This window comes from Pyxicephalus adspersus, chromosome 1 (assembly GCF_032062135.1).
Source record: "Pyxicephalus adspersus chromosome 1, UCB_Pads_2.0, whole genome shotgun sequence".
NCBI lineage: Eukaryota > Metazoa > Chordata > Amphibia > Anura > Pyxicephalidae > Pyxicephalus > Pyxicephalus adspersus.
Genome location: NC_092858.1, coordinates 8,359,156 through 8,431,244, shown reverse-complemented (window position 1 = coordinate 8,431,244; position 72,089 = coordinate 8,359,156). Strand labels below are relative to the sequence as shown.

The 72,089-nt window shown below is 40.5% G+C and overlaps 1 protein-coding gene across 2 annotated transcripts; it reads left to right on the top strand.

Annotated features, from left to right (window-relative positions):
* The first annotated feature begins 12,398 nt into the window (after positions 1-12,398).
* TSKU (tsukushi, small leucine rich proteoglycan) lies at positions 12,399-41,051 on the top strand. Of its 2 annotated transcripts, none has more exons than XM_072401729.1 (2): positions 12,399-12,606; positions 39,717-41,051. In XM_072401729.1, exon 2 carries the CDS (start codon positions 39,725-39,727, stop codon positions 40,778-40,780), a length of 1,056 nt encoding a protein of 351 aa, XP_072257830.1. In that variant the 5' UTR covers positions 12,399-12,606; positions 39,717-39,724; the 3' UTR covers positions 40,781-41,051. The 2 variants fall into 2 exon arrangements, with proteins under 2 accessions (XP_072257830.1, XP_072257839.1); XM_072401738.1 differs by lacking the exon at positions 12,399-12,606 and adding an exon at positions 15,320-15,342.
* The last annotated feature ends 31,038 nt before the right edge of the window (positions 41,052-72,089 follow it).

Below are 72,089 nucleotides of genomic sequence, written 5' to 3'. Positions count from 1 at the left end.
GTGGGAGTAAACCCACACAAACTCCATGCAGATAATGTCCTAACCGAGATTCGAACCTGCAACCTAATGCTGCGAAGGGCAGAGGGCTAACCACTGAGCCAGCATGCACATGTTTGCATAACATACCAAAGTATTGATAATGAGGTTAATATTGATGTTTTCTATATCATAATAAATCATATAATTAATTATTTTAGAGATTTGTATCTTCTAATGTGATATGATGCAGTGATGATATATTTTTATTTTATTTTATGGCCCAGAGGCAGAGCAGAGAGTAAAAGGAAATCTCCAAAACTGAGATAAGTCCCCTCTTGGACAGTTGTCACCAAAGCAGCTGTACCCAATGGACAGAAATAACAAATGTTCTAATCATTTCCCATGTTATCCTTCACAAAGAATAAAACCTTTTGGCTTTAGGTGTTATTTGAAACTTCTCTCTGAGCTGCCTCCATGGAATACATTTGCAAAAGGGGACCCAGCTTGAGCATTTTGTATTGCTGGATTTCCGGTCTTCTGTACCTAAACACGGCGCTGGTAAGAGACCTGAATAAAAGACATAGGTGACACAAGGTATTTTTTTTTTTTTTTAAATCCAAGGGTGGAAAGTAAATATGGAAAGAGTTTATTATGGAGATGGACTTGTAAGCAGAACTAGAGATAAAAGTTAAAACACTCACCTGTCCCCGTTCTGTCTTGGGCACCACCATCATCCTCCGCATGTCCTGACCTTCGGCTATCTCGTTTGACCAGTCCGGGATGACAAAACTCCAAGTTCATTCAGTCCTAGCTGTCCCTGGGGGTTACAGGTCAGTGGACCGCAAACAGGTAAGTATGTTTTATTGCAGACATATCCTGTCCTTTACTGCAATATAAAACCTGCCAGGTCCCTGACTTCCAAAGCAGAACTATGGTTCCACTTTAAGTCTACAAGGTATAAATTGTTCAGATAATTAAATAGTTCCAATCCCAACCAAAGGCTAAAATGTAAAACTTCAGGAAATTGGCAATAAAACAGACAATTTCTCTAGAAAGAAAGGGATTTGTGGGTTTAAGATAAAAATTAAAGCATAATTTTATGAAGATTAAAAACAACATAAACAACACCAATCCTCATAAACATATATAGAGAGATGATTTTCACATTGTCAAATAATTGATTTTTACAGGTTGTTGCTTCCACTTGACATGTTTCACAGGTAAAGCTGCTTTTTCAAGAGTGTGAGCCAAATGTACATCACTAAAAATAAATACATACATGGTATAAGGATCTTCAGACAGTTTTTTTATTAGATATAGTGCCAAAAACTATTTTTGTACTTACAGTTTCAGATGAAAAATACATATTAGATAAACCACAAAACATCATAAAAAAATCTCAACCATATAGCAGGGAGTTCAGGTATTTGCAGTCTCAGATTTACAATGAATTATAGGTAGTACAGGACAACCCCAACTAAAGAGGGAAAGAGTGAAACAAATATTTATATATATAGATATATATACTTAAAATCTGAGACTGCAGGTCTGCGAAACGCGTCGAGTGGAAGCAACAACCTTTAAAAGTCTATTTTCGTACCTGCCTGATTGGCACCCAGCTGTCAAAATTTGCTGAGCTATGCATGCACATCTCAGAGTTTGTTTCCCACAAACCCAGCTTCCCTTGTGGGTGCCAAGACTAAAAAAATTATTCATTTAGTCCCAGCACCCAAGAGGGGACCTTATCCTGGCCAATGAAGATGACCGTACCGGATGCAGAATAAAAGAAGAGATTAGAAGACACCAGCAAAGGAACGGGGACAGTTGAGTATCCCCCGGGTTTGGTTCTACTTTAGGACAATCTCAATCACAAAGGGCACAGAAATTAGGCAGTAAAAGGGTTACTTGTGAAGAGTGCCAGGAAACAAGGACTGCTGTACAAGACATATGTCAGTGTTATGAATTAGCCATGTAATTAGTAATATAGATCATGAGACAACATTTTGGCAACCGATCATGTGAATTAATCTTCAAAGGCTGGAACATGCCTACAATTCTTCCACTTGACTGCACGTGAACTGGCACATTGCATATACTTGGTTAGGGAAGGACTTGAACCTTCTCTACTTTCTTTGCCTTCATTTCCCGCCTGCCCTGATCCAGCACCAAGACCACTGGAGGTCAATGTTTCAAAGGTCAAATATTTTCCACCGAAAATAATACATTTAAAAAAAAATTACAATTTAACTTGACTATGGGAACAAATTTTATTGAAGTCTATGGCCACTGACTTTACTATTATTAAACAAGATGTATTCCAGTTCCAGACAGTTCTGGACTGTTCCAGCTCTAGAAAAGTCTTGGAGCTGTGTGTGTGACGAAGTTATGAGTGAGAAAGTCAATAGAAGGTCATTAGAGGAGCAAAGAGTTCCTTGGAGTTGATATTGACCACTTTGGGCAACCTTGCTTTACCATTTCTGGTTCAGAATATCCCATGGGCTAAAGGAAGGCTCAGACCTGCAGCGGGATCAAGCAATGGCGTGCAGCTCCTTGCCAGGTGCCAGCCACGGCATGTGATGAGGTGATGAATGAGGAAGTTATTAGTAAGTCGTTGGAGGAGCGAAGAGAGAAGCTAGGGGGGTATTTTTCCATCAGGTCAAAAAGGTAATTGGAAAAATACCCCCATAGCCATTCCACTTCCAATGACCTTCTAATGACTTCTTCACTCATAACCTCGACTTTTTGAGTTATTGGAACATAGTTATGCCAACAAAAATGCTGGTGATCTGGGGGATCTAAAGTCTAAAAGAAAACATATCATTTTTCCATAAATCAATGTTAAAGTATATGACTATATATGTATATATATAAAATGTAGTTTTTAATACGTTTAATGGCACTAAAGAATCACGGTAAATGACTCATTGGTAAGCTCTGTCAAAGAATCTGTCAAAAAGTCAAATGGATACAAAGTGAATACCAATAAAATTATTCCTGTGGTATTTGACTTTTTCACTTTGACGTCAAAAGTCAATTTGCGACCTGAGAAATATCAATCAGGTCATTTCAAGGTCAATCTCTGGTCAACTTGCAAGTCAAGTCAAGCCCATGGAAACGTGCCGGGACCAAGTACCGTATGGTAAGAGTTCTGGTTTCCCCAAACATTCTTATTGCCCCCTGGCCATGGTTGAACATGCATGTTATTATCATTATTTATATCCAGTATTTATATAGCGCCAACATATTACTGATACTAACTGTCCTTCAAAGGAGCTCACAATCTAATGTCCTTACCATAGTCATGTGTCTTTAATAAAGTCTAAGGTCAAGTTGGGGGAAGCCAGGTAATCTAAATGCTTGTTTTTTGGGATGTGAAATGAAACCAGAGTACCCAGAGGAAACCCCCGCAAGCACGGAGAGAACCTACAAACTCCATGTAGATAGTGCCACGGCCGAGGTTCGAACCTTGAGCGGATTTTGGTGGACATGCTGCAAAGGTTGCATGGGAGACATCTACATAATCCTCCCACCACTTATATACCATTGGTCCTTAGAAAGGTTACAAAAACATATAGAGAGATTGTAGTTCATCCAAACAGAAAGTGTGAAAGGTATTTTAATCTTAAGGTAACCACACAATGGCTGATGGGTGCAGGGCCAATGTACTGATTGATATCCCCTGGTGGAGTAAATTGAACTAGGCTTTATATGTTTGTTTGTTTTTTGCCTTCCTCTGGATCCACTATGTCTATGGGGTTTTGTCTGAGATAGGTTTATTTTCTTAGTGGTTGAACCTGATGGAACCTGATGTCTTTTATCAACCTATGTACCTATATCTTCTTCATATTGATTGTTTACCTGGTCAATACCATGCACCCATTAACCAGTAGAGCCACCATTCTGCCAAAAGTGTCCCCTACAGCTACAAATTGCCAGCCAATGAGACTACTCCCTGACGTTTATACTAATATATGTTTGGTGAAAACATTGAGGAGTGTAACCATTGGTTGGTGATTGTTGGGTAGTGTTCCCCCGGTCCGGCTTTAGCGTAGGGAAAACTGGGCAATTGCAAAGAACCCACACCTTCTCCAAGTTCCCAAATTAGAGAATAGCAGGGTAGAGAGAACTGGAAGGCTGTTTTTTGGGGCCACCACTTCATATTTGCCTATGGCCCCATTTTGGCACTCCTGGAAATAATCAAATAAAGCAAACTGATTGAACAAATAGTGGACATTACCATTCATGTCCACTCTAGACTCGAAAGTTATTTCAAGGGTTCCCCCGTGTTACTAATGTTCTAGAAGGCAGACTATAATGAAAGAACCTGGTTGATTCAACAAGCCTGGAACTAATCAGGTCCAGGATTGAAAACATTTGGCAACTAATAACAAACGATTTATAGGAAATCCATTCCAAGTTTGTTGGATCGCCCAGGTTCTCCTAGGCCAGTCTATTTTCCCCAGTCGTGGAGAGCTTTGATAAATCAGGCCGATTGGGCATTTGTAGCATTGAATGAAGGTCAGCAGATTTCCATTTAGTTTATTGCAGGGAAGAAAAGCTTTCAGCTGTGATACAGAAGCAGCTTTCCAGCTAAAGAAACAGTGACAGGGGAGAAATGAACTCCCCTGTCATTACCCACAGATCTGCCTGCTCTTCCTCCCAGATCCTTCCTATGTCCCAGGACTTTCCAAAGAAATCTGATGGGAGATTTGACATAATAAAGGCTTAGCTGTGTTATGAATGCTTTATGATTTTTAAATAAAATATAATGATACATTGATTGGGCTTAAGAAGGGTAAGATAGAGTGAATAAGTACATTCATCCTAAAGTTATGCTTTAACAACAATTGCTATTCAAAGACCTCAAAGGTTACATTTTTAGAGTACCCTTGCTCTTTAGATATCGCTATTTCTATACTTTTGGCTTTATTAGCAGCTCTCAACATTTATGTAGCAAAAGCTGATTTCTTATCTCCATGAAAAGAGTTTCTTTAACCTTCACATCCAAAGGTGAATGAATCTCTGTCTATATTAATTGGATGATAATGTTTCTGGACTTCTTACGAAACACTCACCTTTTCAAATCTGCAGGGTAACTTATTCTTTTCTTTAAATAGATAACTGCATTCTACCACTTTAAGTCCATTAATCCTAATTAAATTCAATTTAGTGTTCTCCTATAAATGGACACGCGTTCTCTGTGTCATTCCCCAGACTCAAGGTTGCAGAAACCCTTTTACAGTGACTTCTTAATGATCACTTTGATCATAAGAAATAGAAGAAAATGGATAAAATATACATCTGGCTGCGTTTTAGAGCTCTTGGGTTACTCGTATGTTCAGTCGGATTTCGTCTTGTAGGTGCCCGTGCAACATCAAAGCAATTTGTGTGTGATGATTGTAAGCTCTTCGGGGCCGGGTCCTTGCCACTGTGTCACTGTCTGTCATTTGCAACCCGTATCTATTGTACAGCACTGCGTAATATGTTAGCGCTATATAAATCCTGTTTATTAATAATAATAATAATAATAATAATTAATAATGATTTAATTTCTGTGGACCTGAACATTATTACTTTACAGTTATTTTGCAGAGTGAATTAGCTTAACCAAGTAAATATTTGTAAATAAAGAATAGAAATAGAATATTAGTGATCTAGTAAAAGGGTCAACTGGAAAGATGGCTGATTGCATTTTCGGCTTCACCTCTGTTGACTATTCTGTGATAGTAGGACTGTCCTGCAAGTAGCACGTCCCCATTTGTCAGCCATTAGGTGTTTAGGATCCAGGTATTCAATGGGCCCCAGGCTGGAACATACTATACTGGTGACATCCAAAGGCTATGCTCAGACATGCAGTGCACTGCAGCTCACGTTTCCTCTTGGCATTGAACAAGTGCCTTGGCAGAGACACTACATGTAGCTTCTACCTGGCAGAGTATGGGGCGGCAGTGAACTGTTCAATACTGCTCTTTACTCATCGCTGTCAAAAATGTAAGAACCATTACTGATGTGCAAGTGACCAAGTGGCTGGGAGCTGTGTGGGATTGCTGGATCTTGTTGCAGGTCTGAGTCTTCTCTAACCCCATGGGAAATTCTGAACCAATGAAGGGTAAACCAAGGTTGCCCAAAGTGGTCAATATCAACCCTAAGGGTAGATGGGATCATCCAAGGTGTCCATAAATTCGCTGTAGGTCATAGGGGACTGAACTCTTCGCTCCTCCAATGACCTGCTAATGACTTCCTCACTCATAACCTCATCACACGCACGGCTCCAAGACTTTTCTAGAGCTGCCCCGACTCTCAGGAATGGTCTTTCATGTCTCATTCGTCTTGCACCTACTTTCTGCTCATTTAAAGTGCATTCAAAACCCAATGCTTCAAGCTCATCTACCCATCTTCTTCTGTCCCTTAAACCCTCACTATTCACCCACCATTCCATATCTCCCTCCTATTGTGTGTTACTTCCCCCACCTCCTAGATTGTAAGCTCCTTGGGGCAGGGTCCTCTCCTCCTCCTGTGTCCCTGTCTGTATCTGTTTGTCATATGCAACCCCTTATTTAATGTACAGCGCTGTGTAATATGTTGGCGCTTTATAAACACTGTCTAATAATAATAATAAAAGGGGGAGGTGGCGGTCAATAAATGTCTGGGGGTCAAAAGATAATCAATGAGTGATGAAGGTCAGTTGGAGTCAGTAAATCTTTAGTGGACTCTGTAAGGATTCACGACAGTCTCTAATAAACAATTTCATTAAAACAAATTGTTTTTGACCTTATTTTAAATATCCTTAAAGTTGTATTTATTACCTATTTTTATCTAGTTATCTTCAATATTTTTTATTAAGTATAATTTATTAAATTAGTTTCATTTATTAAGTGTTTGGGATTCAAATCCTAGGCTGGAGGGTTTGGGGTTTAAGTGTTTCGTGGAGAAATATATGTGACTTTTTGCATTGCAAACAATAGTTTTACTTTTTTTTCCTATATCATTATTATTATTATTATTATTATTATTATTAATAATATTAAAATTATTACACATTATTTATATAGTGCCATCATATTACACAGTGCATGGTCATGTCACTATGCTTATAACAAAATAGGTCCCCTTATTGTCTTTTTACCTTAAAGCAGAACCCCAGATTCTCTCCATCTACTCTCTCCCATCCTTCCTGAAACTTCCATCATTTTCAATAAGTGTTTATTAAAGTTATAAAACAATATTGTGTTGTTATTTCATACATTGGGCCTGATTTATTAAAGTTCTCCAAGGCTGGAGAGGATACACTTTCCATGGTGAAGCTGGGTGATCCAGCAAACCTGGAATGGATTACCTAAAAGTTATTTGGTATTTGTGAGCAAATGTTTTGAATACTGGACCAGATCCATTCCAGGTTTGCTGGGTCACCCAGCTTCACTGTGGCAAGCCCAATCATTTGAAGACCTTCCACTCCACCAACTTATTATGAACACTGCAATACAAAGAACTGACATCCATTTCTTCCTTTACAAATCTTTCATAGTCCTCCTTCTCCTCGGTATGGCCACTGCAAATAATGCTCAGCAAGTGTTGTCCCAGGATATCTGTATATAGATATTGGAGCATCTGTGCCAAACTCAGCAACGACATTTCATTTTCATGGCTGCGCGCTATGAACCGGATTTATTAAAGCTCTCCATGGCTGGAGAAGGTACACTTTCATCGGTGAAGCTGGGTGATCTAACAAACCTGGAATGGAACTGGTCCAGGTTTGAAAACATTTGCTATCGATAGTAAATTACTTTTAAGAAATCCATACCAGGTTTGCTGGATCACCCAGCTTCACTGATAAAAGTGTATCTTCTCCAGCCTTGGAGAGCTTTAATAAATCAGGCCCTATGTGTGCAGGGTGGGGAGTTCTTTTTTATGTGATCCTGTGATTCTCTGATGTTCCCTGTAATGGAAGCCTTGTACAGACATCAGAGGATTGTCATTGGAAAAAAGATCTTACCAGTAACAGGAGAGTGCTGTATATACAGCATCATTCTGTTCTATGAAGAGGGGAGATGGGAGGATGAGCGAGCAACACCCCATTGTGCTCTTCTCCAATATTATTAATGTTATTATTATTATTATTATTATTAATAATAATAATAAACATGATTTATATAGCGCCAACATATTACGCAGCGCTGTACTCCATAGAAATACATAGCGGTCACTTGGATCAGTTAGCCGATCATCCATCGGCCGTAGTGGACAACATTGGGTGACCACAGTGCACATGTCAGATTTTTCCCCAGGATGAGCATGCGGCATATGTACAGAGCAGGCTCACCTTGGCAAAGCAAGCCTCACACCTTCACCCCATTCCAGGGCTGCAGATTCTGGCAAGGCCTTTAGCATCTGATGCTTTTGGAAATGTAGAATATTGGCTCAGGAAATGACTGATTACATTTTCTCTAAGACAGGCAGAGTCACTTTATTGTCTTGAGGATCCAAAGGGTCACCGAGGTTCAAAAGCTCAGCCTGGAGGTCCTAAACATGTAAAGTCCTTTGGCTGATAACTGATTGTTATGATACACAGCAGTAGTAGAACTTTTTGAAAGTTTGTTCATTTTTTTTAAAAGTGCTCTGATCCTGACAACTATCTTTGTCTGACAAACAACTTCATACCTAGTTGTGTGCATCTAACATTAAAATAATATAAAAGTTATTTATTTTGCATTTACAAAGACCATTGTATACCATAATGATGGAATACTGATTTATTGCAATATTTAGTTGGAAACTTTTTTTTGTTAAAAGCAAAAAGTTATCTGGATTTTGCATGATGCGTTAATTTATATAAATTTAATTCTTTAACTATTGGAAGTTTTTGGTAATATGTGACAATCTCTCATCTCAATTTTCTCCCCAAATATATTGTTACAAACTCTTTGGAAAACAAATATAAGTGATTGAAATACAATAGTGCATTCTTACAGAATGGCTGACTGTTGAAACAAAGACTTCATATTGTACATGATGATATCAGAGTGCTAGGAATTAGTGAAAAGTGGTGTCACATACCTGGTGGAGGTGACAATGGTAGCCTCTCCTGCCAATCTGGCTCAAGTGAAGGGCATGAGTCGGGCTTTGCTTCCTCGTGTCTGAACCTCCAGCAAGGAGAACAACAAGCAGAGAGCAAAGCACAAGGTGAGATGAACAGCTCATTCTTCGGGGGAGAATCTGCAATAAAGTTTTTTTAAATATTTGTACTGTACAAGTATCACACACAAGGGATTGTTTTGGAGTATGGAGTTTTTTCTTTCTGTCTGTATCACATTAGAGTGATTTCTCATCACTATGCTTTGATTTAGCAGGATATGGTAGGGAATCTTCCCAAAAGTCAGTGGAATTACATACAACAATTTTAGTGATGGGGTTATTTTCATCATTCTTTTATTAATCCAATATTAATAATAAAAAAGGGTCCCCCAAAGCCACTTGTAAGGAAACAACATCCATGCTCACACTTTTATGTATTGCATATTTGTGATGGTATCCATGTCCATCACTGCACAATGGTAGGCAGGCGTAGGCACATATTCATTATTTTCTTGTTCCTGTTGTCTTGTTGACTGACCTTCAGCTTTGTAAGCACCTGACCAGAATTGTACCTGCATTGTAACATGACGTGCTCTTGGATTAACCTTTCCTACCCTTGTATAGACTCTGTATTACCGTTGATGTCCTTGGCATGTTCCTGGACCTGTTTGGTTTGCTGCTTTTTAATACATCTGCCTGCATGTTGCCATCTCTTGCCAAAGACCTCACCTCCCTCTGATTTGGGTTCCATGTCTATCAGCACCCATGGCTTTCATTTGGGCCAGATTGGTAACAATGGCTCCCCTCTTCACCTGACACCATTTCTCTTTGGTGCTCCTCCGATTTCTGGCTCTCTGATATCATCATGTACTAAGCAGGACCAGCAATCCACCATTGTTAGTGAGGATACCTAATGCCCACCATAAAATAGAGCATTGGAGGGAAGAGCTGTCTGTCCTACTATCTCCTCCATTTTAAATGGTCCTGGTCGCAATTGTCATCGGTCCAAAAGGTAATCCGAAATGTTTCGGCTGTCAAAGAATGAGAAAGAGATGATTCTCCAAATGGTGAACCCACTAAGAGAATATCCTGCACTGGAGAAATCTTCATCACCTTCACCTCTGCTATCCCGCCCCAGGTCCCCCATGGTCACCACCAGTGCCAGCCAGTGATGGCATCTCAGTGCTAGGTACACAAAGATTGCTGTGCTGGCCCTCCTCCTCTGGCTCATCGGTTGTGGCATGCCCAGGGAGCAAGAAGTGCAGCAGAACAACCAAGAGACGAGAAGGGGTTATTATACACTACGGGGGTCAGGTCTACAACGCTGGGAGGGTGATTACTGCTGGGGTCAGGGGTGACCTTAGTGGCACAAAAAACACTTTCATTATAGGAATATCTGTAGGCTAAAGAACGAGCGCCATGCACAGTGTGCCATGGTACCACTTTGGCTTCTGGGCACAATGAAAGGCAGGTGCTGCAAATAGACATTTATTGGCTTATTGTATACCCCCTATTCACATCTCCCAGTGCCAGCATCTTTTGCAGCTATCGGCATTCAGTCACATGACATCTCAGTGCCACAGAGGGAATGCGCACAGGAAGATTTCCCAGTAGGTCGGCAGCTAAATGGCCAAGCATGTGCCACTGACTGCAGGTCTGTATGGGGGAACATCTCCACTACTCGCCCAGCATATGAGATTACCCCCGGCCTAGGGGCAAATACCCCATTTCCCAGCCTTTCCTTGACTGGGGTAATTTTGTAAAATGTGGCAAATAAAATATTCTTTATGTATACCTGCTGCTCAGATTTGTTTTTATTTTTTTGTTGTTTATGCAAAAATGTGGAATAAAAATCCATTGAAATAAATTTGGCAAATAAAAGATCCCTTGTGGGAATATTCCAGGTCCATGTGTTTCAATGGCAGTAATTGGTTCCCACCAGGGAATATTTGAGGGAATGTGAAATTCCCCAATTTTTATAAATGCGTTGGGCTCTGTGCTCTATTCATTTATTAACATTTTGTCATTAGGAATCATTAGTGATCCATGAAGAGGAGAAGGGGTAGGACTAGTAGGATTCACCCCTTTTTCCCCAGCGGCATCCCCAACAGTACTAGCTGTTGATAGGAATTTGCCATGGCGGATCACTAAACATAACCAGGGGCAACTGTATTAATGTTAGGTAGGGGGCTCCCAATAGTAAACAGATGTTGCTAGCGACTGGTGATTAAGCTAAATGATGCCTGGAGACCTTGCGATCGTCTTGCATTTGTGAGAGACTAATTATTATTATTATTATTAAACAGGATTTATCTAGCACCAACATATTACGCAGCGCTGTACATTAAATTGGGCTTTTGGTACCATAAGGGAACATGTGGCTCCTATAGGTATCTTAGGTGTGAATCAGGGGTAAAGTCGTAAAATAAAGAAGCCGGGCACGGTAACAGTGAAGGCTATCCATGGCGAGCGTGCAGGAAAAGCCTATACGGGGGTCCCAAAAAAAATAAGGGCATGGCGTACCCGTGTGTGCCTGCCCCACTACACCCATGGTGAGGGGGCTCTATAAATATAGATACTATAGATAATTATAATTGGCTTTGTTGGGGCACCATAATTGCCCTAGTGGCACAGACAGCAATAAAGGGGTACTACCTCTCCCTATTCTAAAATCTTAAAATAAATCAATAAAGAAAAAATTATCAATAAATATTAATAATAATATCAATAAATATTAATATTATTATTAATAATAATAATAATAATAATAATATCAATAAAGGGGTTCTAACCCCTCCCTACTCCAAAATCCTAAAATAAATTAAAAAAGAAAATATCAATAAATATCAATAATAATATTAATAATAATAATAATAATAATAATAATAATATCAATAAAGGGGTTCTAACCCCTCCCTACTCCAAAATCCTAAAATAAATTAAAAAAGAAAATATCAATAAATATCAATAATAATATTAATAATAATAATAATAATATCAATAAAGGGGTTCTAACCCCTCCCTATTCAAAAAACTAAGAAAGATCCAAAAAAAATTGCCTATGGTTATCCATTAAACACCACAAATTTAAAACACACAAAAATAAATACAAAGTATCTTTAATTTGTAACTTTTTTAACTTTTTTTCCTCAGCAGAACGTATTAACCCTTTCCCACCAAAAGAGAAAAGCCCAGGCAGCCTTCAGCCAATAGAGAATCAGCTGGCAGCCGGCGCGGTGAGTGTTAAGAATGTGGGCGGTGCTCGGCCAGACTCTCCACCAATAGGAGCGCCGCGTTCCCTCCCATCCCACACACAGCCATTGGTCTCCCGCATGACGGTGCCTTAGCGGGCGGCCGCGCTCGGCTCTTTTCAGACGCTCCCTGGCTGCAGAGCTTTGCGGAGCTCGGTGTGCTGACCTTCCATAGACAGAGCGATCATCGCACGATATCTCAGCACTGAGGATATAAATGAGAGCCAAGTTTGCACGCTGTTATCGGGCAGAGAATGAAAGAAGATCACAGATAACACTTCATCTCTGGGGATCCCATCTGCAGGTATGGGGGGGTTGGGTTATTCTAGGGGGGGTCTAACAAACTTTTGGGGCTGTCTGTAAAACTTCCATGCACTGGCCCTTTAACACTTTCCTGACCAGCATGGGCAAAGCATGGCCCCAGGGGGTCTGAAAGGATTTATGGAGGGCAGGGGGAGGAGGGGTGATAACTCTTTGCATCATCTAAAAGTTTTCTTCAATATTCAGGATCTAAAATATTTCTAAATCTGATTGCATGAGGTTGCTGCAGTGATCGATAATTGGAGTACAAAGTTTGCTAGAATGCATCGGAGCGATTGTTCTTCCAGGAGGCGATCGTTTAAAATGATTGGCGCAGATTTGGTTTGGTTGATCGATGTTCAGGATGAGAAGATTCTGATTGGTCCTGAGAAAAAAAATGATTGTGGATGGCGATGGGAATTTATGAACGCTTTCACCTCTCAGTTACATAAAAATGTGGAGAAACGATCGATTGGATTGGTGGAAGGCATTTCGATCCAAATTGGAATGTTGGCATTGGATTGGTTAACTTGTGGACAGTTATTCCGGTACCCCTATTGATGTACAGCGCTGTGTAATATGTTGGTGCTATATAAATCCTGTTTATTATTAATAATAATAATTTAACCCCAAGAGCTTGCAATTCGTTATGTGCTGCAGGATCCTCATAGTACAGAACGGTTACTGATTGCCCGCCAATGGTGGTAGACGATCTGGGTCCTGAGCGGAACTGATCTGAGACCCCCTCTGCACAATTAACTTGGGGCCCCTATGGTTTGAGGAAGGTCCGGGGCCCTCATTCAGCCAGCCCACCCATACTTAACAAATGCAAATGGTGCTCCCTATCTGCCATGCCCCATTGGCACCCCAGCTCCCCTCTTCATTAGTATCAATCTACTGCCCATGCTCCATGCCCGGCTCCTCATATCCTCCATAAGACCTGGCTCTACTGTTGGCCCACCGGATGACCCATCAACCCAATGGCCAATCCCAAGACCAGGAGCGCATTTGTATTTCTTACACATGGGGGGCTGATAGATATCTGGACTTTGTTGTAAAAGCAGAGTTGCCCTTAAAGTCTTGTACCATGGTGCTAATTGCAAGCTCTTTGGCTTAGTTATAGAAACTAGGGCCAAGAGCCAATCAAAGTGCCAACTCCATAGATTGGGTCAACTGGAAGAGTGTATATATATATATATATATATAATCACTTGAAGAGAATACACACACACACATTTATTATTAATAAACAGGATTTGTATAGTGCCGACATATTACGCAGTGCTGTACAATAGGGGCACACATAGGGGCTATGTATGTGTGTTTGTGTGTATGTGTATATATATATATATTTACATACATACACACGCACACATGTGTGTATTCCCTTCAAGCGATCCTAACACATCACAAATCTTAAGTTCCATTGTGGCGCAGAACACGTTCCCCCCCGTGTGGTCACCAGGTGACCCCAACACCCCATTGGCCGCACCGTGCCCGGTCTTCACAAATCTGCCGTCTCATCCTCTGTATCTGGCATCAATCTGCCGACTCATCCTCTCCGACTTCTCGCTTCAATTTCATATTCTGTTCCCAACTTTATAGAGTTTACTCAAAACTTTTTTGAGTAATTGTGAGTTGGGGATTGGTCACTGCTGCCCTCCCTATGTTGGGGGAAGTTCCCATGAAGAGGTTAATGCACATCTGACTGTGAGTAAACTGACTTTGTCACTGGCTGCGGTTAGTTTTCTTTCCCAGCTCCATCTCTCGAGCTGAGTTGAAATTGCCACGGCTGCAAGTAATTTGATCAGCAGCTGTAGCGCCGGCGGCCGCCTCCTCCGGTGCCCAGGCACTACCCTCCTGCCTTTCACCAGAGCTGGCTAACCATCCCGGACTGCGTTGCAAGATTTCATTGCATTGTCTCGCTTCTCCCTCTCTTCAAGAGCCCTTGCCCCCTGAGCTTACAATCTAATCTCCCTTCTGCAGACTTACACGTAGCGTGCCAATTTGGGCAACTTTCCAATAATGTGCAGAGGAAGGGGGAAGCTGCTCAGTCTGGGGGTGAGCAGAATTGTTTCCAGGACCCCAGCACTGCAAGGCAGGAACTTTAACCACTGAGTCACCGGTGTGTCTTCATTTACTGCCGGAAGGGTCTATAGGGATGGTTGGTGGGCAGAAACCACTGCTGCCTAGGGTCCAAAAACCATTGATCTGCCATGAAGGCCCTTATTATTAATCAGGATTTATATAGCGCCAACATATTACACAGCGCCATACATAAGGGTTGCAAATGACAGCCAGATACAGACAGTGACACAGGAGGAGGAGATCCTGCCCCAAAGAGCTTACAATCTAGGAGGTGGGGAAGTAACACACAATAGGAGATCAGTGCTTGCTGCAACTTGCCACTAAATTACAAAGTATGTGTGAAGAGAAGGGATTAAGGAAATGCTTCCTCCTGCCTGCAGCAGATTGGTGATAACACATTTTCTAGGCACGCTCACTTCTTACAAATCCTTGCAGAAATCCAATGTGCAATTTTGTCTGTAATCTTTTATAATAAAGACCAATCACTGCTGCTCCCTCTCCTGGGACAAGGTGACTGGTCTTGTATCCGCCCCCTCCTATAGTTTTTAACAAGCTACCTGTAGTGTTTGGGTTTTCTTGCTGCCTTCCACAGCTTTACTATCTTGTGCATCCGGTTGCTGTTACTTTTTCCCAAAAAAATCTGGGTTTTCAGGTATTTTATGCACACAAAATGGATTTCTATTCCTTCTGGCTATTGGGGAATCTATTTAAATGAAGATTGTTTTGTTTCCAGAGAAGGATTCTGCCAGCAGTAGGGATATAGTAAGAATTGTAGTTGCAATGCAATATTTAATAAGTGTGGCAATTTATTATAAATATAAAAACATTCTCCTGTATCTGGATTTAGGTTTTTCATGCTCACTTATTGTTATTTTATATAGCGCTAACATATTGCGCAGCGCTGTACATTAAATAATATGAACAGATCCAAACAGTGACACAGGAGGAGGAGAGGACCCTGCCCCGAAGAGCTTACAATCTAAGAAGTTTTACTTTTCGCATTTACAATACCATTTTATTGAGTTGTTTGTTCTTCATTTGTATCAACTTTTATATCATTCGTTGTCTTTCTGAAATTTTGGTGAATGTCTAAGCAGAAACCCCTAAGAGATCAAGCAGCAGGCTCCCTGTGTGTCTGATATAATATGTTAAACGTGAGCCGCAGCTGTGACCTTGGAGCGTTTTTTTCAACGTCACGATATTCTCCCAAAATCCGCTTTCCAGCTGTTCTGGCGAAAGTAGCCAAAAGAAAAGAAACATTCCATTCCATGTTGCAGCGAATGGTTTTAAACTCCAGACTGTGCTTGTAAAACTTACCAGACAAGTGGAATTATTTTATTTGCTCAAATAACGGATGCTGGATTTTTATGGGTTATGATATCAAGCCTGACCAGGGGTGGGAGCAACGGCTGATCGTGTTAGGTAGGGATAAGGGAACTACCAACTACTGAAAATGCTGCAGATTGTTCTACTGACTTGGTTCTGTGATGGGGAAAAAATGATATCTATAAGAAGACGGTGATATGTTCAAGAATGATGGAAAGAACGGCAAAGATAGGTGTGATGGAACAGTGCACAGAATTTTTTTTATACCTGCTTTTCCTAAGTGCAGCAGGATGGGAGAATAGCATCCCCATTTTCAACCCAGACATTTATTTTAAGCCAGGTGGCAGCCCCTGTATTGTGACCCAACCCTTCAGTAACCACCCAAAAACACAGCCGGGTGGTTACTGAAAAGTGCCGGGTGGTGCACCCATCTAAAAGGTGCTGGGGAGAACACTGGTATCCAATATACCTAAAATAATTCAACCAGACAGTAGGATAATGCAGTTATATCAGGGGTGTTAAAGGAGGAAAAAAATACCGCGTTCTACTCTGCTTCATGATACCCCATGCTACTCTTGTATTCTACCCAGTCCATGTTGGTACTGACGCAAGACAGGCTTTCCTTCCACCCCAGGATACCCTATGTTGGAATTACTCACCACGGAAAACAAGGGACTTGCAGCTCTGGTGGTGGCAGTCCTAACCCTTTCCAGGAGCCCGTTGAATGATGAGTCTAAATGTGTGCATTGGGCTGAATGGCTTAGCGTCCACATCAATATTTGGGCACGTTGGCCCAAGCCGTGCAAAGGGCATTTCAGCCACATGTTGCTGCTGTAGGTGCTTCCCCATGCCAAGAGCAGTTCAGATTCAGATATCTCCTAGACTTCCCTTCTAACTTTCTACTCTGTGTACAGAAAAGATCCTTTCTCCACTTTTAACCAGTACAAAGACCAACGTTGCATTGGACCGCACCTTGCACTATACGCTTCAAATTTCCATCTAAAAACCCTGATTCCGAAATGCATTGGCAGTGATTGCCACCATTCTTTGAATGCACAACCAAATTTCTACCGAATGTTTTTTACTTTGAATTGGCATTTTACTTTTGCTGTGCCGTATATGAAAATACACGTAGTCATGAGATTACACACCACAAGACCAGGGCTGACCACAGAAACATATCTCTAGAGTCAGCTAATGTTGTAAATGCTTCATAAATGGCTTTTCTGTTGTCTGGGGTTAAACTGGTCACTCAGATCTGTTTTCCTGGTCACCATGTTAGCTGGAACTGATTTTGGGAAGTTTGTATGAATACAGAATGTTGTTACATTGTTTCACAATCTCACCAAATCTTCTGTTCTATTTTATTTGAGGTTTTATGGAGAAATGTCTATCATATCAGAAATAACCCTGTACTCTGGGTCTTTGAGGTCAGACAGTTTAATGCTTTACTATAGTTGATATTTCACTTTTATTTAGTTGCTGGCAAGATCATGTGAGTTCCTAAAGTTCTTCATTCTAGCAGGACTTGTGTGATGGGACTGTTATATGTTCTGTATCTCTCTAGTAATCTGTAGATGGAAACTGTGAAAACTCTGTATGAAAAAAAAAAATTGTAACCTTCAGAAGTCTGATGTCCATATCACCTTTTCTCTGTAGGTATCACAGAATTACATTTAGTTTGTAAGTGACCTTTCACCATGTGCAGAGAACAACTTCGATGGTGGCTTTTTCTGGTCTTTTGGGAATGGGTGGAGAGACCATGCCATGGTATAATTTCTGCAAGAGCTCCATGTATATGGCCCCAGGTTTGTTGATACCTGACCATCATATGAACTTGTTGGACGTCTCCATCCAAAGCCATGGGCTTCAAAATTATTGGATCCCACAGTGGCTATAATGGACTCTACTCCTCTGGGAAAGCAGTGGAGAAATTGTGAACAATTCTGGAGGAATTTGTGTCCATATAGCTAGAAGATCAATGGTGGGGCATCTAGTGATGTTGGGTCAGTAGACCAGGCTCACAAGCTGCATTCTCAGACATCTCAAAGCTATTTGGTGGGGTTGAGCGTCTGGGAATCTGTGGACACCACGTGTTCTCCACCTCAAACTTATCATACCATGTCATTGTGGATCTGGCTTTGCACACAGGTGCACTATCATGCTGGAACACCTTGGGATAATTGGGGGTTGTCCCCATACCACATACTGTCCTATAGGTAGGTGTAACGATAAGCCTTTTGACATTATGGAGGAGCAGTCTAATCCCTTCCAGTAGGCTATTCACATGGTGCTTGCTGAGGGTTACTTTGCCCATTGTGTTGTTTGTGGTTGCCCTGTCAGGGTTGGATGCAGGTCATTTGTGACCACCTTGTAGAACAATCCTGTAAGCAAGGATAAGTCTTGCATACATATGAACCCACAAGTCCTTGTATTACCATGAAGAGAAAATAATTGTAAGACATCATAGTAAAATAAATATCAACCAGATTGTGTTCATGTAAAAAAAAAAATCGGATGCCCATTTGCTACCTTCAACAATTTCCAAGTTATAGCTAGCCCTGGTGTTGGGTAGTACACAGTGTGTTGGTACTGCCATGTGATACTGTGCAGGACGTGTTAAGTGATCGGACTGACAACCCCTCCCTGATTAGCTCAGGAAATCCCATGACAATTCACTAAGATTCTGTCCAGATTTGGAACACTCGCTAACATCAAAGCTTTTTTTTTTCTTCTTAAAGAGAAAACACTGAGTTTTATATTTTGAGTTATCTTACTGTTAAGCTGAGAGAAATCTTTAACTTTCCTGATAAATGCTATATATCTGGCTTCAATACTGCCTGCATTACAAGAAGGAGGTACCTAGTGAAGTCAGAAATCTTTATCTACGTACTTTGTATAAGTCAATAGGTAGTCAATGAGTTTGTAGCAGTTGTGTGACAGCTAGGCAACCAACATTTTCATTAGGTCTCCAGACATGATGGATTACATTTCTCTCCCTATACATGTTACTTCTTGCTGAGCCATATGATCATATTTTATATGCAGATGTTACCTCCAGTAGTTGGTCTGCATGTTATGTTGGATTGAACAATGGCAGTAAGAGTTTGTAAAGAAAATTCACACCCAATCGGCACAACATTGATACGTTTTCCATATTAATGTAATGTCGGGGTCATTCTTAAATTTGCTGTAAAGGTCCATGTTCGGACCTCTTCTATTAGATCCATGTTTCTTAACCGGGGTTTCTGCAGAGACTGCTTAAGGGTTCCTTGGGCAGTGAGCAGTTTGTTCACTTTATGTGACACTAATGACCTTTTTGGCTATTGATATTCTTTTCACTGGCCGGAAATGTAAAGACATCTTCCTACTGACCGCTGCACTAATATACAGTGAGCTGTGAATAAAAAATTTCCTAAAAACCCTAGTTATTTCAGGGGTTCCCCCATTTTAGAAAAGTTGGGGGAGGCTGTGTACACTGGCTTGTATGGCAAATTGTAAGCTCTTCGGGGCAGGGTCCTCTCCTCCTGTGTCACTGTCTGTATTCTTCTGTCATTTGCAACCCCTATTTATTATACAGTGCTGCGTAATATGTTGGCGCTATATAAATCCTGTTTAATAATACTTCTGACCACTGCCCCAGCATCCTCTACATATGACATAGCCCTGCCCCTGCATTCCGTACACCAGGTTATATATGACATACTCGTTGCTCATGTATATAAAATGTATTTCCCCCAGGTGGGTCATGTGACTAATGCCAAAGTGTTAGTCATGTGATCCTCGTAGAACAGCAATACTGATTCTCCAGTAGACTTGACTGTTCCGCCCATGTAAACGTGTGTTGCCTTTTGTGTTTCACTTTGCAATTCTTCCTTAAATAGTAAATGCACCTAAAACTGAGTTACTAATGTATCCTTGTGCACAAAGGAGACCACCAATGTTCAACAGTGCCATAATTCCAGATTCCTCTCCACCTGGTAGTTTTTTGTTGCTTTCCCATAATATACAATAAATTGAATAGCTAGCAGGCTTGGTGCGTAGACCCAGGAACTCCAGGGATTCAATGCTAGGATGGTTGGAGCCTTCATTATAATGGGTACGGATTTAGGAAATCAGCACAAGAAGGGTGGGATCCCCTCGTAATTGGGAAAGCTAGGAACTCTGCACCGAAACCCCTCAAAATGGGCATGGGAGGTTGCAGAATTGGAAACTCGGATGGCATGGCTCTCCTGTGCATGCAAATATATTGGTTTTAGGTGAATTAAACAAGTCCTGGATTGATGAGTATAATTAAACATTATATAAAAAACATTAAAGGACGAAAACTACTTTTTCGTAAGGAGGTCAGTAATGGCAGCTCTTATATTTCTTTTACTACCCTTTCCTTCAAAGTTTTCTATTCTTGCAGCATGATATGTTGTGATCTTCTTAAAGTACATGATAGATCTCTGTGTGGGTTAGTCTATGGTAACACCAGTGGATTATCTCATCCTTCTGTGTCTGCACTTCTGCATTCCAGGCAGTGTTTACATTTTGGCACGGCTGAGCTGATATTGTTGTGACAGTGAGTGATCGTGAGCAGAGCGGTTACAAATGGAAAGTTCTTCTTGCTGTATCCCATTGTATAACCTTGTAGAGGTTGCAGGTTCATTGAATGGTTGAATGTGATCGCCTTTTGGGTGCTTTGTTTCTGAGGCCATAGCAAAAGGTTTGCAGTCTGATTTTGTACATGTAACAAGCTCCATTTTTGTTATAGCCTCGCCACTCTTTCCATGCTTTAAGTGGTCTATTGAACAGGCCATAACAAGGAAAATATAGGAAATTCATTATTAGGGCTTACATATACTTTTTGTCCTTGCAATATGCATTGCAAAATTGGACCCTATACTTAGAACTGATACAGAGTTTTGACTGCTGAGGCCTAGTGCTCCTCCAATCCAAGCCAGTAGTTGTAAAAAGAAGGTCGAGCTTCTGTTACCTGGACAGGTGGATTTTGTGAATTGGGGAGAGGCTTCCAACATTGCAGCCATTCACGTTACTGCTATTAAAAGCCCCGCCCCCTCTCTATCACCTGGCTTTAAAAGAAGACGGGATATGACATCACTATTGTTTACAACTACCGGTCTGGATTGACGGAGCGCTAGGCCGCAGTGGCCGGTTCTCTGTATCCGGGGCTTCAAATTTATTTCTGAGCAACCAGAAAACTCTATTTATATGCTAAAATATCATTTTCATTTAAAGTGTGTGAAGCTTATATTTATTTTTTATAAAATAAGGAGTTTTTCTTTTTTCTTCCTATCTAGAGACAGCAGGAAGTGAAAGGAAAGATGAAGGGGACCCCTTCTTAAATTGTTACCCAAGGAATTTTTCTTATAAGATTTAGCTTGTGTCCTTATACATTTACACCTATACCTGGATCAATGGTCGCCATGATAAATAGAGATCAGAAATCTCCCCAATGGGGTCACAAACAGTCCCAGCCTGGCAGGGGTCTAAAACTTGCACAAAAAGTTTTGCTGTAGTTACACTGAAGTTGTGAATTTTGTTTTCCTCATTATGTACGGAACAAGGCAGTCGGTTGTCAGGATATCGGGTTTGGTTAAAATACTCTGTTACACGCTGTATCTCCTGATCCCTCCTGTCAATGGCCCCCGTTGAATCCAGCCGTGGCCTCACAATGGCTGAGTGTCTCGCAGTCTTCAATCTTGGCCGTCTGCGTCCTCCGGCTCGAGGAACGTGTGGGTCGGAATACTAAGCATCCCCGCTGTTTACTGGCCTATTCAGCCCCTCTGCTCTTGTTTTATGATGGCCAACAAGTTGTAAAACTGTTGCAATTGTTAACTAGTCTGCAGGGGGACGACTTCAAATCCCAGGCTGAAAATGTGGTGAAGATGTGCGAAACTTAACAATGACTTCCGACTTAATGAATAATGAACTGAATATTTGTTTTTTGTTTTATTTAGTTTTTTTATGTTATTTATTTCATTTTTCAACAAAACATAAAGGCCAAGTCTGTTTTTCCTAGCAGCTTTTAGGAAAAGCAAATCATTGTTCTGGCTGCTTGCAAGTTGACGTAAACACTAAATAGTTGACATTTGGTTTGCCAAATCATCATCAACAATTGTTGCAGCTTGTTTCTTTTTTATAAAATGCTGTTTTTACATTTTTTTTTTTTCTATCCTTTTTTGTTTATAGTGCTGCTGATCGATTCCAGCATGTTTTCACCCTCTCTTTGTCTGCATGCAGCGGCGTCAGCTGCATATCATTGCTGCGGAATAGCTTCCTTCTAATGATAACCATGGATCATTCCTGTGCAATATGTCAGCACTAACACTACTTGTAGTCTCCACCATGTTTGCTTTACAGGTTAATAATGCAATGGGGTTGCAGTTGTCACCCCATAAAAGGAAGTACTTGAAGCAGGACGATCGTGAAAGAAGTCACTTCCAGGAACAGCGCCGCAATCAGTCGTAGCCGCACAAATTGGTTCCTAACTGCACCTATTTAGTTGAATGGGAGCTCTTGGAAGTGCGTTTGTAAGTCCAAAACTGGCCCTTAAAATGAAAAAGTTTTAAAATGACATTCACCTGGTTACATAAATATGTTTTATTTTTCAAATTCTTAATTAAAAAAAAGCTGCAGGAGAAAAATGTGGGATTTCTGCCGCCACTGCATTTTCTTTTATGAGAATGGCCAAGTGTGAATGGGCCCTAATACGTAGCCCTAGGGTCCTAGCTTCCTGCAGTGTGATAGGGAAATGACAAAAACCCCAGAAGGCATAATTAGTATTCTGAGCCAGACACAGAAGGTCTCTACCCCAGTGTTGGCCGGACACAGGGGGCTTTTGTCCTCTACATCCAACACAACAATGTGAATCTTTCCACTTTCACAAGTTTGTGTAACTTTGTCCTTTGTTCCCAGGACTGTAAAACAGCAGCAACTTGTTATCTGAGTGCTATACGGACTGTCATCCTCATGATTTAATGTCACTGTATGAACTTTAGCCCAGGCTAGCCTGTAGTTTTATTTATTATTGTACTTTGTAGTGTGTTGTATGCTCTTCTCCCCCAACTTTTCTACAGCACTGACTTAATTATTATTAAACAGTAAACATATTACACAGCGCTGTACATTAAATAGGGGTTGCAAATGACAGACAGATACAGACAGTGACACGGGAAGAGGAGAGGACCCTGCCCCGAAGAGCTTACAATTAGTAGCAAAAAGGGAGGAGGGGACTGGTCAGGGGTCTTTTGGTCACCTTTCAGAATAGATTCCAAAAATTGACCCTTGAATCAACAGCCCTGAATCGGTCACAGCCGCCCATCTTATCCCGCATTGTAGCTTGCATGTGTTACATAAGCAGGGTTGTCATATGCTGTCCTTATTTATTGTACAAAATTTATAAATTAAAGATCATTTCTTTTTTATCTGTATATTACTAATCCTTACAGAGAACATTGGATCATTTATATCATAGCCAAAATATATCAAAATATTAGATAGATTGGAATGCATGGAAATATTTTAGAACAGGGAGGTAATGCAAAATCTTACTATTGGGGTTGTGAATTGTAACAAACTGCTTTTGTTCTGAGACTTCTTGCACCATGGTACAACCCCTCCCCCCTTCTACACTCAAATTTCTTATCTAAGTGCAGCCAATCTAGGTACCGGACTACATACTGGGCTTTTTTTGGACAATGCATTTCCTGCACTGTCCAATCAAAGGCTGGGGGCAGGGTTGTGACCAAGTTATGTTACAAAACAGCAGTAGAGAAGGGTCGGGTCAGCATTCTGGCTCAGTGGTTTGACAGCTTTGTTTAAATATCAGGGCTGGCTTGACAAAATTGCTAAATGGCTCCCAATTATCTATTCCCACAATGTATGCATTGTGGCTTAGTGGTTAGCACTCTTGCCTTTGCAGCGCTGGATCCCAGGTTTGAATCCCGGTCAGAGCACTATCTGCATTGAGTTTGTATGATCTTCCCCGTGTTTGTGTGGGTTTCCTCCGGGTACTCCAGTTTCCTCCCACATATCAAAAACATGCAGTTAGGTTAATTGGCTTCCCCCAAAAAAAATTGACCTTAGACTGTAATAATGACATATGACTATGGCAGGGACATTAGATTGTGAGCTCCTTTGAGGGATAGCTAGTGTTGAATATGGACTTTGTAGAGCGCTGCATAATATGATGGTGCTATATAAATACTGTGTAATAATAATGTTTTTTGCAAAATGTAATGCCAATTCCACCTGGCACAGTAAGCTAGCTCTAAGGGTCCTGCATTTAGTTTTAATGTTTACAGTATGTAGAATGCCCTGAAATAGGAGAACTGCATTGGAAAAGGACAGGGCTGGAACCTTCTTATGATGAGAATTTTGTCAATTGAATCCTGGAAAAAAAGAAGCTAGTGGGGAGTATTGAGTTAAAATTATGCTTTTTTTTTGGGGGGGGGGGGTTAGGTACTTACAGGTCAGGTATTTGGCTGCATGTAAAAGCTAATAACTTTCAGTCTGCAGCGGCTGGAGCCCCGAGTCGCCAGGTGACACCATTCTACTACTCAATATCTGCCCCTAGCATGCAGCTGGGATGTAGCAGGCTAGAATCTGTGATATGTTGAGACCACTGTTATATCTCAAACCCATACCCCAAAATACACCTTTACCAGCCTGCAAATTGGTATTTCTGTGTCTGTATTTTGTGGCGTAATTGACACCCGGTAATAGTGTTGTCCTCTCTCCTACCCCCCTGTGACTGGTTGGTGTAAGTGCAGCAGAAGACCGATAAGGTCACCTTTTTGTTCACTATTCTCCTATCCGCATGTTTCCTGACATGCAAAACACAAAACTGGATCTCAGACTTCCCCCTCACTTCACCAGCCTGAGCTCTGCCCTATAGGCCTTGGAAGGAGCTGATAAGTCAAATTTTGGTTAAAAAACATATATATTGATTTATCTATTATTACACAGCTACACTGATACATTATTGACTCAATGCTATGATTGCAGACCTATAAATGTAAAATATACACACGTTATTAACAGGGAGCCTCTGTTAATTTGGTTTTAAATCTGAGAGAATACCAACATTTCTTTAAATCCTCATTTGAATTCATTTTAGTAAGTGTGGTATATACACCAGCTGTCATATTTGGCCGGGTGTTTGCAGCTCCTTGTTTGATGAACCTTCCACGTGTGTATACTCGGTTACCTCGAGGTGTACACCTGTACTCTCATTCTACATTTAGATTCCTTGCTGGGGGGAATAAAAGTGGAATTCTGGTCATGAAAAATAATGTTTTGCTTTGTAAGTAATTGCTTACTTTGCATTTTAGCCATTTTATATTGCTTCCAATTTACCTGTCAACCTGCCAGTTCCCAGCTCCCCTTATTCCCTTTTGTAGGCTGACAACGTTGTATTGCTGCTGTGCAAATTCCTCCTTTTAGTTTTGTTGGCCCTCTACTCTTTCCCTATTCATTCACTGAAGTTTGTCCCAACAAACAATTATTGCATGCATTTCTGCTGAATCATTATTTTTTATTTACTGTTATTCTTACCAAATACCTGAGCTGTAAAGAGTGGCATTTGTCAGTTTATTGGAGATCTTCTAATAACAAACCCAAGAACTATCACTGGTCTCATGAAGAATGTTGCTGGACCACTTGGTACACATGCTAGATTTTTACTCAAGACAGTCAGTCATTTGTATTGGGTGACAGTAATCTAGTGTGTATTAAAAGAAGAAATCCCTCTTCAATAAACCATCCAAGCTCTCCTTTTGGGGGTGTGAAATACTTTTTTTTATTTTACTGTACGCTCGCTAGATTTGCAGGGCTTTCTATTGTCATACGTCACTATAAGAGCTGCTACCTGGGAGGGAACCTTGGTGCGCATTGGAGGAAACGGGTCCTCGTTGACACTGGACTGGGTGCTATAACATTATATAGACACATTTGTTTGTAACATTATTTTATTCAAAACTTTGTGCTCTGCTTTTAATTGGCTAAAAATGGCTTTAAGAGCTTTTTTTTAGTTTTTGTTTGTTTTTTTCCCTATTGTCATAGCAGACTTTGTGCTCTGCACAGTTCTTATGTTCTGTACTCTTATAAAGCCACGGCCGGGCTTGTTAGACCGATATCAATAACGCTTTATACAAATGGCTTTCTTCTGCATAATCACATCTGTATTTCCAGGCTGTTTACCATGACACAATTCTTTATTTGTCATGGATGTGTGTGAAAAATGCTGCCCTTGTTCACAGTGTGAAAAGTTGGCAATCGTCCGCTCCAACAGCTGTTACTGTTTATAAAATAAGGATTATTTCTAGGGTGACGCCTAACCTACAGCCTGCAACTTCCGTCCTCATCCCTTCATTTGTTTTTTTTTTTTTTGTTTTTGTTTTTTTTCAAGATGAAATTATAATTTTTGAGCCATTTGTCTGATACATACAGTGCAATATAATCCAAAAACATTAACATAATGGAGTCCATGGCCTAATGTTTGTCATTTGGATATAGTTGCAGGAGCAACATCTAAGGGCACTAGTATTCTCCCCGGCCCGTTTTAGCTGGGCGTACCACCCGGTACTTTTCAGTAACCACCTGGCTGTTTTTCGTTGGGTCGCAATTCGGGGATAACCAGAAGCAGCTTCCTCCCTACGCTGCTTAAAAAAAAATTCTGGGGAGAATACTGGGCTCGGTTTATAAAATAGGGAATAGGACATTCCCTCGTGAGAATCCTGGCAATAATTAATTCCCACAAAGGAATTCCATATTCCCTGTTTTATAAAAGTTTATTTGAAATGGCCAATTTACAACCAAAGGACCACCAAAATCCACAATTCATTAACCCCACCTTGTTGTGATTGTAGATGTTAGATTGTTGTGATTGTAAAAGGTTAGATTAGTTTTTGGCATATGGAGATTCAGATCCGACTTTAACATCAGTGGATAGAAATTAAGTCCTTCATTTGTTTCTACCAAGATTACATCAGATGTGTTCTACAAGCTGGGACTGGCAGAGTGTGGGTTCATTTGGAGGCTACCAATATCTGGTGAATATCTTTGATTCCGGGATGTGGTGAGATGTGAAATTCCCCTTCACACTTGTTTGCAGTAAGAAGTTTTGTAATAAAATAAATATAATTGATGGGTGATGCAGTGTTCACCATCCCTGTACTATATATCTGCTTTCATCACTGCAGGGGAAATATGTATCGGTATGATATATAATTACTCTTCTAGTGCTATGATCTTCAATACCAAAAGAAAATTTAATGGTTTTGTCTTGATTCTTCCAAGTCCTGACCTGCAGGTTTTGGAGCGTAATGGACAGTCTAATAAGAATGTCCAGTATTACTTCATGTTTAACCCAGAAGGTTTTTACAGCTGCGTGGGGAAGAAGCTGTAGACCAAGGCTACTAGGGCATTTTATGAGGTCAAGAAGGCACACTAGGCCTCTCGAGTCCCGTGCTGATGGCTCTGCCCCCGACCAGGAACTCCCCCAAGGGAAATCCCTCTCCTCCGCAATGCATACGGAGGAGAGTGAATGTCCCCTTACCCCGGCAGGCGGAAGAGTTAACGTCAGCAGGGGTAAATAGGGAAGGGAGGCATAACAAAAAGGCCTAAGAGCCCGCAGATTGCCGACCCCTGCCAGCCGGGATTAGGCCGGAACGACCAGGGGGGCATTAGGCCGGAACGGACTACTGGCTAGGCTGTATCTGGCCTACCTTCTGTAGACGGTTGGTGGCTCCTGTATTGTGCCCCAACTCTTCAGTAACAGCCGGGTGGTTACTAAAAAGTTCTGGGTGGTGTGCCCAGCTGAAAGGGTCTAGGGAGAATACTGCTACAATTTGCGGACTGTACAAGTAGGTCTACTTAAATTATTGAAAGAGAGGTGTACTTCAGCTGTATTTGTTGGCCCCGAGCTTTTTTTAGCTGTATCAGGTGCAGGTTTTAGGTTTTGAAAATGTAATCTCCCTAGTTTATATTTCATGTCGTGTTTGTCCTAGGAGCGAATATTTAAAAGTGCATGCATAATTTTTTGCTGTGTGCTGAACTCGCATAGCATTTTAATGAACTATATCAGGATAACTTTTGCTAAACCCTTGTTTGTTTGCTACTTCCCCCACCCCCTAGATTGTAAGCTCTTCAGGGCAGGGTCCTCTCCTCCTCCTGTGTCACTGTCTATATCGGTCTGTCATTTGCAACCTCTATGCTTAATATGTTGTTGCTTTAAAAATCCTATTTATTATTAAACCACAGATACCCACCCACTGTGCTCATCAAACAGCTCTAACAAATCCCTTTCAATGATATAAACAGACCAAAAGAAAGCAAAAAAAAGTAGAAAGTCGTTCTACAGGTTCACATTCCTTTTTATAGCGACAGGCTACATACCATAGTTTGTGGTGCTAAGCATTCATAAAAAAAGCTCATGGTTCGGCTTCCCTTCTGTTGCAGTACATTGGCGACCGATATTCATAGCGACCCACTGCGGCGAAATGCCGAGGCATGGAGAGACCTAAATATATCTATGTCTGAATGATCCGCTGTTTGTTTTCTTGTATGCCTTGCTAGAAAAGGTTACACTACTAAGACTTCAACAATATTTGCTAATTAAACATTAAACTTGCTATTTGTCCAGATTACCCATTGTTATTCTGACACCCCAGGGATTTTTCCACACGTGGGGACTGCAGTTTCAGGAACTTAATGGGCTTCCTGCGGAGACGCAGGTGCAGAGACTGCATGTGCTGGTGCCATCGTCTTCTAAACTGTGCAGTAACAAAGCGTCAATAAGCCAGGGGGAAAATTATCAAGTCGCACACTTGCTGTCTCTGTGTTGGAGTTCAGCTGTTCTCCCTCCCAGAAAACTCGGTCTTTCCTCTCTAAATGAGCCCATTAGCCATCCAGCGGCAAACATTACAGCCAGGATAGTAACAAACGGATGATCTAACCAGAGCGTATGCTGGAATGCTGCTAGCTGTGTCCTAATTAGCTGCACATGTTCTCCCAGAGGCCTTTGCTGCAGGGGCACACCGCTGTTTTTTCGAAGGGAAAGGAAAGTTATTTTATACTGTTTTAAAGACGTACGATCATCCAAAAAGAATCTTACAGTTTGTATGGTCGGTGGAATAATTATGAGCCCACCGGGTCTTCCCCAGAAATTTTTTAAGGTGGTGGTTGGCCCCTTGAATTTTGAGCCAACTCTTCAATAATCAACCAAAAACTGCCAAGTGACTGGGGAAAAGTCCTGGTTGATTTGCCTGGCTAGAGGGGCTGGGGAGAACACTGGACCCCAGAATTTGGACCTCCTCCCTTTTATGGCAGCTCATACCCCTCAGTGACATGTCTCAGCAATTGTAGACCCCCACAGTAGAGCTCTTCCCCTGTTGCAAACTTACCCAGCTATTTCTCATTTCGGCATTGACAGATTTCAACAGGAGGGGTAGGGGCAAGCAAGATGGGTGGAGGTTGGCATATGGGCACAGCTGAGGTCTGTATGCAGGATGGGTGCGCTGGCTCTTGCTGTGGGTCTACATTTAATACCCGGCCCTGCCAGTCACTGCCCATCCTTCAGTATTCCACTGCAATACAATTTGGACCCTTGCTCCTATGCCAATGATGACGCTGAACATCTGAACTCAATGGTTTTATTGGATAAATTGTATTGTGATGGTGGACAAATAGTACACAGGGGTGCACATGCACAGCTCTGATATCATAAACATCAACTTGTACTGTAGAAGTACAGCACAAACTAGTCATTTAAAGACATTAAAATACTACTGCATGAAATTCAGCTTTGAGTATATCTTCTACCATCAATCAAATGGCCAGAGTTTTGTCTAATTCTGATATATTGGCCTAATAGTTGCCTGATCTCAGTCCCATGTTGAATGAAAGCTGATCAGCAGGTACTAGGTGATCCCTTTAGTCGTGCAAACATGACCTGCGCCGTCGTTACATAGGTTTTTGTGGGGTAAAGCTTACAGAAGAAGCCATTGGAAGCAGTTGCATTCTGGAATAAGTTGGGTGGTTGTTGGGATCATCCTCATGCAGCCCTATAAGACCATATACATAAATTCTGGTGGACCCAGATGCCTGCAAAAATGCCCTTCTCAGTAAAGTGGTAATGGGACCCTTAGGTTGCTTGGTGTTAAATCTGGCCTTGATGTCACTCTTCCCATACATGCCAGTTGTGACCCAAGAATGGCATCATTTTATTGAATCTCTTGTCTACTGTGACATTGCAACTTCATCCACCTCTCCTTTCTTTGCATGGAAGTTTATTTTCTTACCATCCAAGCCTTGTAAGAGGCCATCACTGGATGATGCATTTCTTTTTCCTCATGTGGCACAATTTTAGCACCAGGGTAGGAGACATGAAATGGGATTATTGATCCCGCAAGTTGCCAATTTATTACATTTCTTTCTATGTGACAGGTCACATTTTTTTAAAGTGAACACATTGGGAACAGTAAGAGTGTTGAATGTAAACTGATCATTCATTTTAACCATTACTGTGCCTAGAAAATAAAGTGCTAATAGGTGTCTTTAGATTGCTTGAGTTCTCCCTAAATTTCCTTGAATGTATAACAAAAATGAACGCAGGGTAACATCATAATAACCATTACTTTTCTTTTCCTGTGCAGTTAGACCTTGATACGATCAGCATCCCTTATCAAGGTTCAATGCTTTAGATTTAAGGGGAACGTACACAGTGTTGGTTTTGTATTGTGTTTGGGAATAAATAGCCGGTGTCATTTAATCTCCTACTATGCAGGCCAGGGGGATCACACCACCCCCTCTACTACAGATATGAATCCATATGGGTGTTTGGTTAGACCAAAGCAGACAACCTGGGAAAAGATATGATTACTATTACATTACTATTAGTATTTTTTTATATATATATATATATATAGCGCCATCATATTACACAGCACTGTACAATGTCCATGGTCATATCACTAGCTGTCCCTCAAAGGGGCTCACAATCTAATGTCCCTACCATAGTCATATGTCATTAATACTGTCTAAGGCCAATTTTTGGGGGAAGCGAATTAACCTCACTGCATGTTTTTGGGATGTGTGAGAAAACCGAAGTACCCAGGGGAAACCCATGCAAACATGGGGAGAACCTGCAAACTCCATGCAGATAGTGTCCTGGCTAAGATTCAAACCTGGCACCTAGAGTTGCAAAGGCCAGAGTGCTAACTACTGAGCCACTGTGCTTTTAAAGATGCTGCCTGTCCAGTTTTTATATATTCAGTGCCTCACCCAAAACAAAAAGGATTTCTAGAAAGGAAAACTTGTAATGGAAGAATAGCTGCATTCCTGCAATACCAAATGGTGCTTGGAGCCTTAGAATTTCCTGTGCCAAAATCTTCTCGGAATCTTACCCTTCCAGGAGGATTGAGCTTTGTGATCCCTTGCAACTCTCCATGGCTCCATAACCAGGTCTCTACAGGGGGATGAGCAGAAGCAACCAATGTGAGCTGCAGCCAACCATAGAGATCAGCAGGAAGAACCGTGGACAGTTGGAAAAACGTTTTTTTACTTGACACTGTTATCCCCAGCCCTTTTTAGCTGGGTGCACCACCCAGAACTTTGCAGTAACCACCTGGCTGTTTTTGGGTGGTTACTGAAGACGGGTCACAATACAGCGGCTGCCACCCACCTACAGTTTCTTCCTACCCAGCTTTAAATAAAAATGTCTGCTTTGAATACTGCTTGTTAACTTTTAAATTCAGAATTGGGATATTTTTATTTACCTGGAGTCCCTCTTTATAGAATTTTTGCATTGGTAAACCAAACATTTAATTGGGACCCGATTGCATTTTTTTTTTCTTGGTGATTATCCAGTAGGGGTTTGTTCTTGTACTAAAAACAAAACAGGTTTTTTGATGCCTTAAAGGAACGCACTGGCATAGAGATACTTTTAATGATTCTTTTCCACCTACATTATGTTTGGAGTTCCAAATGATTCATCGTTGTTTCCACTGGGATATGGTCCAGTTTTCAGCATTGTTTATTGTTATTTTCCAACCCACAACAGTCTGTACTCTCAAAACTTTACCTAGGAAAAGAAAAATTAGCAAGAATTATTACTGAGTGCTCCTCCTAAGTTACTGTAAAGTTCATCTGAAAGGGAATATTGGCACTGATTTTATATTTTATGAGCTTCCAGAGCTATTAGAGTGCAAAAAACATTTGTACTCTATATAGGAAACGTCTGTAATCCTCACACATCTTGGATTTTACCTTCACATATTGTATTGTATCTAAGAAAGACCAATGTTGTCAACATAGGACAGGTTGTGTGTACTTGAAGGTTGCCAGGTGGGGGAAAAAAAGAAACTGCACCCAGTACATTTAAGAAACTGGAAACCAATATCTTTTTTGTTTCTTTGGTTTAGGGACCCTTTTAATATACAGTTTAGCTATAACAGCCTTTGCTGCTCTGAAATGGCTTTCCACCATATATAATTGGAAAAGTTGTTATAAAAAAGAAAACTTTTGCTGATGTAATAATGAGAAGCAACTACAAAAAGTGCAGAAATGGCAACAAAACACTACTATGTAAATCCAATGGTAAAGACTTGCCCATCTCATCTGCTTTATGGACAAAATGATGTGGAGAACCCCTTTCCCCACCATATGATTGTATTTTGGCATTTCCAGTGAAACGTGCAATTGAGAAATGAGCAATTCCATCCTTATAGTAACAATTTTGCCCATACATCACTATATATACATAACCATATAACCATGTCCCTGTGCACAAAGCCAGCTCCATAAAGCCATGGTTGGATGAGATTGGTGGATGAGATTGGTGACCTTCTTAGCCACCATCAGCATTTGGTAGTGGATATAAATACGGTATACAATGTACAGCGCTGCGTAATATGTTGGCGCTATATAAATCCTGTTTAATAATAATAATAATAATATACATTAGTCTTCCCAGAATTTTTATAGGCTGGATAGGAAGAAGCTGTAGCCGGGTGGCAGCCCCTCTGTATTGTGACCCAACTAAAATCAGCCAGGTGGTTACTGAATTGCTCGGTGGTGCGCCCGGCTAAAAGGGGCCTGGGTGGAATACTGGATTTCCACAAACGCTCTAAAATCCTGTGAAAGAGCAAATGATTTTGTGGCCACAAAAGTGTGCAAGACCATATTGATACTCGTGCTATTTAAAAAGAGATATCCCTCAAGCTCATATAATTGCCGTCTCCTCTATCTGATGGCCATTTATTTTCCTTTTCTTTGAAATCTTGGCTACTATGCAAACCCAGAAGCCATTACCCCTGCGTATGGTCTCATCGGTTTAAATACCTAAGTCCTTGCTGAATCCTGTGTTTGCTAAGTAAATAAACTCTCAGCAGACTTATTGGCTACTAGCAAACTTGGTGCTAAAGGATCACTAATGGCATGAGCTGTCATCACATATTGTTTTCTCCAGAGCTTGACTTGTGCCATCCGGAGATGACCTCAAGTATATCTACTTCCTTATCGTGGAAGTTTAGATTGCCACCCACCTCATCCCAATGTGTACTGAGAGATTATGCTATACACCCTCTTGTAGACTTGTGCACTCTTGTTATTAACACAATTTTACTTTCACGTGTGAGTTGAATTAAATATGAAGTTCCCCAGATTAAACCCCCCCCCCCCCCTTACCTCCAAAGTACATTAACATGGTACTAGACCTCCAGGCAAAGCAGTGATCTCCCCAACCCCTTTTAGCAGGGTGTACCACCCGGCACTTTTCAGTAACCACCCAGCTGGTTTTCGGTAGTCGCTGAAAAGTTGGGTCACAATACACAGGCTGCCACCCACCTACCCCTTCTTCCCACCCAGCTCAAAAAAATTTCTGTGGAAAATACTGGAATGAGGGAAGTTTGGGTAAGCCTGATTATTGCATTTGGAGATGGCCAACCAGCTGGTATTTCCAGAATATCCGCAACAACAGCCACCATAAATCACATTGACCTTTTGTCTTGTCCTTGTCTTTTCTGCTGAAAGAAGTCTCCATGTACTTTTCTTTCTGATGGCCCATTTTTGGGTCTACAACTCGTCTCTGCAAGGCGAATTTCCATGCCTCTGGCAATCTGTGGGGTTTTTCCCATTGACTTGTAGTGATGTATGTGCTGGTGGGAAAACCACAGCAATGGGTGAGGACTCCCACAAAAGTAAATGAAATCTTCTTTTTCACAGGTGTATTGAAAAGACAAGACAGGTGAACTTTTAAAGCCATATTGTTTCAATAGGGATGTAGAAGAGGAAAAATTAATCCCTTATCAGATTTTTTATGGCTAGCCATGCTGACGGCCTCTTTGAACTTTCAGTTTCTGCAGATCTATAAAACCATTGACACATGACCTGATGAATGTTTTTCTGCAGAATTATCAGGGCACCAACCCATTTACTTGTGGACTTTGGTAAGATCCACCTTTATTCAATCCAGATATCACTAAAGAACCTACATATGGAAACGTAATCTCACGTATTGTACATCTTAATGGACTTTGCCATTCATATATATGTGGGGTATTACTATCACTTCATTAGTGGTTATCTATTTTTGTTTCGCGGACTCGTATCTCTGTAGATTTATCTGTTTGCTCATAGTACTGTTTATACATCAGAATACATCAAATGTGCACATTGTGGCTAATTTATGGATTACCATTACAGATTTTGAATTTGGATTACCATACAGTAATGTAGTTATGATTGTCTATAAGTGGATCTAACTATATACCATGCAGGAGATAACATTCTTATCTAAGAGGGTACAGTATTTTTGTTCTTTTTTGTATTGGTATTGTAGTTACTATTATCCATCTGCACATAATTACACTAATAAAGATATCATGGTTTTATTATTTCTTATACTATGTTTTTTTATTATTTACTAGTAACGTGAATCATCGCTCTATCTTCAGATTATGTTCTCTTGAATAGCAATAAAAAAACAACCCCTAACTACTGGATTTTAAAAATAAGTAAATAAAAATAGGTTTGACTTAAGATAGAGATTTCCTCTTTATTCATTAGGCTGGTGATCATGTAACAATGGTTTTGCTGGACAGGAACTGATAGGGAATCGGCAAATGAGACACAACAGACATCAGTGAGCCCCTTGAGACTATTGTGATAACACATGTCAAAGCGTGTTACATGATTCAGGAGGATGTGGTGCCATTTGGTTTAAGTGGCACCCAAACACACACTGGGAGTTCACATCATGGAGTAGCATGCATGGGAGTTCTAGAAATTCCTTATGCTACTTTGTTTGTTTTTTTTCCCTTGCCTATTGTTTGGCAAAATCAATATCGGCAGGAGTTTAAGGCTACGTACACATGTCAGATGATTCTTGTTCGATAATAGCCTCAGGGCTGATATCAGGTGAGAATCTGGCGTGTAAAGCATTCGTCTGTCCTGGCAGATCCACGAACAATCGTAATGAAAGTGAAGCGCAGCATGGTGACGCTCCGTCGCTCTTCCCCCCCCTTCCCTTTCGAAACAGCAGAACGGCACTGTATGTACAGCACTCATTTAAGCATCGTTCAGTCTTTTGTCATTGGAATGGATTGTGAAAAATCCTCTCCAACCACAATTATTGAACGTGTGTACGTAGCCTAAGGCAGAGTATAGTCTGGGGAACCTAAATTATGCAAAATTGAATCTTACCTATATGCCACCAAGTTCTTTAGATTGTACAAGGTACTACGCATTCCTGGTGTTCAATTCCAGCGTGTTGTGCATTTATTTCTGTGCGCATGCATGGCCAAATATGCTAAGCCCGGAAAAAGACCGGACAAAGGTGTCCATGACAATAAGGGTTAGACGCCACAATGACTGTTCCCTGGGGAATGGAATTACATTATATGAGACTTAATAATAATAATAATATTATTATTATTAAGGATTATTCTAACCCTCCAGTTCCAGGTGCTTCTGTAACCTCAGATCCTCCCATCTGATCTAGCCCCATGTTGTGCATTCTTGGAATAGTTCTCTCTGGGGAAGCCTCTGTTGTAAGTGGTTTACGTTAGTCCTTGTGGAATCCTGCCTGGACCAGTCCATGACATCAATTAACACCTCCAAAATATTTCACTCTGCCGTTGAAAGGACATCTGCACACCTGGATTTAGGAACAGATTTCCCCGGGAGTGAATATATTGAACCTCCATGCAGAACAAGCCCTGTCATTTACAGAGTTTAACCCCCCCCCCCCCATCTGTTCTTTCCCAACACCCCCATGGAATGGCTGTAATTGTTGCTGTCTACCCTTCAAAGTATTTGCTAAGCAAATACTTGGTATTTTTCATCGAAATAGACAGTTCCTTTTTGTGTTTGTGGTGGGAGCCACTATAAATTCACATATTGACTTCAATTTACAAAGCTAACACATTGGGGGCTCTATAAAACAAGGAAATGGACATTCCCTCAATTATTCCCTGGTGGGAATTATCCGGGTTTCTACGTTTCAATGGCAGTCATCAATTCCCACTAGGTATTGTTTAAGGGAATGTCAGATTCCCTGTAATATAAATAGAGCCATAGGAAAAGAATTAAAATGATACAGATAGGTTGGCATAAGTAAGATACAAAATAATTGTTACAGTCCAATGGCTAACATTTGGAGCCTTTTGTCTTTCCTTCTTAAAGCGGGTCAGTGGGGTTCACAGCAACATTAACTTTTTTTTTCATTTATATATATATTTTTTTGTTTGCTTTTTTAAATTAAATAATTTAATAAATATTCTCCTAATGCATAAGAAAAGTTTACATGTTTTTTTTTAGAACTCTTGCAACATGAAGTTTGTACGTTTTGCCAGTTGCTAACTTTTTTCTATATTTTACTGAAATATGCCACTTCTATAAAAAGCCGTAGGTGTCCCTTGCCAGCAAAGAGTTTTGCTGGTTGGTACATTGCTTTGATCATGACTTGTGTAATTGCTTGTTATACAGTCTCTCCCTCTTCCTGTGTCTATTTGGCAGGTCTGTTCTAGTCTGACAGGTGTGTGTGCGCTTCCAACAATACATCACTTTTTCCTGAAAAAAAAACACTTTCAGTTGTTATTTTAGGAGACCATTGCAGGGTTTCTAGTGCGCCAGTTTGCTACTCTTGCTACTTAGCCCCAATAGGGAATGTATGGAAGAATAAACCACTGGAGAAGCAGCCCTGAACTAGCTTCAAAGCAAAACCGATGCAAGACATTGTCTCAAAGCAACTTTGACTTACTTGAGAGTTTAAAGCCCAGATATACAATGGGATTGATTTGTTAAAGCTTACAAAGACTGGAGAAAATGGACTATCATAGGAAAACCTGGGTGATCCAGGAAACCTAGGAAGGATCTGGTGCAGAATTAAAAGTATTTGCAAACTAATAGCAAATGATTTTATAAAAATTATTCCAGGTTTGCTAGACCAGCCCCTGGAAGTCCAGCCCTTGGTAGTCCAGCCATGGATGTCTATATTCTCCAGTCTTTAGGCCCACTCTTGGTAAAGTCCACCATCTGTTGCCTGGCTTGTTTGGTCTTGCTTATGGAATAGATTACAGTGCCCCTTTGAGCCCAAAACAGTCATCCAAATCAGAAACTCTTGTTTCACTTTAACTTTACTTGCTGTCTTATGGAGGCAAAAGTAGGAGGCCAAAGTATTTTCCAACGGTGGTGCACAGTGGCAGTCCATTCAGGCTCCCCTTTAACCTTCTGTCTACAGTGGATCATTTATGTTAAATCTGATTGCATGTGTATTACATCTTTTTACCAGCAGCTAATACGGTGCAAGGGTCTGCAGTGTTCTTCCCAGAAATTCTTTAAGCTGGGTTGGAAAAAAACTGTAGGCGAGTGGCAGCCCCTGCAATTTGACCCAACTTTTCAGTAACCACTCAAAAATGTATTAAAAAGTGCCGGGTGGGGCGCCCAGCTAAAAGGGGCCTGGGGAGAACACTGGTCTGCCTGATTGGATACAGATTAGGTGGATGGTCTGTTATAGTAAATCTGTCCAGAGTGGACAGTTACGCTCTGACAATGCCGAGTACAACCATTATCACTACAGATTACTAATGATTAATAGCTAGCAGTGCACCCTAATGCACAGCAAATCATACATGACCCCCCATCCCTTTCCTTATTACTAATGGAGCCACGTTCATAAAATTAAATTTTGCCCAGATGTTCCACACGACCAATATTCTGGAAGTAGCTGTCTCCGAGCATCGCTGTTCATACTTGGCTGGCGGGTTATATAACGGTGTAGGAAGTCTATCTCTGCAGTTAATAGGCGCCATCCCTGAGTGGCAGCACAGTGATTGCTCAGTATTTACACTCGCCGCTCAGGCTGTGTTTCTAAGAGGCCAGTAATGGGAGCGCCTGCTGTGACCATGATAATAAAACGTCGCCACTTTGTAGGGCACTGTTCTCGGCGTTTGATTACCCAGGATTCTCAACTAACCGCCTGCACAAAATTTTTACCCATTACAGGGAAAGAGTGGCTTTATCTGAGCCCAGCATGCTGTGTCCGCGCTGTAATCGCGATTGCTAACTGTCCAAAAAAATAAAAGTTAATTAAACTTATCCATGGGGGGAAAATTTCTGCACAAAGTATTGATTCTTTCCCCTCCGTTTTATGGTCTGACGATTGGAAGTCTCACTGCATTAATCTGAAATTAAATATATATTCAACCCTTGATATATCACTTGATGGCGGTTTTTGTATGCTTTGCAGAAATTGAAGGTTTTGGTAAACACTGAAAAGTCAAAGTATATAGCAAACCAGTCACTCAATCTTGATATAAGCTCTGATGTGTTATTTTTTTTAAGGGAGCTTTTTATTATTTTAGACTGAAAATACTTATTTTATTTTATACATACTAAAACTTGCTTTAAGAAAAAGCTGGATGTATTTCTAGAAGCACAGAATATACCTAGGTATTAAAGCTTGAAAGTAAAGATAACCAAGACAGTTGGCTAGAAAGTAAAGATAACGAGAGAACATCCGACTTCCTCATAGAATCAGGAAGAAATTTTATTTCCCATGTTGGAGCAAATTGTACCAGGGGTTTTTTTTTGCCTTCCTCTAGATCATCTTTGTCTTAGCGTTTTATATCTGGGTATATGTTTGAACCTAATGGACTTATATGTTTTTTGACCTGACTTACTATGTAACTATCTTAAGGACTGATGAGCTCTTGGGTATTTTTATGTTTAGATTGGCATTAAACATCTTAGTGTATATCCATAAATGGTCTTAATGGGTAAAGTGGAACTAAACTCCCCTTGCTCACCTCAGCCATATTGCTTCACCAATATGGAATGAGAGAACTTTGTTTGTGGAAGTTTGTTCATTCCCAGTAATGCAGAAATGTTACATATGCGTATCTCAGTTTACAGTCCATAAAAGGTTGAAAACAAGTGGGATTGTGCAATAAAGAGCCCATATTTCACACATTTTGAGTTTTTTTTATTCAGTTCCAATTGGAACCCGCCAATTAGGGTTCCTGACGGCTGAAGAGGGTCCATGGGTCCTCATGCAACAGCACACTTTGCACCTCCCTATGTCTACTTCAGTTACAATTTAAGTTATGTTTTTGATTTATTAGATTGCCATATGTATGCAATATTTGTTTTCAGTTTCCAGTAATTTACCATTTTCCTTCTCTCTTTCCTCAGGTGTAACCATGGAGCTTTGCCTTTGGTTCAATGTCATCCTCCTAACCAGTGTGGTCTCTGCCAACAAGTTTTGCTTCCCCGGATGTTCTTGCGAAATCGAAAGCTTTGGCTTATTTGACAGTTTCAGCCTGACCAAAGTGGATTGTAGTGGAGTGGGTAACCACATTGTCCCAGTCTCCATTCCTCTGGATACATCTTACCTAGATCTGTCGTACAATAAGCTGGAAAAGATCAACGAATCTGTATTGTCTGGTCCTGGTTACACGACCCTGGTCAACCTCAACTTGAGTTACAATCGACTGGTGAAAATATCATCCACCGCTTTCTCCAAACTGAGATACTTGGAGTCTTTAGATTTGAGCCACAACCAGCTTGAAGCTCTTCCCGATCAGAGCTTCTTCTATTCCCCTCTGGTAGAACTTGATTTGAGTTTTAACAGTTTACAAGAGATACAAATTGGAGCCTTCACCTCGAAAAGTAACGGCAAAGCGATCAATATTAACCTTTCCAACAACCTGATCAAATCGATCTCAAGAAGACCTGACGACCCCGTTCCAAACATTCGAAATTTGGATTTATCTGGAAATCAGCTACGTTCTGTCCATGGCCTTCAAGGAATTCCTCTGCAATACCTGAACTTGGACAGAAACCCTATTTCTAAAATCGAGGAGAATAACTTTTTGGGACTTAAAGGCTTAACCCATCTGTCTCTCAGTCAAATGGAGAATTTAGGGGAAATTGCCCCACGTAGCTTTCAAGATCTACCAGCTCTCCAAATTCTTGACTTTTCCAGCAATCAGAACTTAAGGATTCTCAGCAAAGATGTATTCTTGGGGTTGAACTCCTTACAAGAGTTGAACTTGTTAAACTCTGGCGTGGCGTCCTTGCCCAAGGACACGCTCCAGCATTTGCCATCCATGAAAAGCATTACCTGGGGAAAGAACATCCATTGTGTCAAGACTATGAAGGAAAGCCAATTCCATCTGCAAAATGGGGTGGTTCGAAGAGAAGTCTTGCTGTGCCGTGATGGTCAAGGTGCTGTATCAGCACAAGATGTCTTATAACTTTTTGTTCTCATGTAAAGGCTCCTTCTTCTGGGAGATCATGTGCCTTTTTCCAAGAAAAGATTGTCAGTAATTTATTTATAATTTTTTTATGAGCAATTTTACTTAAGACGGCTGCATTGTATGATGCAACCAATTTTTATATGGACTTAAAGAATTCCTAGCAATCCACTTTTGGACCAATATGACCTGATCAATGTGCAAAAGACACTATTTTCATCTGTTTTATTTTTTTATGTGCTAAGCTCTCTAATAAAGGAAGTTGAAGGTACGGAGAATACGAGTTGTAGTTTGTTACTTAGTATTATTGTGGAATACAAGGTCACATGATGCAAGTCATTCATGTTGGTTAAAGTTTACAATTTACACACCCTTCCGAACAAACGTTACCCTGGGATTTATTACCTTGTGTAGTATTGGGGGGGACAAAATCCTCATAAATGATATTGAAGGCTAAATTCTGTCCAGGTAATTTTTAGATCTGCATTGTCTGGCACTTTTATTCTTTCTGTTTCTCAATCAGAGATCCTCCAAAGGGTTGCTGGGGTTCCTTGAGCAATGAACACTATTCTCCTCTCAGGTCAGTTTGTGACCCCAATGATCTTTTTTGCTTTCTGTAGGGGTGGCAGCCTTCCCAATGGCCAGCAATGTAAGGGACATTCTTCCCATTCCCATTGGCCACTACCAATCTACTGTGAGCTGTGGATCAGCCACTAGCCAATGGGAATTCTGCCTGCTATTTACATTATTAATATTAATATCCAGTATTTATATAGCACCGACATATTACGCAGTGCTGTGCAAAGTCTATAGTCTTGTCACTAGCTGTCCCTCGAATGGGCTCACAATCTAATATCCCTACCATAGTCATATTTCATTAATTCAGTCTAAGGTCAATTTGGGGGGAAGCCAATTACCCTAACTGCATGTTTTTGGAATGTGGGAGGAAACCCACACAAACAACGGGAGGACCTGCAAACTCCATACAGATAGTGTCCTAGCCAAGATTCGAACCTGGGACCACGCGCTGCAAATGCCAGAGTGCTAACCTATTGACATATATGGTGGGCAGTGTTTGCCAACATGGGTACCCAGTAAAGGAATGCTTACTGAACCCTCAGGGAACCCAACACTGTTCCTGGTACTACTTCATATATGGAACTCAGGGAACCCAACACTGTTCGTGGAACTACATATATGTAACTACCTGCAAGTCTGCTGGTGCAGTCGCTATTTTTGCTTTACAGCACATACAGGTAATGTCAGGTGGAGAGAGCACAATGTCAGGTGGTTTCGCACAATTCGGCATCACTTCCACAGCTTATATTGAAACTTTTTTTTTTTCTTCTGCATTTCAATACATTTTGTCTTATATAACCATTACACTGCATGTAATCCAGTGAGCTCAAAACTAGTGGCAAGCTGACAACATTGCCTCTGCTGCATGGAGATCCCAAGCAGTGTTGTCGGTCTTACCCTCTTCCCCATAGCTTGTGATATGGAGAAGAGAAGGGATGGTATTGGTTAACCTAGAACTAGTAGAACTAGCCAAGAATACAATAGTACTTTTTTTTTTTTTTTCTGAGACCGTTTTTGCAGTTCTGGCAGAATCCACAAGTATCTTTCCATTCTTGCAGTTTTTTTTTTTTTTAATAAAACCAAGCACACGTGTGTAAACCTTAGAAATGTGAGTGCAGAGAGATACAGAATAGAGTGATATACACCTAAAAGAAAGTGTGTGGCCGATGTCGCCACCTGCTGGCATGGGTAAAACAATGCAGATAAACTGAAAAGGATATTTGGTAAAATCCTATGCAAGGCTCTGACTTCTCATGTTGGGAAAAACATGCCTAGCTTGGGTCTGTAATAATTTTATAAGCAATTAACACATCATCTGATGTCCCTCCTACATTTTTCACAATATATTGTGTTGCACTATTGTGGGCCTGTTTTGTATTGCTGTCAAATAGAATTAAGCCTAAAAAAAGAAAAAAAATTGTGATCAGGCAAGTTCTTTGATGTAGAAGGGACATGCGATGTCTCCTTTGCAATAAAATGAACTTACCTGCCTGTTACCAATCCTTTTTATAATCTAGCTGTGTATGATCCTGGCATAGCTGGTTGCAGGAAATAAATGAACTCCTATGTATGAGATTCATGTCATTCCAGTCTGTATAATCAAGAAGGCCGTAGACTTCAAACCTAGAACAGGAGCGGGTAAAGAAATGAGGAAAGATGAGCTTAGGTAACTGTGGACAGGTATGTTTTTTTTTTTTATTAATATTATTGCAGAAGAGACACAAGCCTGTGCCAGTTCCTTGGTGTACATACATGAGTGCAAAGTCGAGTTAGGCAGACCTGAGATGGCTGCTGCAGGTATAAAATGTAAGCACCTGAAGGTCACATAACTCACCTGTAGCAGCTTTCCAATATCAAACTGAATTTACGTCCTTGCAGGTAAATGATTGGCACATGCAAGTGATGGCATTTCCATTTAACCCCATCCCACACATCTCTCCTGGCCAATCAATGCTGCGCAGCTAGTTTAAATTCTTTGGATCTCCCCGTAGGAGTGAAAAAGCGTAACTCTTCCTAGTAGGGACACTAATTAGTTTTCTGCCCTCTATCCCAAAATAACTTTCTATATGTTTGTTGGAATTTGAGGTTTTACTTTAAAGCTGAGCTCCAAACAGATATAAATCAAACATAATTAATTTTCATGTTTACTAATACACTTTTTGCATAAAAAAATAAAATAATGTTTTGTAAGTACCTTGACCTGGTATCCACATCCTGCAAAATAGGAAAAGCAGCACGGAGCCAATTCATAGTGCTGCAGTCAGGGCAAGATTGTGCTGCCCCCTATCCTCCTGGCAAGTAACACAATTTGATACAGTCAACCACCTTTGTACTATTACCCTTCCTAATCTATTCTCCTTTTACTATTTCTCCCCCCCCCCCCCCCCAAAACTTTTTTCCCTTCCTATTACCCACCTAGTCTATTCCCCTCTTACCATACCACCCCATAGCCTTTTCTCTCTTTACTATTACACCCAATCTTGTAGCCCCCCAAACTTCACTTGTACCCCTAGGTGTGGTTCCTGCTCTGTGTATTCTGTTTTCCTCTCTTCTACACATGGGACATGGACTGACGTTTAAAGACTACACAAACTTCAGCCCAACCATGTGCACCTCCCAGTATTTGGTCCCCCTTCCCATCTAAGTACCTTTGAGCTGGCATTGATCAATCTTTGCTCTCCGAGTCCAGTAATCAGTGTCTTCCCATCATGTAACCCGGACCTTGAACAAGTGAAAGTTTGCTAGGTGATTCTCCCTGATTTATTAAAGCTCTCCAAGGCTGTAGAAGGTACACTTTAATCAGTGAAGCTGGGTGATCCAGCAAACCTGGAATGGATCTGGTCCAGGATTCAAAACATTTGCTAACAAATTGCAAATGATTTAAGATATCCATTCCAAGTTGGCTGGATCACCCAGCTTCACTGATGAAAGTGTATCCTCTCCAGTCTTGGAGAGCTTTAATAAATCAGAGCCATTGTGTTGTTCAACTTCTACGGAAGCTCCTAAGTTTTTTCCGGGGTCACAAGCTCCTACCCAGGTGTACAGAGGGGAGGTGCATGGTGGGCAGAAGATCCTAAACAGGGCCAAGGAAGCAGCTGGAGGCGGTGAAGCCATTGTTTTGTCTTTTGGTCTTGTGGGATCCTGCCCTGGCTGCAGCAACGTACATCAACACAGATCTTGCTGGTAGAAGGAGAGAGAAAGATGGCACAGATGAGCCACTCATTTTTTTGGCCAATGACCTATAAGTGTTACTGAACTGCAGAAAAAAATAATGATCTAGAAGCCTGATAATGTATTCTAATAATGGCCAAATACAATCTTCCCCTAACCTGCTTGCCTCTGCTTATTATCCAAATATCCAGAATTTGATTGATTGCAATGAATCATCATCCATAGAAGAGACATTGCTGGGAGCATTGCAGAGGAATGAATATTGATCGGATCGCAGCACCTTTTGCTTGCAGGCCTTTCTATAGGGAACTCCTACACTGGCGGTAATATTAATGCCTGAGAGCCAGACATTTCTGCATTAAAATGAGATCACCTGGAGGGAGAAGAATTATAAATACATTATTGATGTGAGTGTCCAGGATACAGAAACTTCTGCTTTCATTTATTAGTTCCTTGCTGTTATATCATCCAAATTCCTTCTAAACCCAATCGTGAAATGACATGTAAGCTTTAACTATTAGAAGTAAATTCTGAAGCACTGTGGAATCATTCACTGAAAGTGTTTGTTTATTCACTTAAAATGGGAACTAGATAAATTCACCTTTGATGCCCATATACCTTGTTTTTACATTTCCACTTTACACCCGACTTTAGGTAATCATTACTTAACCAAATTAATATTATTAAACAGGATTTATATAGCGTCAACATTTTCCGCGGTGCTGTACATTAAATAGGGGTAACAAATGACAGACAAATACAGACAGCGACACAGGAGGAGGAGAGGACCCTGCCCAGAAGAGCTTACAATCTAGGGGGTGGGGGAAGTATCACACAATAGGAGGGGGATATGGAATGGTGGGAAGTAATGAGGGTTTAGGAGACAGAAGAAGATGGGTAGGTGAGGTTGAAGCGTTGGGTTTTAAGGGCTCTTTTAAATGAGCAGAAAGTAGAAGCAAGCCAAATAGGACGAGGAGACCATTCCAGAGAGTTGGAGCAGCTCTAGAGAAGTCTTGTATCAGTGCGTGTGATGCAGTTATGAGTGAGGAAGTCATTAGTAGGTCATCGAAGGAGCGAAGAGAGCGACTAGGGGTAGTATTTTTCTATCAGGTCAGAAATGTAAGTGGGACAAGAACTGTGGAGGGATTTGAAGGCAAAGCACAGGAACTTGAATTTGATTCTAAGGTGAAATGGAAGCCAATGAAGAGAACTACAAAGAGATGTAGCGGAAGAGGAGCGGAGGGAAGGATGGATTCATTCATAATAGATTGTAGAGGAGAGAGTCGGGTTAGTGGAATACCAGAGAGGAGGAGGTTACAGTAGTCCAGACGGGAGATGATAAGAGCGTGTACAAGGAGTTTGGTGGTCTCAGGGGACAGGTAGGGGCGGATTTTGGAGATGTTGCGTAGGTGAAAGTGACAGGACCTGGAAATGTTCTGAATATGGGGGGTGAATGAGAGGGCCGAGTCAAAGGTGACACCAAGACAACGTGCCTGAGGGGAGGGCCGAATAACAGTGTTGTTAACAGTTAGATATATGTCAGGGGGGGATTTGGAATTTGAGGGGGGGATGATGATGAGTTCTGTTTTATCCAGGTTGAGTTTCAGGAATCGGTCAGACATCCATGATGAGATGGCTGACAGGCAGCATGAGACCTTATCCAGGACTGAGGGAGACAGGTCAGGGGTGGACAGATAAATTTGAGTGTCATCAGCATACAGATGTAAGCTAAAGGAGGATATGAGACTACCGAGAGAGGAGGTGTACAGAGAAAAGAGAACCGGTCCAAGGACTGACCCTTGGGGGACACCAACAGGGACGGTAATGGGAAAGAAGGAAATGGCACTGGGTCTCAGCTACTCTCCTGGGTTCCCAGAGACATTGAAACTTGAGCCACTGACTGTTAGTGAAAGTCACAGTCCAAATAAATGGCTAAGATGATCAACTCCTGTGCTTCTTGATCTTCAACAGCAGTGTTTCCCAACCAGGGTTCCTCCAGAGGTTGCTGGGACTTCCTTGAGCAATGAGTAGTTTGTGATTCTCAGGTCAGTATAACTGACACCATTGAACTTTTTTGCTATCTGTAAGGGTGATATTCTTCCCACTGGTCAGCAATGTAAGAGGAATTCTTCCCTCTGACCATCATGCCAATATACTGTGGATATAGTAATTACAACAGAGGGTCTCCTGTTTTTTAAAGGTTCCACCATGTTAAAAAAGTTGAGAGGTTTATTCTACAGGGTGCTCATCCATTGATGAATTTGAAATAAAAGTTGCAAACACAAAAGAATGAAAACTAAAATCAAATGGTTACAAATTTTCAATGAATGACAAATGCATGAAGAGTCAGTGTGATTCCATGGGAATGGAGCACAGCCTCTGGCTAAAAAGAGGGACTCCGCTGTGTTGGTGGCCAATGTGTGCTCCAGTTATCACTCATAGTACTCCTTCCAGCATCATGGGGCCTGATTCATTAAAGCTCTCCAAGGCTGGAGAGGATTCACTTTCATCAGTGAAGCTGGGTGATCCAGCAAACCTGGAACTGATTACTTGAAAATCATTTGCAATTTGTTAGCAAATATTTTGAATCCTGAACCAGCATTTTGTATCCTCTCCAGACTTGGAGAGCTTTAGGGCCAATATTAGGAAACACTGTGATAGGTGATACATACCTGGAGGCGTTATCCAATACTTTGCATGCTGCATTCACCATGTAATATCTGATCTAGGTTCATTTCTTTTTTGTATACAATTACCTGCGGAGAGTGTTACTTTTTTTTTGTTTTTCCTGGTTATAATAAATAAGATTTGCCCTATTTTTTAAAATAAAAAAATGAGCGACCATTGACTATTGCCATTGGCATTCACTGAAGTCCCTATTGCTTCTGGATGATTCACATATAAAACACATTTTAATTTCTAACCAGCTTTAGATCCAAAGGTCAGCGCACATTATACAAAACATTTCCAGAACACCCGCTAAATTGTTATTCTTCCCATTCACACTCAGCAGCTTTGAACACACAATGGTAGCAATAACAAGCGGTGATACAGCCTAGCTGACGGCGGTGTTTTCAGCTGGAATACAGGAACACAGATCCATTGGCTCGTATCTGAATAATTGGAGGCAATGGATGAAGAATAATACACCCTGGTGTAAGTTATGGGGACAATTGGAAATTCAGTGATGGTGGCATCTAAAATGGTCTGACAACGTGGGGACGGATCTACAATATGTTCAGCAATTTGCTACAAGTTGCACTTTATTACACTATATTGTATTATGGTCATTATGGTGGCTCAGTGGTTAGCACTCTGGCCTTTGCTGCGCTGGGTCCCAGATTCAAATCTCAGACAAGACACTATCTGCATGGAGTTTGTAGGTTATCTTGCATGGGTTTCCTCCAGGTTTCTCCCACATTCCAAAAACATCCAGTTAGGTTATTTGACTTACCCCCGAAAATTGCTCTTAGACTGTATTAATGACATATGACTATGGTAGGGACATTAGATTGTGAGCTCCTTAGATGGACAGCTAGTGATATGACGATGGACATTGTACAGTGCTGTGGTACTGTATGTTGGGGCTATATAAATACTGGATAACAATGAGAAATGTTAAAAAGATGGCAATTTCTATATCCAAGAACAGGTCACTACAGGCCCAGTTCATCACCTATAGTGCCCGGAGATCCCGCAATGACAGGAGGATTCCCACGGCTGCACAGCCAGGGGAATCATAATGTCATTAAAGGATAACCTGTAAAAAAAAAGTTAGTTAAAAAAACACAAACATTTAATTAATTACTTTAAAATACATTTTTTTTTTTTTACACACATTTTTTACCCAAACTTTTACTGTTGAATCCCGTGTTTTTGGGGTCGGGTCTATCTGATTTCGAACAGCCATATTTGGGTCAAATATAACCAACACTAGTTTGGAGACCACACTGCTATTCACAATGTTCAAACTTTCAATCATAAACCACACAGGTCCCCATCATACTCAGCAATTATGTTGATGGCATGGGTTTATTGACCAGCTACAGCTATCATGCATTGGCAGCTGGGGCCAACAGGCTGCAACTGTCACAGTGCAATACAATGAATTAAAAATAGGTTTAGGTTATAAATAATAAAAACACATTGAATAAGTTAAAATTGAAAGATTAAATCAAAAATTTATTGTGCTCTTGGTGGTTAACATAATACCTATATTGACAAATTATGATTTCTTCAGGCAAAATTGTTTGCACAAATGTATTTTATTTTATTATTAATTCTCTTATTTAATGTTTTACTGTAGCAAATAAAACAGAGATACAATAAACTTTTATTCCATAATTTGTCACTAAATTAACTAATTTGTCCCAAAAACTATTATTTCTGGTACAAACAATTGCAAAGGTATATGCAAATTTTATTTTTTTTATGTTTTGTTTTGTATTATGATTTTTTTTTTATAGGACATAAAAAAACAAACCAAGGTAATAAAAGTTACAAAAAAAATAACTTGAAATAAAAAAATAGCAGAAAAATGTTAGCTAGGGGCAAAAAGGATCTTATTTTAGGATTTTTTTCTTTTTACCTGTAAGGCTACTTTAAATCAAATGCAGATTAAAGGTTACACTTTTAATCCTGATATGAATAAAACAATTAATACAATGTAACAATACGTTTTTTTTTCAATAACACCCACAGATATTTAGCACAGCCACCCCTGTTGGATTTTGTCACTCCTGCTATATAATACATAGCAATACCTGGCTGTCATTTTGACAGCTGGTAATTGCTACTACTTGACGGAGGGGATTGTGCAGGAGTAATGCAAAACCTTTTTCTATCTGAGCTCAGGTAGCTCATTCCACTCATAATGGTTATTTATTATTGAATATCTATTTTAATTTCTAAATTCCCTTCCCTCGTGCTGCCATGAAAAGATTTAAAGTTCTCAGATAAAAAATGGTGAATCGAGGCCTCAGTCTTTCTATTGAAACCTGTTTGTGGAGAACATGACATAACGGGGACTGGTTGCTGCAGGTCTGACAGAGGATGATTCATACAAATGTTTCTTGCGGTGAGACACTTTTACCCAAAAGAGTCTAATTAAGTTAATTACAGGATTCCTGTTTTAGCTTTTTTGTAATAGTTCCCAATTGCAACATCAAATGGACTCACTCATATTAACTCCTTCATGATCAGAGGTCAAAGGATGCCTAGACAAAATTTAGCAACCTCTGTATATTTTGGTTAACTAAAGTAAATTGGCCTCTTATTTTTTTACAATTATTGACATTTTATGTAACACAGTTATAATTTATTATGGGATTTTTTTTTATTATCAGCTGACAAATTAACAAAAAAAGTTTTAATGCATGATTATGTTTTAAAAAAAATCCACCTTTTAATGCTTATTTAAAACACTGAAAAGGAATTTTTTTCTGTATAGACTTTATTGCAGTGTGGCAGCTGCAGCCAGTTGGCCAAAGTTGTCACTGTACATCTCTGTGTGTGAGTAACTGTGACAGCTGCAGCCAGTGGGTTTGTTTGTACACAATAAGCAATACGTTTTCTTCTCTTCTGGATTGCTCAATGCATCAAAATAGGGCCACATCCCAGCTTCCATTGTGGTTGCAGAACACAAGGGAAGAAAGAAGATGGCGGTGTTTGCAGTAGAACAGGGACGGGTGAGTATAACAGGGTTTAGTTCAGCCATATTAGGTTACATATACCTGACCCTTGCACTCAGTATATTACATACACCTGACCCTTGCACTCAGTATATTACATACACCTGACCCTTGCACTCAGTATATTACATACATCTGACCCCTGCAATTTATACATTACAAAGCAATGACTCCTAAAAACTCACCCATCCTTATGATGTCCTTCACTTACTCCCTTTTGGGTACCTCAGGTATTTTATAATCAAATTAACATCCCTGAGGGTGATGTTACTAGGCCATTATTTTACTTGCAGTAGTTGGTTTAAAACTAACACTAGTCAAGCTATATATTTTTTTATATATAAAAAAGTTTGAAATGTATCAGTCTTGTCCAAAGAAATCCTCATTTGCAACCCCTCCCCTTTAAAAAAAAAAAATTAAAATTATTTGGATATATTTGTACCATCAGTAGTGTGAAAGTTATTTTTTTAATCAATAGCAAAAAAGTGAAAAATGACCACGGCCCATAAAGTGTTATTTTTATTATCATTATCATTATTATCATGATGTATTATTATTAATTATAATAATATTAAACAGGATTTATATAGCGCCAAGAGATTATGCAGCTGAAATGGATATAACATTTCTAAAGGTAATAGAAGGAGTTTTATGTTTGCAAAAAAAATCTTTTATTTCATTTTAGGAATCTTTTTCCAAAGAATGATATTTTTGTTCTCCACTTTGCTTTGAAATGTAAGATAATTAAAAAAAAAAAGAAAAAGAAATCCCCCTTCTTGTTACAATTTGTTCAAACTTGCAATTAAAAAAATATGTTACCAGGCAACGCTTTGAAATCCATTATGTAGAACTCTTACATAAGAATGGAGAATCCAGTAATAAAGTCTCGTTAGATATTTCCCTTATGAGGTCATTTCCTTTGTGGTTTCAGCTATTTGGTCAGGAAGTGCGGAGAGCCAAAGGAATCTACTTCCCCTTTCAGCTGGGAAAGAATAATAAATATATATTAACACAAAAATATAAAGAATGAATGAAGTGTGCCTATTATCTGAAAAGACAATTATGGGGTCTATTTCTAAAGAAGTGAATCTGGCATTTACTGAAACATTCCCTGGTGGAGATTCTTCCAGGTCCCTTTGTTTCAATAGCAGTAATTGATTTTTTACTAGGGAATTTTTCAGCTTTATAAATTGAGCCCTTTGTACGTAATTTAGGAATTAAGATCCAACTATAGCAGTGTTTCTTAACCTTTTTAACATAGGGGACCTTTGAAATACCTTTCAGATCTTCATGGAACCCCTGCTATAATTACTATATCCTCAGCTCACAGTATTTTTGCTAGATTGCAAGCTCTTCTGGGCAGGGTTCTCTCCTCCTGTGTCACTGTCTGTCATTTGCAACTCCTATTTAATGTACAGCGCTGCATAATATGTTGGCGCTATATAAATCCTGTTTAATATTAATAATGGGGGTCAATGGGAAGAATGCCTCTTACATTGCTGGCCATTGGGATAAATGTCGCCCTTACAGGGAGCCAAAAAGATCATTGCTGTCAATTAAGCTGACCTGAGAGGTTCAAATTGCTCATTGCTCAAGGAACCCCTAATAACTTCTGGAGGAACCCTGGTGGAGAAACACTGGTCTATAGGAATATGTGGTTCATTGAACTGGGCTACCTTCTTCCATTGCTCTGTGGTCAAGTTCTAAAGCTCATTTGCCTATCACAAGGGCTTTCGGCAGTGGACAGGGGCCAGAATGGGCACACCTGAACAGCAAGCTGAAATGCACAGTGGCCACCATGACATTTTTCAGTAATTTTGGCCACTGTACAGTTCTGTACAACTTACACCAATCTTTCTCAACTTTTTTACCCCTGCAGGTCCCTTAAAATAATTTTTAGTTTTTGAGTCCCTTCTCAATCAATGAGAAAAATGCTATTTGCACTGGTTGTTACTCGGAAGAGTGTGGTGGTAACTCTGTTGGCATCATCTTATGGGAGGTCTATTAGCCACCACTCAAGGAAATCCTGACAAATTTTGGTGGAGTTCCATGAATTTTGGTAGAGAATGGCTGGCCTAGATGAACTAGCCAACCCTATCCAAATGTATCAATGAGCAACGTAACTTCACTGGTTGTCCTTCATTGAACCATTTCTTGGTAGGTACTAACCACTATTGGGAACACCTTACTAGATCAGCCGTTTTGAAGGTGCTTTACACCCAATTGTCTAGCCATCACAATTAGGTCTTTCTCAAACTCAGATCTTCAGAGATTTAAAGCCCTATACAGATATGAGTTTTCTGTTGCTGAAAAGCAACTTTCATGGTTCAAGTGATAGGAGAATAATTGGGAGCCGTAAAAACATCACTGTCTGGTTCTATGGAGAAAGAAGAAGGGATGACGCGTGAGCAGCACCCCACTGTACTCTTTGTTGGAAAGTACAATGATTGTCCTTGCTTGTATGTCCATCAACAATGGGCTGGGGCAGATGAATGATGTCAGGGGATCTATGTTCATATGCTGGATTTTCACCCATGACCATTCATCTCCTTATTTAGCATAATAAATGCTATCCCTTCACCTGTCAATGGCTTTGGATGATTGTGTATTTCATCTGCAAATTTACGTTTTTGCTAATTTTACAGTCCAATTTGAATGATATAAAAAAATATGACAGCTACTACATTTTATGTGAACAAATTTGACTTTTAGTTACATCACATGAAGCCAAGATTCGACCAGAGCACTGAGCCACCATAAAGAAGGCAAATGACCAAAGTGAAAACCCAGGAAAGCCGAGGACCTGGTTCACAGAATGGGTTGGACCTCATTTTTTTCTAGACAAATGTATTTTATTTTAGCCTCGTTTACTGTTGGGGATTCAGTTACCATGGATGAGTCACAGCTGCAAATTCCGTATTTTGTGAAGCGAATAAAAGGCTTCAGACAGTTACAAGTCAAATCGACGTACAAAGGAGAATGAGTCACTTTCTAATTGCACAATATCACTTTAAAGAACAACCGGACCTCTAAAAATTAAAATTTTGTGAAAAGACATTCAGTGTCTGAAAGATACCTTCACTGTTGAAACTGGACTGTTTCAACAATACAACACAACAAAAATATTTCTTAAGTTAAAAGTTTTTTATCTTTTTATATATACAGGCATTAGCATTGAAGTACAACTCTGTGTTTCTTTTTTTTTTATCCATCAGCTGGAGTTAAAAAATAGCAGCGGTCTGCCATAGTTCCCTTCTCTCTGGTGCTGTCCCCTGCAGTTAACTCTTTTTGCCACTAGATGTCCTTAGTCTTTCAGGTTCAATGACACCATGCTACATTCAAGCGTGATGACTGAGGACTTATTGTGAGTGCAGAAAGTCATAGACCCAACCTCCGAGGGGCCATCACCAGAGGTACCCACACCCCACACAGTGTAATACTGAAGATAGCAGTATCTTCTACTAATATGTTTCTGCTCTGTGCTTATCTTAGAGAATAGAAGACTAGAATGCTATAAAGTGATTGCTGGGTGATAGAAGCTGACCTGCAGAAGCAGAAGGAGCTGAGCTGCTGAGTGACTGCTGGTGGTGAGGAAGAACGGCAGGAGGACCTGAGCTGCTACCTGGAGAAGGATCAGGACTGAGCTAAGTCACTTCTGAGAGAGGAGTAGGGGGCAGTTACCAGCTCAGTGACTTCTGGTAGGTGGAGAAAGAAAAAGCTATGGTGCTGGGAGGGGGAGCAGATTGGGTTGAGTAGAAGAGCTGAGCTGCTGAGTCAATGCTCAGAAATAGAGGGTCGGAAGAGCTGAGCTTCTGAGATATTTTACTTTTCTGCTGAGAACTTTGAGGACAAATTGCACCACACTGCAGCTACAAAGGTCAGTGAGGGCTTTTTGTAAAAATCCATTTACTGCTTACAAATGTAATTACCTACTTCATAAAAACATTTTTCCATTCTGTTTGTTTCTTGATGGGGGGAAAACAAGATATTACCTGTGTTACATGGTCATTTAAAAAGAAGATAGGGGGAGGGTGCCGTCACCTTCCTTTCTCCTTCTACCTAGAGATGATCTCAAACCATCTTATTTGGCCAGGCTGGGATGATGTTATTCCTATGCAGGTGCCTGGTAGTTCATTCATCCCCAGCATATGTAAAGGGATCCTGAATTTGTTGGTTTTCCTTCGCAAATAAAGTTAATGCTTCGCAGGAGCAGCTCAACTTTTTCTCATTCACAATCAAAATTGTTAAGGGACTCCACCTGTCCTTTCCTGCAATAACCTCCTGCCTGGACCTTTATTTTGTAAATTGGAACTAATTAAATTTTAGGAAAGTTACCATTCTCGGGGTAAATTTATTAGAAAATTCAGACAGCTGATTCCACCACATATCCCCTTATCATTCCCTATTGACATTTTTGTCTGACAGTTCTCTTGGAGATGCCAAAAAGTCCTCAAACTGCCTAATAACTCATCTATCCAATATTTTAATTCCCAGGACAAACATTTACTTTGATGAAAATGGTTTGGGGTGCACCAGTGATCTTTTCCAAAACCTTCACAATCATAATATTGTCATATATATATATATATAACATAATAATATCAAATCATTTAAATAATATAATAACCCCCCTAACGTTCTAATTCTTTCCGTATTTACACACAAAAAGCGTTACCTTATTTGCATGGAAATTTATTTTAATTTGTAGGCCTATAATTTTCAGGCATAACTCACTGAAATATGTCCAATATTTATTAAATGTAATAACAAACTTTAAATAAAAAAAAATCTGTTAAAACAAGGGTGCATAAAAATACTAAAACCTGTAATATAACTGTATAGTAGCATGTATATTATATATATAATATACCTTTATATATATTATATAAAGATTTTTTTGTATTGGTCTCAATACAGCTATTTTGTATTGAATCCAATACAAAATTATATGAATTTCCCGCCGCGTCTCCCGCTCATACCTACGCATACACCAACGTCACCGGGAAACCCCAGAGAACATCTCTGCAGTCACCGCCTGAAGTTTGAAGAAAAAAGACGTGTCCCGAGGACCTGCAGGGATGAGCAGGACGCCGGGGGATGACAACAGAACAAGGTAAGACTTTTTTTTGTTTTTGGCGACCCCGAGTGTTACTGCTTTTTGCATGGTAAATCCACAATGAGTCACACTCGGGAATACTGCTAGGGGGGTTAATATAAATATCATATTAATATATAATAATGTATACAGGTAGTCTCTGAGTTAAGGAAATCCGACATACGGACGACTCCTAGATACGAACGGGGCTTCCCTGCTTACTTGTGTGCAGGACAGAGGCTTGATGGGGGGATGGGGGCTGGTTTGCATGACGGTTTGCAATAAATCTTTTGCTAAACACAGCTGAGGTTGTGGGTGACTGAGGTGTTCTGCAACCTCTTGTAACTCTTTAATGACCAAGACAAACTCTGCAGTTGTTTCTTTTTGCATATCAAAGCACAGCTTGCTCCAGAAGTTAATGAATGTCTAGGCTCCATAAAGCTTTTTTTTTTTGGCTTTGTGAATAATTCAGTACAATACAGTAACTGAAACCACGCTGCCTAACATGTGGAGACAAAGATTTGTTCTAAATGCATTTATTAAAATAATGTACCTGATCCGACTTAAATACAAATTCAACTTAAGAACAACCCTACTGTCCCTATCCCAAATGTAACCCGGGGACTACCTGTTTAATATAATTGGTCATTGACATGCTGCCTAATATGTGAAGACAAAGATCTGTTCTAAATGCATTTATTAAAATAATGTACCTGTTCCAACTTACATACAAATTCAACTTAAGAACAAACCTACAGTTCCTATCTCGTATGTAACTCGGGGACTCCCTATATAATAAAATTGGTCATTGGCATGCGGTGCCCTTTAAGAAAGGAGAGACCTGGAAAGAAGTAGGTTGAAAAAAATGAGTCTAAACTTTCTTTTCTTTACTCTGAAAAGAACAGCAGTGTGCTCCAGCAGAAAAGCCTTCTGGGAGAACAACATGTGCAGTTAATTAGGACAGCAGTAACAGCAGGCTTTCCCCAAATGCTCTTATTTTATTGTAAGCTTCAGACTTGCCAGGCCTTGTTGCTAAACTGCTAAAGCGAACATTTTAAAGGCCCCCTTCGGGGTTTGGATGGATGAGAGATGAACAGAGATGCAGGATACATACACAGATACATGGATCTCCTTCTGTACATAAGCACCTGCCTTGTATTGTAAGCAACCCTTAACTCACTTTTTGAACCCACACAATTGTACCTACCACCAACCTGCGGAGATTGACTCACAGTTCTAGCGGCTTAAGCTGGAGATTGCTACAAACTGCAGCAGAATGATGAATTTCACACTAAAATCATATTAATGTGATTTCCAAAACAATTTTCAATCTTATTAAAGCTGCAGCATTCATTATGATAATACCCGGCCATTGTTTTAAAGTGACAACGCTCTGTCTCCTATATGTGTTCCTGGACTGTCATTCTGTCGTCTGATGGAGACTACACATTGCATGGACATTACACAGACTACATGGTCTACTTTGGTCACCTTAAAGCGGACCTAAAGTTACACTTTTAAAAATCTATGATCAGGTAGGTGATGCCCCTTCTGCAATATTTCCTCCTACCTGCCTGATGGCTCCGGGCTATTGCCAATAGAAGCTATCAAGTGGTGGGTGAAGCAGAGGGAGCTGAGCTGCTGAGTGACTGCTGGTGGCGAGGAATAATGGTAAGAGGACCTGAGCGGCTACCTGGAGCTAAGTCACTAATGGAAGGGTGAGAGGGGAAAGTTACCAGCTCAGGTGGAGGAAGAAAAAGCTATGGTGCTAACTTAGTCCTAAGAGGGGGAGAAGATTGGGTTGAGTTGAGCTGATCTGCTGAGTCTTTGCTCAGAAATGTTAGGTGGAGGCACTGAGCTTCTGAGATATCTGACTCTCATTATTTCTGCTGGGAACTTTGAGGACAAATTGCTCCACAGTGCAGCTACAGATGTCAGTCAGGGCTTTTTGTAAAGCCCATATTTTATTTACAAATATATTATTTTTATTAACAAACAGGATTTCCATAGCGCCAACATATTACGCAGCGCTGTACATTAAACAGGGGATGCAAATGACAGACAGATACAGACAGTGACACAGGAGGAGGAGAGGACCCTGCCCCGAAGAGCTTACAATCTAAGTGATGGGGGAAGTATCACACAATAGGAGTGGGGATATGGAATGGTGGGAAGTAGTGAGGGTTTAAGAGACAGAAGTCGGGTAGGTGAGTATGAAAAGATGTACTTTTTCAAATGAGCAAAAAGTAGGATCAAGCCGAATAGGAAGAAGAAGGCCATTCCAGAGAATGGAGGATACATACTCTAGATAATACTTCTGAAAGTTTCAGTCAGTGATCTGATGCAATCTGCAGATCAGGAGTTCTGGCATTACCTTAATTTTTTAACATTCATGATTTTCCAGGTCAGTGCTGCAGCTCAAAACAAAGAGTTCCAAAGCAAATATCTCTTTTTTAGCTCAGTTCAGGTTGGCGTTTATTCTTCTCCTACGAATATATCAGGTGCTTGTTACTGAAACAGCACAGGTTCTATCAGACTTTTGTGGGCTTGTATTTTATCCCTTTCTAAAGTTATTTTTGTCACCTGAGTTGTTAAACATTCACATTAGCCCATGGGATATACAATTGTATCTTGTAGACTTGTAACTTGTACTGCTAATCAAATGAGCTCTTCAAATCTGATTGTGCCTGTTTATGACACAAGATGCGAGATCCAAATATTGATTGGTAATAACGCCATCCCTACAAAGCATATGTTATGTTATTGGTGAGCTTTTCTGTCCAAAAAAAAGTTTTTAAAAAAAGTGTTTAGGCTGATAAGAAAATTTGTTCTCCCCCTCGCCTCTCCATAGAGCAGAACGGCGCTTCATGTACAACACCCATCCATGCATCGTGCAGTCTTTTGTCGTTGGAAAGGAATATGAAAAATCCTTTACAATGACAATTGATGGAGCGTCAGGCAAGGTGCTGCGTAGGATTGCTCGATCCCTAAGTAGGTCTTACTCTCCCCTTAGGATTCTAATTTAGAATCTCAGCACACCGTATGCATGAGTTTATATATTATCTCCATGTTTGTGTGGGTTTCCTGCCTCATACCAAAAGCTTACACAAAATTTGCAAGGGACATTGAACTATGACCATGGTAGGGACAATAGATTGTGAGCTCCTCTGATGGACAGTGATATAACAAAACAACTATAATGATATATATAACCAAATAAAAGAAGGTTATTGCTAGAACTGAATGCAAAATTAGTATAGGCAGGAGATCTCAGCCCCAGCATCATGTACTCTGTGCTCCATATAACCCTGCTGGCATCATCCCAGGTCAGAATCTTCTGCAGCCTTTGTTGAAAAGATTGCAAGGCGTCTCTATAACACAGGAAGAGTACATGTGAAGAATGAAATATCCATATGAAGAAAAAAGGTTGTAGGTAATGTAAACAGATTTTTGCACAAGAGTCATAAGCCTGTGGGCTTATTTCCATATTCCCAGGGTTTCAAACAAGCCCGGCTCCTGTTTTCTGACAATACAGCCAGACCGCCCGCTCTGCCATCTAAGCTAATTAGACAGGTAATGAGATGGGCAGGTAATGCTGATTCTATGAGATGCTCTGCTTAAAGAGGACCTGTCCCCCCAAAATAGGTGAGAAGCTACAAGGATCTGCAGCCAGACTCATCTATCCTTCCCACCGCTTCTCTTCTGCCGCCTCTCTTTGTAGTTCCCTTCATTGGCTTCCATTTCACCTAAGAATCATCTCCTGTGCTTTGCCTTCAAATCCCTTTATAGTTCTTGTCCCACTTACCTTTCTGACCTGATAGAAAAATCCCCCCCTAGTCGCTTTCTCTGCTCCTCCCATGACCTACTAATGACTTCTTCACTCATAACCCCATCACACGCACGGCTCCAAGACGTCTCTAGAGCTGCCCCGACTCTCTGGAATAGTCTCCTTGTCCTATTCGTCTTGCTCCTACTTTCTGCTCATTTAAAAGAGCCCCAAACCTAACACAATCCTCGCTACTTCCCACCACTACAATATCCCCTCCTATTGTGTAATACTTCCCCCACCTCCTAGATTGTAAGCTCTTCGGGGCAGGGTCCTCCCCTCCTCTTGTGTCACTGTCTGTATCTGTCTGTCGTTTGCACCCCTATTTAATGTACAGCGCTGCGTAATATGTTGGCACTTTATAAATCCTGTTTATTAATAATAATAATTTGTAGTGCAGGAGGGGGGCAGATTCCCCAGTATTTTCCCACCACATTTTGTGGACAGCCCAATGCCACTAGAGCCTGTTAAAAACAGCTATAAGAGATGTCTTATGTGTGACCTCATTGTGTATATCATTGAGCAAGTAGGTAATACATTATTTGGATGTCCTGGCCCAAATGTTCCCTACAAATCAGGTTTCAGCATTAATTTTTTCTTTAAACTTGTCCCTGTAGCAGTTCTAATTACACCATGTGACTTCAGTACCAAACTTCCAAAATTCGGAACAACTTATCCCGAGGATACGTTCCATACACAAAGCTAAAAAATCAAATCAATGTAACATATAAATCAGGACAAAGAATTGTTGGGATAGAATGAGTTTTGTGAGCAATTCAATCGAATAGTGAGAAATTGTCCAGGTGATCAAATGCCGAATTCGAACTCAAGGGTGCAAGAATTCTGGCCTTTTTTAAGGTCTTTTAAGGGCTGCAAGAGCAATCAGAGTGCTCTTGCAGCCCTTTACTAGTTGTATGTGTTGTTGGATAGAGTTTCTCTACCCTACAATACGTAGTACAGCGCTGCAGCAGCAATCGCTGTTATCGTGCTGTGCTACTACTATGTATTCTTGGATAGAGTTTCTCTATCCAAGAACACTGGTCACTACAGGTGATGAATGGGGTCAAGTCCCCATTCATCACCTATAGTGCCCAGAGATTGTAGTAGAACTGCAGAGGTAATCTGCAGTTCATTTTTCCATGTGACATCACTATCATCTCCGGGCACTATAGGTGGTGAATGGGGACAAGTCCCTATTAATCACTTAAGCTGCGTACACACTTCCAATTTTTATCGTTCAAAATGAACGACGAACGAACGACGAACGATCGATTGGGCAAAAATCGTTTGTAAAAAAAGTAACCAACGACGCCGACGAACGAGGAAAAACTATGACCATGGTAGGGACAATAGATTGTGAGCTCCTCTGATGGACAGTGATATAACAAAACAACTATAATGATATATATAACCAAATAAAAGAAGGTTATTGCTAGAACTGAATGCAAAATTAGTATAGGCAGGAGATCTCAGCCCCAGCATCATGTACTCTGTGCTCCATATAACCCTGCTGGCATCATCCCAGGGCAGAAGCTTCTGCAGACTTTGTTGAAAAGATTGCAAGGCGTCTCTATAACACAGGAAGAGTACATGTGAAGAATGAAATATCCATATGAAGAAAAAAGGTTGTAGGTAACAGATTTTTGCACAAGAGTCATAAGCCTGTGGGCTTATTTCCATATTCCCAGGGTTTCAAACAAGCCCGGCTCCTGTTTTCTGACAATACAGCCAGACCGCCCACCAGGGTCTGCCATCTAAGCTGATTAGACAGGTAATGAGATGGGCAGGTAATGCTGATTCTATGAGATGCTCTGCTTAAAGAGGACCTGTCCCCCCAAAATAAGTGAGAAGCTACAAGGATCTGCAGCCAGACTCATCTATCCTTCCCTCCGCTCCTCTTCTGCTGCTTCTCTTTGTAGTTCCCTTCATTGGCTTCCATTTCACCTAAGAATCATCTCCTGTGCTTTGCCTTCAAATCCCTTTATAGTTCTTGTCCCACTTAGCTTTCTGACCTGATAGAAAAATCCCCCTCTAGCCGCTCTCTTTGCTCCTCCAATGACCTACTAATGACTTCTTCACTCATAACCTCATCACGCGCACGGCTCCAAGACGTCTCTAGAGCTGCCCCGACTCTCTGGAATGGTCTCCTTGTACTATTCGTCTTGCTCCTACTTTCTGCTTATTTAAAAGAGCCCCAAAACCCTTCAACCTCGCCTACCCGTCTTCTGTCTCCTAAATCCTCACTACTTCCCACCACTACAATATCCCCTCCTATTGTGTAATACTTCCCCCACCTCCTAGATTGTAAGCTCTTCAGGGCAGGGTCCTCCCCTCCTCTTGTGTCACTGTCTGTATCTGTCTGTTGTTTGCAACCCCTATTTAATGTACAGTGCTGCATAATATGTTGGAGCTATATAAATCCTGTTTATTAATAATAATAATTTGTAGTGCAGGAGGGGGGCAGATTTCCCAGTATTTGCCCCACCACATTTTGTGGGCAGCCCAATGCCACTAGAGCCTGTTAAAAACAGCTATTAGAGATGTGTGACCTCACTGTGTATATCATTGGGCAAGTAGTTAGTAAATTTTTTGGATGTCCTGGCCCAAATGTTCCCTACAAATCAGGTTTCAGCATTCATTTTTTCTTGAAACTTATCCCTGTAGCAGTTCTAATTACACCATGTGACTTCATTACCAAACTTCCAAGGGCATCTGCTGGGATGTGTTCCAAAAAACCTAGACAAGCTCTCAGAACAACTTATCCCGAGGATACTTTCCATACACAAAGCTAAAAAATCAAATCAATGTAACATATAAATCAGGACAGAGAATGGTTGGGATAGAATGAGTTTTGTAGACCAGCTGGCAGGGCTGACTACACTGGTTAGTATTTCATTCTGGTGTTGTCACTTCAAACAGGAGTCCAGGAACACACTGAATTGGTGGCAGATCAACATGTTCATGAGTAGTGTTGGTCGTATATCTTTCTATTCGATTCGACAGCTATTTGATCGAATAGTGAGAAATTGTCCGGGTGATCAAATGCCGAATTCGAACACCATTGAAGTCAATGGTGCGAGAATTCTGTTTTTTTTAAGGGTCTTTTAAGGGCTGCAAGAGCAATCAGATTACCTTTTCAGCCCTTTACTAGTTGTATGTGCTGTTGGATAGAGTTTCTCTATCTAAAAACACATTTTTATAGTGCCCGGAGATCGTAGTAGAACTGCAGAGGTAATCTGCAGTTCATTTTCCCATGTGACATCACAATGGAACTGAACTGCAGATTACCCCTATGGTTCCTCTACCATCTCCGGGCACTATAGGTGATGAATGGGGACAAGTCCCTATTCATCACTTATAGTCCCTGGACATCCCGCAATGACAGGAGGAATGACAGGAGGAATCATAATGTCATTGTGGGAAAACCTGTAAGAAAAATGTAGTTAAAAAAACACAAACTCTCTATAAACTACTTTTTTTTTTTTACACATTTTTTCTTTCCGAATTTTTACTGTCGAATTCCGTGTTTTTTGGGTCAGATCTATTCAAATTCGAACAGCCATATTTGGACAAATATAAGGACAACACAAATCCGAACACCAACACTATTCATGAGGCAATACACATGGATTGCAGGGATGAAATAAATGCATTTTTTTCACTTTCTAACCTACACTTTATAGCACATTTGATTTATTAATAATGAACCGTCCTCTAAATGTAATACGGAATGTGCATACAGCTTCGGCACTTGGAAGTTCTAGAAGTCACACCGAGTACATGGGAGTGTTTGGTTTATCTGTGTGTTTGTAGACTGAAGTTTTTGTATCTAGGTGTGTCATATGAGTCAGGAAAAGTTTCCAAAGTGAAACAATGACTCAGATACAAAAGTCACTCTGACAACATCCTAAACCACAGAGGCCACGTGTGTGCAGTCCTGGGTGTCAGCGATCCTCATAAATCTATGTATATTGCTTTCAAGTGTGACGCCAGGGCAGGCTGACAGTGCCATGGGGCTTCTGTGGTTCACCGCTGTCATTGAAAAGAATTGTAGCATAGGAAATCCCTTTTCATGTAAAAACGGGACAAACTGTAGATGCAGCGCCCACACACCTAGGCCAGGCTCATATTCATCTATTTGCACATCTGTATTTATATTGAAAGCCCAATGCCAAGCAACAAATTCATGACCTTCACAGTGCCTTCTTCCTCACTGTGTACTGCAAGGGGTAAATGTTCATTTTGCAAGGGGCATTGGAATAAGCATTAATATTCTTATATTGTGAATTTCCCCAGCAACTCGGGCTTTTCTCTGCTATATGTATACTCACTCATAATCCCTCCACAGTTCTTGTCTCACTTACCTTTCTGACCTAGTAAAAAAAATCCCCCCTGGCCGCTCTCTTTTCTCCCAGGATGACCTACTCATAACCTCATCACACACACGGCTCCAAGACTTTTCTAGAGATGCCCCGACTCTCTGGAATGGCCTTTCTCTTCCTATTCCACTTGCTCCTACTTTCTGCTCATTTAAAAGAGCACTCAAAACCCAACGCTTCAACCTCACCTACCCCTCTTCTTCTGTCGTTTTAAACTGTCACCACTTCCCACCACTACATATCCCCCTCCTATTGTGTGAGATTTCCCCCACCTCCTAGATTGTAAGCTCTTCGGGGCAGGGTCTTCTCCTCCTCCTGTGTCACTGTCTGTATCTGTCTGTCCTTTGCAACCCCTAATGAACAGCTGTGTAGTATGTTGGCGCTATATAAATCCTGTTTATTAATAATAATAATAATAATAATAATAATAATAATAATACCGCTGGTCCTGCATTGTACATTCACAATAGGCAATAATAATTAAGCTGTTAATTGATGTTGGGTTTCTGTTGCTGGAAACAATTGTTCCTGATCATTTTCAGTGTAAGTAGAAGGAAGGAGTGCTATGGGGAGGATAAGCGGGGGGCACCCGACCTGCATCCTCCACCATTGGAAAGTACTGTGTTTGCCCCCGCTTGGCCAATCATTGTTTTACCAGGACAGATCAAAGAACAGCATTGTGGAACTGTTGTACACATGTTAAAATTTTTACCAAAATCACACGCGAGTGAGAATCATCTAGGGTCTGTAAGTAGTCTTATTCTTCACTCCTGCACACCTCGTCCCAACTGCACGACCAGTCCGCACAAAGCCACTTCTTTTCCTATCTCCTCCGGTCGGAGACCTTCCAACGTCATCACATATCATGCACGACCAACTAGTAGAATGTGAAATATGGAAATATTACTGCTTATTATTTTTATTCAGTATTTATATAGCGCCAACATAATACACAGCGCTGTACAAAATCCATAGTCATGTCACTCACTTGTCCCTCAAAAGAGCTTACAATCTAATGTCCTTACCATAGTCTATGGTCAATTTGGGGAGAAGCCATTTAACCTAACTGCATGTTTTTGGGAAACCTATACAAGACTGAAGAGAACCTGCAAACTCCATGCAGACAGAATCCTGGTTGAGATTCAAACCTGTGACCCAGTGCTGTAAAGGTCAGAGTGCTAACCACTGAGCCACCTTTCAATCCCCCTATTAGAAGCATATAACCCTTGTGGTCCAGGGTAAGGAAGATGCAAGATTGACTTTTACAACAATCTTGAGTTTTAAAGCTGCTTACATTCCCTAGGTGTGGTGGGTGCATTTTCTTTTTTACCTGGTGACCCTTCCTGACCAAGGATCATAAAGCTTGCTTGTTTTTTGATCTATAAATATCACTCAATAGGTATTTACAAAGCATAAAGTTAGGCACCGGCTGCCTTTCATTTTGCAAGTTCTTTGCAACATTTTGATATATATTTGCACACCTGTGCTTGCAATCCCAGGCAGCCAACCAAGACAGGTGTGTAGCAGAATGATCACTGGCAGATTTCCACTCCATTTGTCAGGAAGGTTTTATTCTCAAGCAGTTCTGTTTTACAGCAGCAGAGGGAGGAATTTATGACCCAAACTGGAAGATTATTAAATCTGTCTCATTGCTCTTGTTTAGCAATGCTTTACAATAGAAGTGATACATGTCCTTCTAAGTGTGTTAGGACTAAGGAACACCTAACTCTTTCCTCCTTTCAATAACATAAGACGAAGGTAGTTTATAAATTACAGATCAGGGGAGGGCTGATAACACTTCATTGTTCTTTGGAGAGTTTTGGTTACTGATTTTTTTTTAAAGAATTAAAGTTAATCATGATATGCATGCAACAGATACAATGCAACTGCACAGAGAAGCTGATATATTTATAAAATTAATATACTGCATTTATATAGTGCCAACATAATATTGTACAATAAATAGAAGTATAAACCTATATGCTAAGCTTGCTCAAGAAAACATGTTTATGTGCATGGAATTTGGAAAGAATAGAGCACTGGATGAGACTGCTTCATGGTTGCTCAGTGGTTAGCGCTCTGGCCTGTGCAGTGCTAGGTCTAGGTTTGAATATTTAAGTCCTAGGTTTGAATATTGGTCAGTACACCATCTGCATGGAGTTTGTGTGGGTTTCCTCTCACATTCCAAAAACATACAGTTAGGTAAATGGCTTCCGACCAAATTGTCCTTACTCTGTGTTAACAACATATGACTATGGTAGGGACATTAGATTGTGAGCTCCTTGGTAGGACAGTGACTATGGCCTTTGTACAGTGCTACTTAATATGTCGATGTTATATAAATGCAGGATAATATTAGTATTAACATTCTAAGGGAAACAACAGCAGTTGAGTATTTATGTATTTATGAATATATTCTCCCAATGCAGTCAGTTCTGCTATGGGCATAAGATTGTCATCTAACATGGCAAGAATGGGTAACACCAACCTCATGTCTAGGGCAAGAAGCATTTAACATACCAATAGAAGGCACCTTGTTATAAGTGTGTGATAACATTCCAACATGCAGTTACATTAATTGGCATTCCCTCAAATAACCTTAGACTGTAATAACGACATATGACTATTGTAGGGACATTAGATTGTAAGCTCCTTCGAGGGACAGCTAGCGACATGACTATGGTTGGCGCGATATAAATACAAGATAATAACTGCATAAAAACTAGTTTTTAGTTGTACATACCAAGGATTTAACTATACCCATGGAGGTCAATGCAACTGCTATAAGGCCTGAAAACATAAGGAGATAAATAGGTTAATTACACAATCCCCTCCTATTGTGTGATACTTCCCCCATCTCCTAGATTGTAAGCTCATCGGGGCAGGGTCCTCTCCTCCTCCTGCATTACTGTCTGTCATTTGCAATCTCTATTTAATGTGCAACGCTGCGTAATATGTTGGCGCTATATAAATACTGTTCCATTATTAATATTATTATTATTATTATTATTAATAATAATAATAATAATAATAATAATGCTTTATGCACTTAACATGAGCACCTAAGTAAAAGGCTTATATATACACTATATGGCGAAATGTATGTGCACACCCCAAATTAATTCTGCTGTCTCCAGTGTATTGTACTTTTAATACCACATTATATAAAGACATTGGGTTTGTTTTATTACAGCTCTCCAAGACTGGAGAAGATAGACTATCATGCGGGAACCTAGATGATCCAAAACATTTGCCAATTGTTAGCAAATGAGTTCGAAAAATCCATTCAAAGTTTCCTTGATCACCTAAGTTCTCACATGAAGATCTATCTTCTCCCATCTTGGAGAACTTTATTAAATCAGGCCCAATTTTTCCAATTTTCCCACTTTGTGGTCACAGTTTGGTGAAGGCCCTTTTCTGTTCCAGCATAACTGTGTACAAAGCCAGCTCCATAAAGTTTTAATGGGATGGATTTAGTGTGGAGAAATTAAAGTGGCCTACACACAGCCCTGAACCCAACCCTGATCACCTTTGGGATCCCTTTGAACACCAATGGGGAGCCAGGTCTCATTCAACATCAGTACCGGACCTCACAAATGTTGTTTTGCCTGAATAGGCACAAACTTCCACAGACGTGTTACAAAATATTGAAGAAAGCCTTCTTTGAAAAGTAAATATTGTATTGGCTAAAATGGGTTGGCATTTCTATATTCTAACGCCCATGATTTTGGAATAGGATGTTCACAAGCTGTCGTAGGCATCATAGTCAGATGTCTACAAACTTTTGGCAATATCCTGTAGTTCAGCAGCTTCTTTACAACTGATTTGAAAGCAGATAGTATAGGGCAGTGTTTCTCGACTTTTTTAGGATAAGGGAACGCTTGAAATTTCAAGTCTTCAGGGAACCCTGGCTATAATTACTGTATCGCAGTATAATAGTTTGGTGGTCATTAGGAAGAATTTCTCTTACAAAGTAGCCACAAAAACATCGGTGTCCAGTAAACTGTAAGGCGCAAATTGCTCATTGCCCCCCAGCAACTTTTGGAGGAAACCAAACACTGCTCAAAACCATGGGCTACGTTGTCCAAGCAAGAAACCCTTCCTAATTTTTACTAATCTACCTACTTACCAGACATAGTGGTGCTTTCCAATGCATCAAAATGTGTAGAAAATAGGAATATGGATGGGAATAATATTGGTAATACTGAATACATATATTGTAGATGTGGACTTTCTATATCCTTGGGAACGTCTTATGTCCTCCTTCCCATAAGTTGTCTGGGTTGGGGCGACCTGACGGGGAGAATGGTTGTTGGGCTTGAGATGTATAATATAGCATTATATTATATTATTAAATATAAGTTATATATCAAGTTCAATATTGAATGTTTCTGCTTTGCAACAAGAATGTTAAGCCCAAAAAGAACTGCTAATGCTCATTTGGCAATATGATTGTTTTAGATGCTTGAATACAGATATATTTGTTATCATAGAGAATTGAGAGCTGATGGGATGCCAGCTTTTCTCCCAGGCTGACTCTTCCCAGATAGGACAATGATTATTCCCTTAGGGACAAGTTTTGTGATGTTGCTGTTGGAGCTGTTGCTGTAATAGACCATTGTATCAACAAACAAAGGTGAGTATTTTAAGTTTCGATTGAGTGTTTCTCAATTCTTCCTTCATTCTCCAACCCTTCCTGATAATCATAATGCCACAAACACCTCCACCTTGTTACAGTCTATAAAAGGATGACAGGTTCCCTTTATTATTGTGATTCAGTAGCCTTGTACACACATCAGATAATAGTCATCTCAGACAAACAGCGTGCTTGTGAAAATCTGACACGTATATAGAGGTTCCCCAGCATCATTCAGCAATCTGCTATGGAAGAATGAATAATCTGGAACGATGTCACTCCTATGGAAGATCCACAGCAGGGTGCTTCTGGCTTGTCCTCCTCCCTCTCCTCTCCATTGAATACAATGGTGTTCTGTGCTGCTTTCTTCACTCTTCCAATGACCTACTAATGACTTCCTCACTCATAACCTCATCACACGCATGGCTCCAAGACTTTTCTAGAGCTGCCTCGACTTTCTGGAATGGTGTTCCTCTTCCTATTTGGATTGCTCCTACTTTCTGCTCATTTAAAGGGATCCTTAAAACCCATCTTGTCAAACTTGCCTACCCGTCTTATCCTTAAACCCTCACAACTTCCCACTACTACATTTCCCCCTCCTATTGTGTGTAAATTCCCCCACCTCCTAGATTGTAAGCTCTTCAGGGCAGGGTCCTCTCCTCCTCCTGCATCACTGTCTGTATCTGTCTGTCATTTGCAAACCCCAATTTAATGTACAGCGCTGCGTATTATGTTGGTGCTATATAAATACTGAATATTAATAATGGTGCAGTGTGCACAGCACTCTTTCATTCATCTGTCATTGGAAATGGTCACAACCATCAATCCTCTGACATCCATCAGACATCTGTACAAGGCTTTAGTGTGGCCTTTAATCTAAGCATTGGAAAGGGGCATTTTGGCCAGGATCATGTAGAATGCCCTTCTGGAGCCACCACCTTTTGCTTTAACATGAGCTTTATGCCTTCTCTGTTAGGCTTGTTACATTAGAATTCCAATCTACAGTTAATCTCTCCCCAGTTCTCAGCCACTTTTGCATCTGTTGGAAGAGTTATCGTTTCTGGTAAATGTCCCGGAGAGCCGTATAATGCGCCTTTGTACATCGCATTAACAATCTGGCCCATTGTTGTAGATACAGTCTGTATCCTGTCTCCATACCATGCGCTCATAAATGTGCTGTAAACTACTGTAGCGGGCATTGAGAGCAATACTCAGGCTTTTTCATTTTCTAAATCACTTTTCCTAACCTGAATTTGACCTCTTCCCAACAGTGATCTTCCAAAGGTACTTTATTGAGGCTGATAAAGCAGTTTATATGGACAGCTCCGGATGTTTAAAGGTACATTGCACTGACATTACAATTTTAGAAAAGGATGTAAAACCTAACAATGAACTTATTTTATTAGTTTCATTAAAAAGTGATTTATTTTATCTGTTTGATCATTAAAAAAAACTATTTTTGATCTAGAGGGAAATTTTGTGTCTTGATAACTTCCTGTGCTTTATCAATTGCAATGTTCTCCAAGGACTACAGGGCCAAACTGTTCTGTGTTATGGGCAATATGGGGTGGCATTTGTGTTGTCTTGATACAGAAGGACAATTTAGTGTCACTCTAACTATAGACAGTGTTCCCGATGTTCTCCCCATCCCCTTTAAGCCTGGTGCACCACCTGGCACTTTTTGGTAACCACCCGGCTGTTTTTGGTGGTTGCTGAAAAGTTGGGTCACAATACAGGGGCCACACCTACAGCTTTTACCCACTCAGCTTAAAAAATTCTGGAGATAATACTGATATTACTGGTAAGATCACCAGGTAAAAGTAGCTGCATCCATGGTGCATATTTTCATGCAACATCTGCACAACAATATGCAAAAAATGGTTCCCAACCTCTCCAATTCACTTTAATGGTAGAGACTGAAACCCATACTGGGTTTGGGTTGGGTGAGGAGGGCAGATATACAACTTTTATAAACCTGCACACTTTAAATAATCTATGGCAGTATTTTTCAATCAGGGTTCAATGGATCCCATGGGGTTCCACAAGAGTTTGCTGGGGGTTTCTTGAGCAATGAGCACTTTGTGCCACCCAGGTCAGTTTAACTGATACCAATGATCTTTTTGTGTAAGGGTGATATTCTTCCTAATGACCAGCAACATAGGAGGAATTCTTTCTACTGATTGTAAGCTCTTCGGGGAAGGGTCTTCTCCTCCTGTATCACTGTCTGTATTAGTATGTCATTTGCAACCCCTATTTAATGTACAGCGCTGCATAATATGTTAGCGCTATAGTAATAATAATACTGATCACCACACTAACCTAGAGTGAGCTGTGGATATAGTACAGGTTGACATTAAAAAATCTGGCCATCGATAATCTGGATCCTTCAGTTTTCAGAACACATTTTCAATTTTACACTGTTTTCTGGAAGCTCTGTTTATATTTTGATGGGGCTGTACTCCAGAATCAGCTGTTATGTCTAGCTTTTCCTCCATAAAATGAAGCTGTTCCTGTTGCTGAGGATGCTGTTACTGTCAGTGATGAAGACGATCATCCTGACAGCCTATCAGCTATTTAGCTTTTCAAGGGTACAATTATGAATAGAGGAGGGAACTATTTCCCTCCCTATGAGGAACTATTTTGTTTAGTTGAACTAAAATTCTGTAAAACTGCTTTATTTAGTTGGTGAACATTAAAATTTAAATTGCTTTTCCTTTAGTGTCATTTCATTTAGGGTTATTTCTTTTTAATATATACAGCATATAAAACCTTCGAAAATCCGGCACTCCATAGGTCTGGAAGTTGCCAGATTTGTGAATGTCAACCTGTAATTATAACAGGGGTTCACTGAATTCCTGGGGTTATTCCCCATGTTAAAAAAGTAAAAAAAAAACACTGATCCACAATTTTTCACCAATCATAACCGGTTCTCTTTCCCGTCAAAAAGTTTCTGAAACATTTAAAGTCTTTGGTCCTGGGCATAGTTGGTGGTGATCTCAGTGGATGTGCCTCTTCATCAATGGACCCTACAGGGAGAATGTACACTAAATATAGATCAAAGGAAAATAAGTCACTGCTGAATATGAGAATATTCGTATTAAGAGACAGGACTCCACAAGGTCACATAACATGATTTCCCCAGAGAGGGCTATCACACAGCCTTTAACAATAACATGCATACATCAAGAGATTTCTAGAAATAAGTCATGCATAGCCAGGATCTCATTCCAAAAATGGTGAGGGTGAACAATGTATTTCCTTGTGGTCAATGACAGGAGAAGAGGAATTAAACTGATTACAGTCATCATAGAGAAAAAAACTTCTTCCCAGCCAAACCCTTGAAGTGCACCTGTCATGTCTTACATACTGGATAGCTATAGTCTACTAGTTGCTTCACTGCTAGTACCTGTGATAATCTTTAAATTGGTGTCCTGTGGATCCACATGGCTTCAGGTTTAGGCTGTATTAAAGGGCCTGGACTGCTAACCAGTCCAAAGCCATATTGCTTATGGCCCATACCTGTGCACCTCCACAACTCGGCAGCCCAGTGCCCATGAGTGCCAGTCTGATACAGTGTGGCTCAACCAAGGAAACAGGGTGAGGCTTGGTGCCAACAGAATTCAAGAGCCAGTCAGGAGGTCAGAGCCTCCACCAGTGACCAGGGGATTCATCTAAATTTCATTCTAGCCACCACAAGGTACCAATACTTTTAAGGCCCTGCCAGTAACGGCTGCATTCATTGATCAGCTCAGTGTGCGATCCCTGGCACTAGAGGGTACATGGGGACAAGTCTCCCCATTCAAAACCTCTAGTGCTCTCTGATTGGCTGAGGAAAGCTCTGTAATGCAGCCTTGAGAATCCACTGCGATCCCGAAGGCACTAGAGGTTAATTAACCTCTAGTGCCCGGGCATCGCAGTGGAACTGCAGATGGA

Coding starts and splice junctions, on each gene's coding strand:
- TSKU (XM_072401729.1), top strand. CDS start 39,725: ATGGAGCTTTGCCTTTGGTTCAATGTCATCCTCCTAACCAGTGTGGTC.